We start from the raw sequence: 72089 nt of genomic DNA, 5'->3' as shown, positions 1-72089 counted from the left end.
GAGCACTGTGTCCACTAATAGGAGGTATTTAGTGTGTCCTTATATATCAGTGACCTCTGTGAGTAACATAAGGGTTCTTTAAAACAAACTCGCACAACAACTGCACCATAATAATTGGATCTCGCCAGAATTTATTATGACTCAGTTTGTATTTGCATATCTCTGTTTGTATCTGCATAGATGCACTGGTTTGTATTTCCCCTGACAGATAGCAATTCCTGATATTTTAAAGGTCTGACCTGCCAAATCAATATCTTTGCACAAATCAATATGCCATGTTTTATTGATTTCTGTGTTTGCACAGGATATTGCTGCCAAGCGGAACAATCAGTGGCTTTATTCTGCTCCTCAGCAACGTGCCGGTACGTTTCTGGAGAGGTGAACGTCAGGTTCTGGTGAATCGGCATAGAATGGGATGAATCTAAGGTCGACTTTTATCTGAGCAGTGACCTGCTAACTGATTCTGCCTGATCGATCGGTGCATACCTACGCATTTAAAACTACTTTTTAATGATGGCAGTATGAGGTTAGATGAGGCCAGACATAATTAAAACACACTTTCAGGTTAGCCAAACTTTATTACTCTCAACTGCAGAAATAGTAATGATCGTTTGCTCACAAACACATAGGATTGAAATACTGCCCATCTAGTAGCCAGAACTACAATTCCTTTCCATATAAAAACACTGTCAAAAATACAGTTTTGCCGAAGTGATTAAACTACTAAACTTTTTTCTACATCCTGGATCCAATGTTGTTATATTTATGTGTATATAGGTTTTTGGAAGCATTAAACAAAATCACAGAAGAAAGCAGGTAGCTAACATTCGAGGCCCTACCTTCAAAATCTCTAAAAATATGGCTACAGTGCACGGCAGCTGTCTGGCTAACGTAGTTCACGACGCATAAAGGTGAAAATGGCTCTTTTCATTCCAGAACGGAGCTCTGAACTAAAGCCCACCACGCTGCATAGTGCTACTGAGCCAAAATCAAATCAAATCAAATCAAATCACTTTTATTGTCACATCACATGTGCAGGCACACTGGCACAGCACATGCGAGTGAAATTCTTGTGTGCGAGCCCCACAAGCAACAGAGATGTGCAAACACAACAACACAAACGAGCAAAATACAAGAATGGCCAACCTGAAACTAATAAATATATGTACAATATATAATAGTGTATGCATTTCTGGATGTGTATACTAAATATTTTCCTACGTGTGTGTGTGTGTGTGTGTGTGTGTGTGTGTGTGTGTGTGTGTGTGTGTGTGTGTGTGTGTGTGTATACACATTTTTACAAATTAAATAGTAAAAAAAAAATAAAAAATAAAAAAAATAATAATAATGATAATAATAATAATAATAATAATAATAAAATATATAAAATATACAGAGTTGAATATGTGCAAAACAAGTGGCATTTATATACAGTGTGGAGTGCATAATGTTGAAGTTCCAGTAGTGAAGCTGAGGTGTCTATGACGTGTTCAGCAGTCTGATGGCCTGATGGAAAAAGCTGTCTCTCAGTCTGCTGGTACGGGACCGGATGCTGCAGAACCTCCTTCCTGATGGAAGTAGTCTGAACAGTTTATGGCTGGGGTGACTGGAGTCCTTGATGATCCTCCCCGCTTTCCTCAGGCAGCGCTTCCTGTAGATGTCTTGGAGGGAGGGAAGCTCACCTCCAATTATCCGTTCAGAGCACCGCACTACTCGCTGGAGAGCTTTGCAGTTGTAGGCGGTGCTGTTGCCATACCAGGTGGTGATGCATCCAGTGAGGATGCTCTCAATGGCACAGTGATAGAAGGTCCTGAGGATGCGGGGGCTCATGCCGAATCTTTTCAGTCTCCTGAGAAAGAAGAGGCGCTGCTGCGCCTTCTTCACTGTTTTGTTTGTGTGTACTGACCACGTAAGATCCTCAGCCAGGTGTACACCAAGGAACCGGAAGCTGCTCACTCTCTCCACAGCAGCCCCGTTGATGGTGATGGGGGTGTGTACTTCTCTGCACCTCCGGAAGTCCACTATCAACTCCTTTGTCTTTGCGACGTTGAGGGTGAGATGGTTGTCTTGACACCAGTGGGTCAGGGCGCTGACCTCCTCCCTGTAAGCCGTCTCATCACTGTTGGTGATAAGACCCACCACTGTAGTGTCGTCCGCAAACTTCACAATGATGTTGGAGCTGTTAGTGGCTGTGCAGTCGTAGGTGTAGAGTGAGTACAGGAGAGGGCTCAGTACACACCCCTGTGGAGCACCAGTGTTCAGTGTGATGGCTCCTCAAAGAGCTGTGGCATCTGTCTAAAGAGCTGCACTTTTCGTGTTCCAAATTTAAAAATATATCTGCAAAGGTCTTAAGTATGTGAAATATAATGAATATTAACTGTGTGGCTTTTACTGGGCTAAGCCTCAGTTTATATATTTTTTAATCTGAATCATAAATTGTAGAGCGTGTTAGAAAAAACAGCACCTGACATGAAAGCCACGTTAGCGTGCTTAAAACAGAAGTTACAATGTGATTTCTCCTAATCACATCCAATGTGACAATGCTGGCTTCTTTAAAAAGAGCTTCACTAAAACACACTCTGCAGGGGGATGAAAAGGCTTGGTATGCCATTTTCTTGTGTGCTCTGCTGAAAAGAAAAGCAATTATGTCTCTTTTGAAAAGCCACTTGGACAGCTCTTGTGGCATCCTGTGAGTAGCCCCACTCATACATGACTCATTTCTACTCATTTTCATCCAGCGACTGAAAATGCACTACACTACTGCTCCTGCCAGCTTTTGGTGCAATTATACTCGCACTCCTCCACTCTCATATCTTCTCCATGTGAGGTCAACTAAGGCCCTAATATCTGTGTGATTTAGAATAGAGCATCTAGCACTGAAAAAGTCCTTTGCATTTTAACAGAGAAAACTGCACCTATGTACTTATAGTGGGACATTATCACAATCTCATATAAATCTATATATTGTATACATTTAGTTTTGCAACAAGCATAAAGTTTTTATAAGCACAATCTTGATTGTTGGTTCCTCTGCTCTTGGCTCGTCTATAGACGCACCCATCTGGCACAAAATTAGGTTCCCCAAAAAGAACAACATATCAGACAAAATTATGTGCCAAGATACAAGATATGGAAGACATGAAAACAACAATTTGAAGTACCACAATCCTTATTAATAATTTTTCCAAAAGAGTACAAACCCACAATACACACACAGTGGCACCCACACTTGTAGCCATATACCAACAGGTCACTTGTTCTTCGCTGTGACTGAAGACATAAAGTGAACCATGAGAAGGCCATGAAACACAACAAACCTAATCGAAAACTTAAGTCATCCTCACACAGCTAAACATGCACGTTTCAAAGAAGCCTGACCTCTGGGTAGCTAGCTTTAGCAAAGTTCAGCTATTCAGAGGTCAGAGCCAGACTCAAGCCAGCAGTCTTTGTATGAGCAAAGAATCAAAACAGTTATGAGGAAAATTACAGAAATGACTAAAAAAGAGACAAGTGTCAATATTCTGATATCCTGTGAAGTCATAAACATAACAGAAAATGTTGTAAATACCTGACATTTGTTTTGCTATAAATCTGTTTCACCTGGCTTTGTTTGTCAGGGTAAAATATATCAAACAAAGATGGCTGTACACCATCTGATTTTCAGTTAATTACTTGTACCTGCTTCGAGTAGAAGATCACTTTATATTCAAATATTTCAGCGACAAAAAAGCTTGATATGAAGTTTAATAATTTCTTTAATCATGAAAATAATAAATGGCAATAAAGTCAAGCTTTATATGGGCATTTATATTAATTAGAGTGATTTTTATTGATTAGAGGGATTGATTTATTATAACCTACCTGGAATATACTTTGTAAGGGTTTATTTTTAATATATGAACTATTGCTACACTTTATGGACTCGCTGTCAAACCCATATATCCTTTTAGTAGTTATGAGCTGCTATCAGGTCATGCATCCCTTGTAAAAATAGTTACTCAAAACAAGCAATATAACTTTCCAGAAAATGCAATTTGCACTTCCTTGAAATCAGGGTGACTATGGTATGTATTTGAGTCTCTTTCAATAGGCCAAGTTAAACATTAATTTCAGCCATCCACACCAAACTGTCATTCACTGGATGTTTACAACGATGGTGCTGCCACATGACTTATGATCCGGCATTACACAAAGGGTGGAAAAAACTGTGTATAGATTGAGGTGGTAGAGGGAACAAAGTTATTTAATAGTTATGTTAAAAAATAGAAAAACCTGCATAAATCAACCTGATATGGTAACATAATCTCGCACATAAAAGTTCAGATTTTAAAAGTTAACATTCATTAGGTGAAATTATGATATATAAGTAACTAGAATTCAAATAAGTGGGAAGAAAGTAGGGTGTGGTTAATGGCTTTGAGTGCAGCACGGTGCTCACTGCAGCAGTGTCCTGACCGTGAGTCCACCATCTGCCCGCGCCCTTTATGTGTGATGTTTCCTCCGTGGGTTCCAGCTTCCTCCCAAAGTCCAAAGATGTGCAGTTAGTGGGGTTAGGTTAATTGTTAAATTGCTCATGGGTGTGAATGTGAGTGTGAATGATTGTCTGTCTGCCTGTCTATCTGTGTTAGCCCTGTTTCAGACTGCCTCTAATCCTGTGACCACTCAGATAGGCTCCAGCTCCAGGCCAAGGGGCTGGAGCACTTTCTGTGCAATAGTAAAAAAAAAAGATCTTAATCCTCACTAATATTTATCTTGAATTCAAATAAATACAATAAAAAAAATGAAAACAAAACCCCCCTCAACACAAGAGCCATTTGCATTTGCTAATTAAAATGATTCATCGTTTTCTGTGTCATGATTACTGAAACTAGATTATGTCAGTACAAACAGCAGCGTTGTTCCACAACACAGGTGTAACAAACTCGGAGCCTAACAATATAATGTGAGTTGATGAACTCTAATATGGACAACTTTCCATTTCCAGAAAGGCTGATCACTGTTAGTTCAGTCAGCTTGTTCACCCTGAGTTAAGAACATGTGTTAGAGAAAGCCGTCATATGTGGAGCTCCAATACTGCAATTTACTATGGCAACAAACAAGTAAATAAATAGCACCAGGGACTAAATGTAGGTAATAGTAACTTAAAATAAAAATACTACTCTAACAAAAAGAACTGTTTATTCTTGGATCTGTGATATTATTTAGTGAGACTGATTAACATGGATTTTACTGGAAAAGAGATCAAGGATTTTAAATTTTCAGACAATGTAACTTGTAAGTTTTGCTTGGCATCATTTAATGACTGGATTTCACATTTCAATTTCAACATGAAATCAGGCTGTCTGCAGTCTGCATTCAAAAATGTACTTCAAACTAAATTTTATCCAAATTTAGGTCACACACACTCATTCATATATATATGCACACACAGTGTACTGTATACTGTATATGAATATGACAGTTGAGTATTGGGAATCAGACAACTTCATGGGTTAGTTTGTTCAGCTCTAACGACCAGATTTGGTTAAACTGAGCAATTTTCTGTTTCAGGGCCTTATTTTTTTCAAGGATGTATAATTTGTTTGAAGATTATTTTATTGCCAGCGTTCAAAATGGTTTTCAATTTCAGTTCAAAGAGATGGCGAGGACCAAGAAGGCCATGTGGAGAGCGTTAGGGCTGTAAGGAAATTACTAGCAGAGGGAATTTGCAAATATAAAGGCAAGTAATCTAAGAGGCAGAGTTACAGAAACAATGTTTGGATGTATGTTTTTTCTAAACTGATTAACACACTTCTTGTTGCCATTGCCCTTGCCACTGTGTGCGTGTCTGCATGTGTTGGACATATTAAACCATTCTTAGTGTAATCAGATATGTGGTACAATTACACAGCCCCATTATCACTGCAATTAAAAATGATTGGAATACCATTCTGTCAGCTTTGGCAACCAAACCCTGGTGGCTGGCCGCCAGCCTGGCACTCATTTCTGAAAGCTACTTTCAGGAACTGGAACATTTAGCACAAAGCCATTTTCTCAATATTAAGAAAACCAGGAACACTGTAAATAATCTCACCATATTGCTTGTTTCCACTGACCACCGTTTCCTGCGTATGGGTCCCAGTCCTGCTGTATAATAAAATGGCACGATTTCCCCAAATCCCAGAGAGCTGAGGGTACCATAAGGCTTGTGCTAAGATGAAAGATGGATAATTTGCATTGATAATGTCATTAAATGTAAAACATCATGAAAAAGCTTCTAAACTTTTTGTAGTGTTGTATGAAGTCAACAAAAGCAGCATTAAAAACTCAACGCTTGAAAGTAAAAGGAGACTGGGAGTTTAAAACCAGAGCGGGAGTGCGATAGAAAACCATGCATACTAGCCTTTAATGAGTGTGGGCGGATGGGCATCAGTCTCAAAACTGTCATCATAAAGACAACCACAGCCAGTGAAAAGTCAGCCTGGGATTCACAGCGCCTTAGCAAAACCACACCACTGACAGCTGCAGAAACTAAAGGCTGTGCCAGGAACACAAGGAAAACATCCAACCCACTTTGGCTGAGAGTGTTTATCCCTCAACAATGCCTTCCAATATTTTCTGTGGATGCAAAAACCCAGAGCTTTCATTGTTCTTGGCAGGGCCCTTCGTGTCCTGGTTGGTGTTGATGAGGAACCAGCTTAACAGCAATCACTTACAAATGTATTTATCTTTTATTGCTCACGATTGCTAAATGTTTTCTACAGAAAGCTGAAGCCAGTGTTTGTCAGTTGAGGCATTTATTTGAGATTCCTTCAGGAAAGTTACATTTAGGGCCCTTTTCACGCTCGAATGTCCAAACCAAAGTATATTTTTGTTACATTTAATCTCGTTAGTTTTGGTTTCACAAGTATGCAAACATGATAAAAACTTCACATATTAATGCACTGAAAAAAGTGGCTCGGCATTCAGCTTATAGCACTGCTGAGGGTTTATTGAAGCCCAGGTTGCTTTAATTCATCTCATCACTATTTTTGGGTCAGGTGTTTCTCCATATCCCATAAGTTCTCCAAAAGGTTCAGGTCAGGCTGACTGGCCAATCAATGATGGACAAAAAACCTTTTGGTAGTAGATATGGGACTGTGGACAGAACAGTGAAACAACCACCACTAAAACCAGTAGATGAAATGGCACCCCACAGAAACTTCATGCTGGACTTTGGACCGCATGTGCTTCTCTGCTCTTCCTCCAGACTCATCTAAAAAGATAACTTTGGACCACTGAGCAAGCGTGCAGGTCTTTTCCTACTTAGCCCAAGTAAGGTGTTTCTAATGTTTTCTGTGGGTTAGGACTGGCTTGATATGAGACAATTGCAATTGTATTTATATAGTGCATTTAAGTGCAGTGAGAACAGAAAAATGAAACTAAAACCATACATGCAAAGCGATTGAGTGTAGGCCTGTGTGAACAAAAAGGTTTTGAGGCAAAGATGTAAATGGTCTCAGGTCAGCAGGCAGCTTGTTCCAAAGAACAGGACCACAGTAACTGCGAGCATCTTCAGTACACTTCAGTCTGATTCTAGGAAGATCTGTACCCAATGACCTGAGAGGTCTGACCGGGTTGTAAACAGGGAGCAAGTCACAGTACTTGAAAGGACTCTGGTTGGAATGAAAGCACGGAACAATTTCTCAGAGCAAGTTCGGGATAATATTTTCTCTCTTTTTATATATTTTTTAAATGATAGAAGGCAGTTCTGGTGATGGGATTGACATGATCATCAAAACTGAGATCACTGTGCAAAATAATCTCAAGGTTCCTGACTTGCTTACTGTGTTTCATAGACAGAGATGATCTAAATCAACACATTTTTCTTACTCTGACTTTTTGGACCAACAACCAGTATTTCCATTTTGTCTCTGTTCAGTTCAAAAAGTTTTGAGACGTCCAGCAATCAATGTCACCAGTGCAACTCAATAGTTTGTAAACAGGGGTTAGATCACCAGAGGTAAATGATATATAGAACTGTCTCTCAAATGCATAAGAATGGTAGGATATGTAATGATCTTTATGATAGTACAAAGCAGGTACATGTAAAAGAATTGGTTAAAGAGTAATGGATCAAGGACAGACCCTTGAGGAACCCCAGATTGAATTTTTAGTTCTGCAGATCTGAAACATAAAAAACTAAAAATTCTACCCTTTAGATAAGAGCCAATCAAGAACCTGACCTGTTAAACCAACTGCAGGTTTGCTTTTGATGTGCTGATACCACCCTCAGTCCAATCCTTGCCAAGTTATTTCTAGCTCCCGAACTGACTATTCTTGACAATCCTCTGATTGTTGTGTCCATCGCTGTTGCTTCTTCCCCCTTTTTCTTACCACACTTTTCCTTTCCAGTCAGTACCATTAACAAGCTTCAGTACAGCACTAGATTACAGCAATAATCTTCTGTTGCTTATCCTCCTTGTGGAGAGGGTCAGTGATCATCATGTGTACAACTGTCAAGTCCGCAGCATCGCTGTGACTGTTTCCATCTGCTGAACTAGACCAAGAGATACAAAGTGTTGCAACTGTTTAAATAGTATCGGAATATTTGAATCATCGGAATAAAAAGAGGTTTGATATATTTTCACGTATTTGCTCTGAAAACACACGTGTAAAGTGTTGGGACTTAGATTTCTCTTCTGTTAATTGTCAAAACATATATCCTAAATCAGGCATCCCCAACCTTTTTTGCGCCACAGACCGCCGTCCTGAATAATAGTTTCCTCATCTACCATGTGCTACTGCAGCTTTTCTTTCCAGTTCTGATAATAATCTGCTATACTTCCTATTTACATTGGCACATTTATAGGTCCAAAAACCCATCCAAAAGGAAATACATAAGAAATGAACCAAACCACGATTCCAGTTTGATCAGAACGGACCCTCAGTCATCTGTTCGATCAGGACCTTGACCTGGGGAAGGCTTCACACTTAACTGAAAGAATTAGGTGTGAAGCCACAGTTGCAGATGCTTTTACATGATTGGAAAACAGCTTAGGTGACCCATTGCATTGCAATGAGCCATTTTACCAGTTGGTGTGCATTTGAGCCAAGGAGTCATTACCCAGAGGCAGAGCGAACGGATGACAAATGAGGCCTCCAAGTGAAACAAAGCCAGATTAGAATATGTTTTTCTTCTCTGAATAAATACAGAGAGCATCTTTTTGTGTGGATAAAGGATAAGTCCTTCTGTAATCTATTTATAGTATTTGTATTATGGTTGTGCTGTGGCAGATGGTGTAGCACTGCTCAGCAGTGGTAGTCCTGAATGGGATTTATTTCAGTCAAATTCAAAGTTATGGATATGGTATTATGAGGGTGCCACAAGCGGATGCATTTTAGAGCAGCTTTCATTTCATAATGTTACCAATATGGTGGTGTATAAACCACAGCACATTCAGTAATGTGGGGATTATGGCTACAGCAGGGTTATGGGGAAATCCAAGGAAAATATTGTCTCTGCTCACTGTATCGTCCCCATCTTTTAGCTTCAGCCGACACCGTTAAAGTGTCAGCTGAATCTAAGAGAAAAACACTGGGCACAAAACATTTATTTAAAATGAGATTTTAAGCAAAAATGAAAAGGTTGCATTGAATGAAAATATGCTGCTATAACAGACAAGGCTTTTCTCATGTTTTATCTGCATTCATCCACTACCATTGACCTAAGAGTTGCTTCGTTGTGATAGTTTGCAAGTAATTGTTGTAAACCAAAGTACTGAACACATTTGTATATGGTTTGGTTGAAACTAAGTAAAAATTAAACAACCATCTGTTAGAAATTATCTAGAAAATGTAATGTTTAAAAATAACTCCTAGAAAATGTGAGCTTCGTGGTAATGATGGAAAATTTCTAAGGTAATAGAAAAGGTCTTTCAACTAAAACAAATCCATCATATACCCTCATGCAGTTAGGTCCACAAGTTCTTTTGTATACATACATTTAACATTTACACAATATGCGTTAATCTTGGTCTCATCTGTCCAGAGATGTTTTCTTTTTTTAGACCTTTGCAGGGTCGTTTAGATTGCTGGCAGAGGCTGACCTATCCTTCTTGTTCTTGAATGTAGATGGTTGGCACCTTGTTGTAAACCTTCTGTATTTACATTCATGAGTGCGTCTTGATTGTAGACCTTGACGATGTTATGCCCAACTCCAAAAGAGTGTTCTTGGCAAGATGTTATGAAAGGGTTTTTCTCTTCATGAAACTGCAATCATCTGCTTTAGTTGATTTCTGTGGTCTTTCAGTCATTTTTAGCATTGCTGAGCTAGCCAGTCCACTCCTTCTGTCTAAGAATGTACCAGATTGTTGATTTAACCACTCATACATTTTTGTATGATTTTTGGTTGGTTTATTTTGGATTTTCAGTTACTTGCTTCGCTTGAATCGACATCTCTTTGGACCTCATATGGAGACTTTCATTGAAAAGCTACAAATCTTTTATCTGTTCAAAGTGTCATTTAAAACGAGGCAACAGGCCTCACCTGGTCATGACGCTGTTTATCAGTCAATTGTCCAGTTACACATCTTGATGGTTTGATTTAAAATCAATCATGATCATGAACTTTGCGCAGAGATACTTTACAGGCGAAGGGAAAACCTTCATTTACCTTAATGGAAAGTACACAATATACAAGGTAACTAGGATTTTTCATCTATGTATCATCACTCCTATCACCATACTAAAACTTCCTGGCAGTCCTCTAGAGACTTGCTTTCATAGTTCACCAGATCGCTGGGTGAACAAAACAGTAGCTGAGAGGTAGAAACCATGAGAATACAGCCATATAACTACATTGTTGCATCCCAGTGTCCCCCATTTCAAAACATTAGCCCTGATATATACAAAAACTGGGCAACTGTTGATGCCCTTTGCTAATGTCTTGTTTAGAAGGTGGCCCTGCTAATTTAATGTCAGTGGCCACTCTCAGGCATATGTTTGACCAAGCGCTGGGGAAAGTTTAGAGTTTGATGAATTACAGCTGGCCACTAGTGGCAGCTTCAAAGGTCATGGGCAAAGCTGGGAAAACCACCACAGCCTAAGCTGATTTTAAAGGAAACTTGCCTGTAACCACTGTAATTACATTTTACAGTGTTCACAAGGCAAAGTGTGGTGTACGAGACAACTTTTACTATGCATGTTAATAGCTTTTAACTAAAAAGCACCCCATTTTTTGCACAGATAATGCATGCTCAGTCTTAGGCAAAGTCTCTCTCTCTCTATGTATATCATAAGGAAATGTTGATCTGATGTCACAAACAGAAAGCAAAGTACATGGCATAAGCATCTATAATTCCCGAGCATAGTTAGAAGGAAACTAGAGAACTGAACTGCATCCAAGTCGAGAAACAGTACAAGGTTTGTAAGCTGGAATCTGAATATGCTCTCTGAATAAACAAAGAGAAATTTGCATTTTAAACAGCAACACATTATGTGCTGCAGCTTTGTGGAAATCATTAGTTACACACTTCCTTGCAATTAGTTTGCAACTTCACCCCACACATTGCATATGATAGGAAGACAGAGAAAAGCTCTAGTCTTTATGAGAATCACTCACCCAGAGCACAAGATAAAGCAGAGCAATAACTTATTTCAAAAAATCCCAACCGGCTAATTAACATTGTGAATTCAACCAGAAAGTCAGTATTCCTCTGACGAGTTTAATTGCATTGATGTGTGAGCCACAATTAAACAGCTCAAATAGAGAGCTGCTTTGGCTCCCATAAATGACAGTATTTTCTCACCTCAAAGACGGTAACAGGATTTTTTTCCTTCCGAGCATAATCAAGTTTAGCTTTACCTGAGCTCATTTGATGATTTAAGAGACTTAAATGAGTTTTCCTACCAAGGTTAATTATGAAGCTCTGAATTTAATTTGCCACTGCGCTGATTGCTTATTTATAAAAACGTCTTCAGCTTCGCTCAGAGGTAATGTGATTACTGGATTGGACTGAGCACCAGCCAAATAATGTTGTGCGCATAAGTTTGCTGATGAGTTCGAAGGGTCACTGAAAATCAAGATCTTCTTTGGCAAGCAGTGAATGTAGAGCAGGTGAAACTCTTGGTCTGCACCGTAGTATAAACCTGCTTCAGAGAAATATGTAAATTAAAACAATTTTCACTCAAATAAGGTACGGCCACACTTTAAATTGTGTATCATATGTCAGTGTAATTAGTAGAAATGCTATTTTAATTGGCAGCCTGTTAAACGCTGCATTTCTTCACACATTGTGAGAGCTTTGCTTTGTATTTAAAGAGCTGCTGTCCAGGTTTGCTCAGGATTTCCAAAATCCAAATCACAAGAGCAAAAGTGTGAGCAATCCCTTACACGGTGCATTTCTCTGCTTCAACATGAGCCACAATCATTAATATCTCCAGTTACTGTCTTACTAGTGTCTAAGTCTAGTTTCTCTCGTTCTCACTTTTATTTATATAGTGCCAGATCACAACAGTTTCCTCAAGGTGCTCAAGTGACCTGGATGGAGTCAGAGTTTAGGTAAGAATTAGCAGTTCCCTCCTGCTCGTCATCTCCATACTGCTTTATTTATTAAACACAGTCTTTCTGTGTAATATCACAGATGTGGCCTTGGAGTTTATTTAAAGAGCCTTTTACAGAGTTCTCTTTAAGCATAACTGCAGCCAAAGTTAACGTTATATAACCTGCTGATGTGATCGTCTTCCTCCGTCTGATTTTAAACACATTTATAACACTATAAAAGGTGTAAAGCTAAAGTGGTAAATCTGCCATTGTGACTGTGCCATGCAGGAATGTTAAGATCGGCAGGCACACCAACAGTAACCAAGAAGGGTGTGGCTTGCTGCACAATTTGATGCATTAAAAGTCAATTATATCCCCACAGAAAAAAAGCTAAATTAGCAAGATGCATTCCAACAAAACCATCAGATGATGCAAGAGCACTATGGTCTCGTTCTTTTCTAACACGTTTTCAGCATCCGCACTCATCCTCGCTATCCCCCTAACAACCTACAAGCTTTAAAAAAAACTATTATTATTTAAATTTTGCAAATTTATAACACCTCTAACATTGTGAAGCGCTGCTCAGAAAGGCCACCGTGGCAGAGGGAACAAGTGATTATACAGTGGTACAACTCATCAAACAGGGCACTTGATATCTCAGACAAGTGAATTTAATAGCTGCCAGTGCTTGACCTTCTTCACAGGGCCTCCATTTTAGTCATTCTCCAGCAATTCCAAATTGAACGAGTCACATCAGCCAGTGAATGTGTGCAGAGAGAGGCGAACGAGAAAGTACACATAAGAGAGCGAGAGGAAGCACTTTGGAGATTTCACCCCCTCCCTTAGGGTCTCTCTCTTCAGTCCACCCTGGTATAGCCGACCGATTTGGGAGTGGGTTTCCCAGTTGGGCGATAGTGTGACAGCGTCTCTGAGTATTTCACCGCGTAAAGTTTGTGGGCAGAAAGGAGAGCTGCAGACCACCCTGCTTACTGGATGAGTCTGAAAGCTGCATTAGCCGCTGCCAGCAATAACATTTTGGCACAAAGGGCACGAGTGTTGCTGCAAACTGGGCTAAATATCCACGATAACAGGACTTCCACTCTCATTTATATATGTAATATTCTTCTTGTTCAACCAGGATCTGGCGAATCAAAATGTTATGAATATGTCTTTTTCGAAAGCTTAGCACGAAAATTTAAATAACAAAAAATAACACGCTATTTGTGACCTAATTAAACCGACACACAGTACCAAACGGTGGAATTTCACCATACGTCCAGAACGGCTCACAATAAGCCTCCATCGGCTTCACATCAGTGACCCACGGCTCCACCCCTGAATGGCCCTGCCATTACTCTCATCCTCCTTATGGACGTCCTGACATTCATAAGTGAATCTATTGACGATTACAATTAAGGAGAGTGATGGAGCTCATCCCTCAAGTTCCAGCGTCGCTGGTGAAACATGCAGCAGGTTCTGTGAATGGAACAATTAAGATAATTGACTGTACAAGCCCCATTAACAAAGCCTGCTCGCAGCTAGAAGCTGCGATTAGATTAATTCTCATAATGGAGAAGCCCTTGTTCCTCTATTGTTCACCATTTGCCCTCTTCATTCCAGGTGCCAGTCATATCCTGTGAGGGAGGTTTCATATTCAACTGGAATCACAGCGTTTGGTTAGACACACAGGATAAAGGACAATGCCCGGTCAATGTAAAGTGACCGGTATTTAATCAATACTTTAGCAACAGATACGCAACTCTGAATTCGATTTCTGTCCCTGCGATTCAAATACTGTGTGCTTTAGAGCCCTGGTAAATAGAAATGCATCCATATAACAACATTAGTAACATTTCTTATGATAAGCCTCCATCCCAAATAGACATGATCTAGGCCAGAGAGGAGCCCATTTCAAGCCAGCGAGTTTTGCACGCTTCATACAATTGAACTCTTTTGGATAACTGAGGCAACAGTTCAGTCCTGTGGGATGCACATGCAACGGTTGTATGTGCAAGTCGAGCATGCAGGAAAAAAGGAAAAAGAAAAGACTAATTACTTTAGTAAGTTGTTATCCACTAATTCAACTCTAAATTGCTGGTCTTGAATCTAAAAGCCGGATTTACTAAACGGGGCAAAACAGCATCTGATCACAATCCTGAAATAGTAACCATATGTGAGGTTAGCTTGATGGATGTTTACACAAGTTAAGCACAGCTGGTTTATTGTCAGTTCAATTCCGTTTTATTTGTTGCTAAATCACAACAAGTTGCCAGACCTACAATAACACAACATAATATTATATTTCAATATCAAGCCAAAGAATAAGACATGCTTTTACTTGGAATTGAATATAATAAAAATATAATTAATCTAATAATATAATATAACAGGGTTAGCCCTGCATCAGGTTGGCGACTTGTCCAGGGTGTACCCCACCTCTCGCCCTATGGTAACTGGGATAGGCTCCTGTGTTTCTGGTGAAGCAACTCCATTACCAGTCTTTCCAGTCTTATGCCTGTCTGTGCTCTTGCCTCTTGCATGCTTGGAACATGGAGGTCAGGACTGAGGCGTCTGCTACTGAATTTTCTTTTTCTTTGGTTGTTATTCTAAAGAACATGATGTTCTCTTTTATGTCTGTCCAGCTCAATCAGCTCATTCAGGAATGATATGGATTCTTCAGCCACTTCAACCCACCTGCACCCCAAGCCACGCAGAACAGGTTGCACTGCCTAAGTCAAGAATGCTGCAAATACAGATGCAGTTATTGGACAGGGGTTTGTGGAAAATAAGAATAAAAAGCTATAGACACAACACCACAGCAGCAAATGTTTGAACATACTATATGGCAGAGAGATGAGAAGATTTTGTTCTTTCTAATAAAACGAGAGCACACAGCTGCTTCAGATTCGTCCCATCTCTGTCCATTTGCAGTAAGAGCCCCTTCACGACGTCTGTAACAGAAGGCAAACCAAATACCTTCTGAGTCAACACAACCTTGATCCAGCCTGCAGTTGGAAAACAAATAAACACGGGCTCACGCTAGTTAGCCCCAGCGAATCCACTCAGGAATTTCAAATACTCTTGAATTTATTTTCCATGAAGTCTGTGGGGCAATCAAAGAGGTCAATTTTACTTGGAAAGAGAAAACTATGAGGTAAATATTTTCAGGGAAGCTGGTCCTATTTGAAATGAAATGGCTTCTCTCTTCACCCCTGCCCTCTGTTTTTTCAAGCACACGCAGTGTACACACAGGGAGACGCACAAAGCTGCGCTGGAGACACATGCATACACAAACAGCTTTTCTTTTAGACACGGTCCAGTTTTTTCCGAACGATCAGCTCCCCTGCTGCTGCACCGACTGACACGCTTGTTTATTTTTCCCATGCCCACTTTAAATTCCAACATCCCCCTCCACCCCACACCACAGCCGAGAAGATCCATGCGCCTGGCCAGGAGGACAAAAAAGGTAGGAAAATATCAACAAGTCATCATTTACATCAGAATAAAAACAAACAGAGCCAGGAGAAAGGAGCTGCTAAGGAGGTCCAAGGCTTTCCCCCCCCCCTTTTTTTGCTCCAGGAATCCTTCTCATGTGGCTTCAGGCAGCCTGCCAGCCAAATCTAATATGGATTTATATACAAAGAAAGTGCTTAGTTTAACATAATGAATATTTAATCATGCATGGACCCTGTAAAGCAATTTTGCAGAAATAATTGAAAGCAGACTTTGTCTTGAGGCTTGGAAAAAAAAGAAGAAAGAAGATGAAGAACAAGAAGGAAAAAAACAACAGCTAAACTGTTGACCCAAAGGAGCCCAAAAATCTCACGCTGGATTAAATGTCTACACTGCTGGCATACACTCTGATAAATGAGGTTAGGAATCTGGGGTGGAATCAGCGGGTGTTAAATCTGCTGATTGTGTAGGGGTGAGAGAACACACAGATGCCCTGCTATGCATATAACACATGCACAGGGCTGAGCAGCTTCAACCTGCATCCCTCAGCGGTCTATGCATCAAGTATGTAAACTCTTTCATTCAGAGAGTGATGACTTAGTGAAGGAATACAGATGTCGATGCACCTGCATGAGTCCGAAAATTCACGTTAACCGTCTCTTTAAATGAATCGAGCAAACACATTTTGCATTTTTTGCATGGAGTTTGTGTTTTGCTCTTCCTACTCTAAACATCACATTGTACTCCTAATGTGACGGTCAGGATGACACTGTCTCTGCATATTTTAGAGTTTTTAATTGAGCCAGCATGTCTATTAGCAAAGAAAGAAAGAAAAAAGTCCACCAGGAGAAAAGCTTGATTTTCAGCAAGAGAGTGCAGCCAAAGCAGGGACAAGATAAAGTACAATCAATCACAGGAGAAAAATTACATCATATAAAAAGCTTTTCACAGGCATGTCTCATGCAATTCACTCTTTTGTGATTATTACTCTCTCCTAATAGCATTAACAAAGAGACTGTGACGATAGCATTGCACAGCCTCAGGTCACAGAAAAATACAAGAACAGCTAAACTTGTATTTTTTTTTTTTTTTTTAAAAGGCAGGACGGGACCACATAAGAGGATTTGAGGGAAAGTGTTCACTTATGCAAAATAAAGCAGGTTATCAGGTCTATTTGGTGATTCCCTGGCACCCTTAATAAATCAGCTTAGGGTGCGGCCCAACGGCTTCATTCACCTCACAAATCTCTGCACTGCAATAACATGCGCCAGCGAGCACAGATTAATTTAATAACTCTTTAATATTCTCCATGAAAAAAAGAACAGGAGACCAACGAGTCAGGAGCATATGGGGAGGGTGGTGAAGGTGGCTATCTGTGGAATAGGATATTGCTGCAGCAACAGATTGAATATTACGTAATGATGTCATTTATATTCCATTCAAAGTGCTCGCTTTCTAGACTGGGGACTCAAACAGAGCTGGGGATTTGTCTGTGATCAAGTGTAATACTGAGAGAAAAAGTTTGCAGGTACAGTCAGCGTGAATGAGGACGGAGGTGAACAGGTAGTGAAAAAATGGTCTTATTACATGTGAGAGTGTGCGCGACTTGATGTAAAGAGTCAAGTGTAATGTACGTATATGCATTTGAATACATTAAATAAGAAACATTTCTCAGTCAAAAAGCTTAATATGAAGCACCGTCTCCAGTCATCTTTTGCATGTAAGCAGCTCGATCAAACCTATATAATCAAACGTATATATTGCATAAGGCTAATTGTTTTTTTCTTTACAATAAAGCAGTTGTGATTAGATTTTTTTTTAAATACGACATGGCAAGATTAAACTTTTTTCGGGAAAATTGCTGCACAAACACACATAAGACTCCTGATTTTTAGCTTAAGTTCCCAATGGATAAACTTCTGATAATTTCATCACCATGGCCTCTAAACTAACTCCCATACTACTGAGGTCATGGTGTTGTAACATATGCAGAAATGAGGTTTGGCAGTGTCTTGCTGAAATCAGTAAAGGCCTGAAATACATATCAGTTAGCATTAATGAAGCCTTCAAACATATGCACGTTACTCGTGCTATTTAGACTTTTGCACTCTAATACCATCACAAACTGTGGCATCATTGCTTAAAAACAAGAAATCCTCCCTCTCCATGATTCAAAGAAAACTGTAGCCTTTCTTGTTTAGTTATGATTCATTTATATTTATATTTTGGCTGCAGTGACGATATGTGTTCACTGATAACACATTTTCAGAAATACACCTATGACTATGCAGTTATATGTAGAAAATGATGTTATTAATACAGCATCACCTGACAGTTCAAGGGTCACAGCCATTCCACACTGGTTTCCAGTCCTGTCCTGCACACACAGATTTTTCTGAACTCTCTGATTCTTTTAATCATATTAATTTTAGTTTAGTTTTCATATTAATCAATGAAAACCACACACCATCTTCTGGGTTGCTCTTTTCATAACCAGTCCTTTGTTGGTCTTTTAAGTTTCCAGTCCTTTTCTCAACCAATCCCACATTTTTCAGATGTGTTGCTGACATCCAAACAAAGACATCTATTTAATATGTTGCCTGTACATTATTTTCAATTAAATGCATGATTCAAATTATTTGCAAATCACTTTGTTGTTTTTTTTTTCTTTTTCTTTTGCACTGTGATCAAGCTTTTAAAACTGGGATGTAAATAGAAATGTATAAATTTCAAGAAACGTGGCTGCAGGTCTAATGCTACAGCGCTGTCATCCTAAACTATTTCCAAATCAGTAATGGTGTCTGACCACATTTCGATCTCTCCATCTTGTGCCAACGTCTGACTCTCCTCTAACTGTTCGTTCACGTTCATTACAAATTACTCCATTTATTAGCGATACTGTGGGAACTTGTTCATGATAATTATCGAGATCATTTTATTACCCAGCCCCAGCAGCGATGCAACAGATCACTCTAAACAGCCCCACAAAACAAATGATGTCTGTTTTTGCCATTCTGTGCTGAGGGTGATAAATATCCTGTAATCAGCAAAACGAGGCATAGCAAAATGACACGTCTGCATCGGAAACAAGTGTTGAACACATCAGATGGAAAAGTGGTGCAAGGGGTGGAGGTGAGGCTTGGAGAGAATAAACAGAGCTTGCAGACGTTGTAATGAGAATTTGCTCCATTTGGCAGTAGCCCACAGCAAAGGTCTCCCATCTGTTTCCCATTGGAAAGGGAGTCAACAGTTTGAAGGGGGGGGAGGTGGAAAAAAGGAAATGAAAGAACGAACAGGCCACAGTGACATCGTGTGGCAGCAGCTGATAACGCAGGGTAGGGTGGGGATGTATGAATCCAAGCTTCATTTTTAAATGAATTGAAGCAGTGCTGGAAAGCATTTACAGCTGTTCTTCTTTGCTTGTGTTCAGGTCGTAAACACACAAGTAAAGTGTCCAACATGGCGCTTAGGCTGTTCCAACGTAAACAGTGGATTCTGTAGGAAATGAGCTGAACGTGTTCTAATATTTGAAAGGTTTGATGGAGAACACAAGTGGTAAAAAATAAACTGAATCTCAGGTCTCGTCTGTCCTTCAGTGGACAAACATTGCACAAGAGCGCTGACTTTAACTAATGTTAGCTTGAGAGTCTACTATTTTAATTGTCTCGGGGGACAGAAGGGTCTTGGCTTTGTCCTCATGCTCACATTCTCAAAGAACATGGGAGTTGGCTGACAGTGACTAAAGATTTGTTTGCATGTTAAGTGACGGTCGTTTGTGCAGGAAGATTAAACACTAGGGTCAATGTTGAACCTGTAAAAGCACTCGACAAAGAATGGCATTACAGTTGTTATTAATGTGTGTGCTTAAACTGGGTACACACACTTGTGTTTAGTGTCTGTATCCATGGGGTGTGAAAGGCTTTTAGCAAGATCAACAGGCAAAGCGGGTAAACAGGCTCGACGGTGGCTATCACCTGTGGAGGATGTTATAGCTTTACCTAGCACACAGGCCCTGCCTTTAACTTTCAAACTGTGAAAACATGATATAAGAGGACTTTCCCAGGCCTCACCAAGCCGTCACTCAGCTACTGTCCCAAACGCATACGTAAAGATGTCCTCGACCACAAACTCGTGGCTCGCGAGCACATCTTTTGGTTTCGCTTTTGTTTACAGGTATCAAATCTGTGGTCACGGGGAGACATTTTTGTCAACGTCCCCATCAGTTTTTCTCTGATAATACTACAATTCACATTCTTCCAAATGATAAACGCTGCCAGTCACACAATAATGGAACTTAACAAACCTCAAACTTCGTGACACCAAGCTGGATTTAATGCTGCCTTTCCTAAACACTGACAAAAAAGTGTTGAGCCACTGCTCGTTTCTTCGATTTTGCTTGAAAAATTGAAAATAGGTTCAGCCATTTGTTAAAACTTGTGCAAACATAAATCACAATACAGTATATGAGGCAAACAGTTTTTTTCTTTTGTCCATCATTTTTCCCATTTACACAATTTTTAAAGGACGCACTGCACACCTGCTGAGATATGCTAAGGTTTCAGTTCATAGCTCATTGAGAAGCAGCTTGAGGTGATTTCCAGTGGTCAGAAACAAGGACTGCACTGAAAATTAGTGAAAAAGCAGCCAAAGAAAACCTTTGAAAGACCTTCAGAAAGACTAGAGAACTATTACTCAAGCGCACTTTAAAAAGTCTGGCTGCTTACAAACAATATAAGAAATTGGCTCAAGACTTTTGCACAGTACTTTAGGTCAGCGATGAAACAAAAAAAAAACTACCTTGATAAGTTTGTGAAGTCACGCGTCCTAAAAACTACATGAAATGTATTTATTACTTTTATTGCTGTAACATTATTTATATCATATAATTAGGTTCTGCTATAATTTTATTTAATGCCAATTAAAGTATAACTAACATTTTCAGGTTTTTTGGGGGCACATTACAAAGAGCATCATTACACAACCTGTGATGGGTTCACGCTACAGCAGGCCACATCCATGTTTTTCTGAGACAAATTCTAAAACAACAAATTTTCAATTCATATTTTCATAATCGATGCATCGTATTAGCTCCAACCAATCAATACAATGTTATTTACAGTTGCTACACATTTGCCTCACAATCGATGTGAGATAAATGTGTAATAATTGTAATAAAATGTAATAAAACTGTGTTAACATTTACTCAGTGTCACGCAGTGGACATGGACACCAACTTGGACATTAACTGAGAGACGAGGTGGCCCTTGCTTGAATGGCCATTGTTTACTCTGATCTCACACTCACACACACACACACACACACACACACACACACGGCTGTATAAACACTCTTTGCTGACTCGGGAAGAGACAAAGGAAGTAAGTGGAAAGAGGAGGGAGCTGATGTGGAAGAGTGCAGTCATATATTTTTAAACACTGGTGGCAAAGAGTGCAAGAAGGATGTTGGAGCTAAATAAACACATTTAACTATTACAATTTTTTTACTCTCACCCCTCTGTTACACATACACACATATCAGCAATTGATATCAATAACTAAATACACTGATCATGGCTAGAGACAGTCCTATTAACGCACACCACAACATAAGTACAAAAACAAGGGGAAATACCGTGCCCCGACCCTTTTTTTTTAAAAATCAAAACAGCATCAGCCAAAAACTACCTCATCACCCTTACCATTGTGTTCATTCAAGACAAAGCTAAAACACAACACAGAGGGACTGAAAAGCCGGTAGGCAAAACATGTTCTTTGACTTCCTAAATGCACCTTCAGATCAAAAATACCACCACTAAAAGTTGAGGTTATCACATGAATCTACATACAGTTTTATCGGAGACCAAAACACTGAAAAGCAGTTTATAATGCTACCAGGCAGGATTTCACAAAGAATATATTTTATCTTTCGTTGCTATGATTGCAAGGCAAACAGCCGAATAATACGCCGCACTTTACAAAGCAATTACCCAGGAATGTTTTCATGCACATACTTGACTGACAATGATTGCTAGATATTGCCACATTGTGTCAGGGTAAAAGTGGAGCCATGTTCTACCGCTTTGGCTCCCCCACTGTGCAGTTTTTGAACTGAAAGGAATCCATGAGCCATACAGTAGTAGCGTGCAGAGAGCATAACAAACAGCTACAACATATGGACATCTAGATATGACCCACAGCTTCATCAGGAAATCAAAGACCTGGCTACACCAATGGGCTACACGTAAAAAACTTAAATAAAATGCAAGGCGCTTTTCTACTTCTAATAACTGTTGGAACTGCAGGAAATCTTAGATCCTAAAACGCTGTGTGAGGGGTATTTCTTAGCTAGTTTTTCAATCTAGGTATTCTCCCAGCATTGATGCAGCTGCACAGTTAGCTACATTCTTTTATTAGCAGGCAGAAAAAAATTCCCTGGAATTGATGTTGTTCTCCCAGTGGGTATTTACACTGGGGAAGTCCCCTGAACTGTTTGGTCCTAGAGCAACATAACAAAGTCAGAAACTTCCTAAAATGGCCTTAACTTCCTTTTCTTTCTTTCTTTTTTTAAAAAAAGAACTTGTATATGGTGGGACTCTGTACCCTGGCCAACAGGTTGTTTGTAGTATTTGGTTAGTAATCAAGAGTTGTTTTTATTTTAAAGATTTAATGTAATCTTAAACCCTTCTCTGTAAAATGCAAACGCATTTGAATTTACATGTTCATACCTGGTTCTTTAACCGTCAAACCACCTTTAACCGATGGCAGTTGTAAATGACTTCAAATTTGCCAAGGTGTTCAGCTGCAGCTGTGTACGCTCGAGACTATAAAATTCAAAACTAACCACAGCTTAGCTAATTATCCTCATGTTCATAAAGCTCCTGTAGAATTTGACAGTTGTAAGCTGTCAGGTGGGGTATGTGCTGTGTCTGTGGTCGTTTGATGATAAAGTGCTGTGAATTTGGCTTGAAATTTGCATCTAATAACTACTCAAATTAATCTATAGAGCAATCAACCCCTGCCTTTGCTCCATCCATCTATTGCTACTCTGAACTCCGACTCCGAACTATGTCTTCTGGGTTAGCTGCAGTTCAGCAGGTAGAGGAGGTAACCTACTAATTACCAACTAAGGTTGGAGGTTCAATCACTTGCATCTCCAGTCTGAATGACCAAATATACTTGGCCCTGATTCATTTTTGAATTTTTAAATCAGATATTGGATCTGTGTTGCAGATTATTGTCTTGCAAAACAAGCTGTAGTTTGCTAATTTCATAATATTATGTTATTCAAAGGTTGTGTGAAAATATCAGGCAGTTTATTGCAGGTGACACTAGTCAGTGTGTAATACTGTGAGAACAGTTCTACCCTTGGTGTGTTACTATGTTACAGAAGACATCAATCTTTAATTAAGGCGATGATGCTGATCGTTTAATTCTACATTTATACCAGTTTTTAAGAGTCTCAGGGCTGTAAATAAGCCTGTCAATCAGTTTGTGAAACATCTGTGAATATCTTGTTGAATTTACTTGTAAATCCACAAAGGTGCAGTAAGGAGTGTATGTAATGTGTGTGTGAGCATGCGTGTGAAGGAAACGCGGGGAGCTAAAGAGGAAAAAGAGAGTGAGAGAGTGTGTCATGGGTAGAGGGCGACCGGGAGCAGCGTTCTAACGGGCTACAGGCTATGCAGTGTGTTTCCAAAGTGTGCAGTACTGTTATTAAAGCCTCATCTCTTCAGTACTCTCCGGTGCCTCGGCTGATTTCTGTCTGCCTCACTACTCCACAAAAGTGAAGGGAGTTAACCCCGAAGGAGGACAAACTTCGGCCCTGGAGGAAGCATCTCCCCTCGTGTCTCCCGACCACGGTCAGGGGACTGACGGCGAGGAATGGTTAACACAGTGAATACTCGCGTAGCACCACAGGTCAACTGAAGACAGTCTGCAGACAAAGAAAAATCTTTTGGAGGTTAAAAAAAAAAAAAAAAAAAAAAACTATCATGGCACTTGTTTCGAAGTAATTCTTTTTTTCCTCACTTCACTGCTACATCTGGTCTTAGGGTTCCCACAACTACGCCCTTCAGTTTCTGGCTGCAGCTAGCAGAAACAAGTTTTGCCAAAGTCAGAAACTCATCAGAACTAACTAACACACCTAGCTCTAACCTCCTGATCTGATAAACATATAGAAGAAGCCACTGTAACCAACTCATTTTAGACTCGCCGTCATGTTGGTTTTCTGAAGCCAGAAATGTTATGATGGTTAAATCAATAAACTTTATGGGTGCTTTGCACAGACACACATATTAGCAATCTAATAAAATGTTCGACTTTCTCCCACCACAACTGAGGTAAAAACTTGTTGGGTACTAGACACCAAACCAGATGGAATTGACCAAGGTAGACATCAGGTAGATGATTTTAGTTGAACATTTAGACACTGCAGCCTTCTTCTTATTTTCAGGGCTTTAAATACATCTGTACGTGTTGCATAACTGCCTCCTGTCACATTATCCAGTCATAGTTTAATCTGCAGTCCAAATGAACTGTATTCTTTACAACAGTCCCACTGTTTTCACTACCATTCCTCCCACTGCTGAGTTCTCACAGACACATATCGCTAATGTATGCATGTATTCCCTACCCTTAATATTTGTATGCTGGCACTTCTCTTTCCCCTTGTTTCTTTGTACCCCCTCTTTATGATATCAATGCATGCTCCTCTGACTCTCTTTCATGACACCAATTATAACAACCACAACCAGTCAGATGTTTCCTCATAATAAAAAAATGTGTGCTATTTAAATTAGCGAGTCCTATTCTCAAACTACTAATGATGACTTGTTCTTTCTTACCGGAGCCAGTGCTTCTTTCCTGGTAATCTGGTAATACTTTGTTTTTACATTCATCAGGTCATTCATCAAAGAGAAATTAAAAACACACACCATGGAAGAGTTCGGGTCTTAGGAGGTTAATCATTTCGTGCCATAATATGGACTTTTTTCAGTATCTCTGTCTCATTCATGAACAGATTCCTCTGCTAAGTTATCTGCTTTCTCACCTTCTCATTGCCAGGAATTCTCTTCAAGTCCTGGAGGTTCCCACCTGGGGAGGACAAAAACAAAACAAAACAAAACAAAACAAACAACAGTTCCTCCAATAGCTAGTTGAGGTTGGCTCCAAAAATGAGTCAATCGAGACAGAAATAAGAACACTCAGAGAACATAACTCCCCCCAAAGGGCAAAGGCTATGCAAAAACATCGATGTTATTTAAAAATCAATTTTAACCCCGCTAACAATGAAAGTAAAGGTCAAAAGGTCAATTGCTTAACCAACCTAGGTAATCATTTGCCTCAATTATTGTTGTGAAGTATGAAGACAACCCATAGAAAATTGTGGGTAATATAAAGGTTTTACTGATTGATCCTTGACACGATTTTCATCAAAATTAAATCCACTCAAGTTGTCACTGGTATCGATCATCACACAAAATTTGAAAATGATGTCTTGAAAACTGTGGATGCTAGACTGCGAACAAACAGACAGATGGAACCAAATACATACTTCCTCCCTTTGGGGGAAGAAAAAAAGATTATTTGAACAACTAATAGGGTTGCAAATATTAAAAGGCAAGGAAGTTCAGAGAGGCAAGAAAAAATAAAACAAACACATTTTACAGTCTTGAATAAAAAAATTAAAATCAAGATTCATAAGACAATGCAAACAGCACAAAGTGTCATTTTTAAGTAAATGTTAAATTTAAACAAAGTAGTGACCATAAAATAACAGCAGTCTTAAATGATCCCAGGTATTCTATGAAGAAAACTATTACACATCACCTAAAGAACACATTGAAAAATGGCTGTTGGGCTTGAATCACCACTGATTTCAGATCAGGTCACAGGTCTTGTTGTCTTGCACTATAAACAAAAACATATCTAAAAAGATTTCCTACAGTGACCTGACCTACAGTTAGACGCACGAGCACATTAAAGTCATTAAAGTGAGCAAGCTGCAGTTATTACCACAGGTCTAACAGAAAGTCTACACGTATCAATTACCAAATATCACTCACATAAGCCAAGTCAGCGTTTGAACTTTATGGCTTACTGTATATTTAGTCTGTCACGCTACAGTCTTTACTGAACAGCCTTCTGTTTACTTGAACATCACGTCTTTGTGTGTGTACACAGGCCAACAAAACCCACCAGCCGCTGTGTATCTACATCATATTTGTGCTACACTGGAAAGAAAATTACCCAGAAAATAAAAGCCTCCAACATCAAATACATGGTTTGTAATCTCTCGCTTTCACACGGCAGTGCACAAAAAGGTGACCAGTCTAATACAATGAACCAAAGCAAACACAAAGTCCACAACGGATAAGAGGAGCTGTATTTAAGCAGCCATTAGCAGGTGTTTGACTTAAGGAAGCCATAAAGCAGTCCTGTCATATGGTATTTGCTCCCACACTGCTCAAAGGCTGACTAGTTAAACAACCAGGAAAGGAAATGTCAATGTTTTTAGATGCAAGCGTGGAAAGAGGTTGAGACTGGCGGAAAACCACGTACCATGTTCTTACCACAAAACCAGTCCACAAGGCAGGATGGACATCCTGTGGGCAACAGAAATCACCACAGGATCAAATAACTAAGGACCAATTAGAAAAAAAACAATAGTTTAGTCCTGTCATAAGTTTTCCTTACACAGGTAAAGCTGTATGTAAGTAGCCATAATACTGTCAGGCCACATAGTATTATCAAGTCAGTACAGTGCAAAGTCACCTGGGGATTCACATATTAAAACAAAGCATTTATTTTTGATGTATTAATCATAATTATTTGATATAAGTTACAAGTGCTGGAGCCTATACTATGATGTGCAAATTATGTATAATGCTAAAAGCTCTGTTAAAAGATATCATCTCTTTATATTTCCAAGCTGGAGAGCAACTGTTCTCCAGACTTTCTGGAGGTCTTTCGAAGGTTTTCTTGGGACACTGGCTGCTTTTTCACTCCAGTAACTGCACCAGACCATTTTCAGGTTCGTTTTTATTTTATGTCTGTTTGTTAAGCCACTTAACACAAATCAATTATTCAATCTTAAAAAATGTGCCTAACTCAAGAGTTAAATCTGTGTTGTCACTGCAGACAACATAAGAGAAAAAAAAAAATTAGCCTGTGTCCCTATGACAAATGCCAAATATAACAAAGTTTGACATAAAAATGAATTCTTTCACCAACAAGGTGTTTCCCAAAGAGCTATTAGCTGAAAAAATTTTAGAGAACTGAAAAAGTGGAGGACAAAAAAAAAGACATGACAGGCCTTAAAAAACTATCTACAGCAGCAGAATAGGGTCTGGAAGTCCTGTCCTGAAGAAACAGGAGGGGGGAAAGCAGTAAAGACCTCACACAGGATCTAAGAGATGCATGTGCCCCTTCAGTTCATCCATTTGCTGTTCACTGAAGGTCATCAGAAACTGTCTCAGTGGAAGGGTGGCTTTCAAGAAGCCATTCTTTAGAAAGGGAAACAGGAAAAAAGGCAGAGATTTCCCAAATTACTCAACAACTAAACTGAAAATCAGTGGAATCAAATTTAAAGTTTTGGTTGAAATCTTTGTTCATATGTATGAAGAAGGTCAAGAGAGACACTGAACAGACAACAAAACTAAAGTCAGTCAAGAGAAGAGCTTTGAATGTCCTTAAAGAAGCCTGGAGAACTATTCCTGAATACTCCTTGAAGAAATGACAAGATCGCTTGCCTAAGAGAGCTTTGATAACATTATACAATCTCTGTTTTTGCCTTATTTACTGTATTTGAATGCATGTTTAATTCAATAAATCGCTGCACCTATTCCCCATTTTCCTGGCAAAATATAAAGAACTGAAGGGTGGCTAAAGCCTTTTGCACACTTCTATACACTCACTTGAGTTTCCTGTTCACCAATTTATTTTTACACATCAAATGTTGTTAGAAACACTAACTATCAGTAGCCAGAAAATTTAAAATCCTATATCAAGAGCCTCCTGATGAAAGGGAACAAAATCATGTTTAGTTGAGCAGCCACTGTTTGTAACGTCATGTTTTGTGTTAAACAAAAAACAACAAAGAAACCCCCCAAAAAGGCTCATATTCCATCAGCAAGTTTTAGTAACCAAATTGCCCTCCATAGTCAATTTGCCAAGTGCACATTAGCCGTCACCACACATACTTTTCAGCTTCATTTCCTGTGAAGTGAAAATAAGGCAATTTCAATCTAATGACAGCTCATCATCCAGGCAGAAAAGTAGTTCATCAAATCAGTGACCTCATCATCCTGGTTGTCCAGGCATTCACTGTGAAATGATACCGCTGAGGCAGCAGGGCATCATGGGAGGCACAAGCTGTCTAATGTCAGCGGCGGTGAACGAGCAGGCAGCATTAAACCTCCATAAATGGATGACTGTCACACTCGTTTCACTCCCGGGTCATTTCAGGTCAAGCGAGTAACGTGCAGAAAGGAAAATGGATCATAAAGGCCAGATGAACATTTTAAGGTAATAATAGCAGATCAGATTTAGCCTAAAGGAGAATGAAACCCACAACTCAAGCATATCAGAAGCACACACTCCTCACTGATCTGCAATTAGAAATACTGGCTGTGCCTTCTAAAGCGGTTTAGTTCCATCTGCTGTTCAGACTGTAAACTACAGTTAAGCAAGCATTCAGTGCAGTGAAATGAAAGAAGCCTTTTAAACAGCAGTATAAGAAAATAAAATGATTAATAAGGAGGAAAAGAATCAACTGTGCTCCATAAAGATGTCAAGCTTTAACATTTTGCAATCAATGACACGCTGCTCTCATAACCTAATCTGTCATCTGAAAATTCAGTTATACTCCGGTTGCACCGACTTTGCCAACGCAGTTAATAAATATTGATGGAATTTTATACATCCCAAAATGCAAGCAGAGCCTCAGTCCACGGGATTTTTTCCTCTCAGAGGTGAGGACAGGGCTGCTAGTGTGTACGTCTAGCTGGTAGTTTGGTTTGACATTTTTCACCTGCTGACAGGCCAAAAATGTTGCACAAACAAGCATAAAGTGTCTACTTGTCAGCAAGGCAATCTGTGTGCCGAGTCTAAAAGGAAGTCTTGAACTCAAGCTGAGAAGCTGTCAGGGAAATATATGTTTGAGTTTTAGCTTATGCAATCTCTCTTTACACAAGTTAATAACAGTCCCCCACCTTTAAGAATAATCAAAAGGATCATTCTCAGTAACTTCTTCATTCACACTAACCTGTAGCCATTACTATTATTTTTCTTGTTAATTTAATCACATTAAACAAAAATACTAAATACAACAATGAACTATGCTCACTGGCCACTTCATTAGGTTTAGCTGCTCATTAATGCAATCAGCCAATGGCAGTAACTCAAAGCATTTAAACACACAGGCTAACTCAAGTTTAAACGGAGCACTGTACGGGGGAATAAAGGGGATTTAAGTGACTTTGACATGATTGTTGGTGCCAGATGGGCTTGTCTGTGTTTTTCAAAAGCTGTTGACAATCCTCTCTAGGCTTTACAGAGAATGGGCAGACTGCTTCAAGCTGATTAGAAGGCAAATACTCAAGCATTCGTTACAAGCAAGTCATGCAGAGGAGCATCTCTGGATGGATAACACATCAAACTTTAGCAGATGGGCTACCAGAAGACTCTAACCCCAAGAAAAGGAAACTGAGGCAACAACGTGCACAAGCTTTTAAACACCACAGCCTGAGTAACATGAGTATTGTTGTTGACCGTGTCCATCAGTATGACCACAGTGTACCCACATTCACATCAACTGACAAATCTGCAACAACTGTGCGATGATGTCATGTCAAGATGGACCAAAACCTCTGAGGAATGTTTCCAGCACCTTGTTTTATCTTTGCCATGATGAACTAAGAGAGTTTGGGAGGCAAGTGAAGTCAATCCCAGGACTAGAAAGGTTAAGACCAAAGTCAGTTTAATCCATTCGCTCTTTGGTGATTGAGGACCAAAAAAATAAATAAATAAATAAATAAATAAATAAAAAAAAAATAAAAAAATCATAATGAGGCTTGATGTTGGTGTTTGAATAAATTTAATGCCACCAGAAAGAGCAGTGTGCTACATGTCTTAGGAGATGTTTCAATAAGCCAAAGTAAAAAGTTGCATGACACCTATTTACATGGAGGCCAGGGATCGAGTTCAAAACCTACATAATAGTGTAATATTTACAGTTTCAATTCTACACAGTATATTCTAAAATTTGTTTTTTTAATAATCAGCATTATGCTTAGTCTGGCATTCGATCAATCAATGACCTTTGAAAAGAAAAACAATGACATAGGAGAAAAAAAAAAAAAAAAAAAAGAAGCACAACGGTCTATAGAGGCATGTGGTCGTCTTTGGATAGTACAAAGCATTCAAAAGCATAAAAAGTTCCATTTATAGAGTGTTTATAAGTTTGTTCATGTTTTTAAGGAGAAATATTTCCAGAATTCAAAAAGTAACACAAATACAGCAATTACAACTTAAATATTGCTCTTGTTCTGAAAAAATGATAATTCCACCAGAATAATTCCTAATATGATTTGATAGAATTAAAAAACAAAAAAAAACAAAACAAACAAAAGACCCAACTTGGTATCCAAAAGATGCATAGTTTCCCTTCAATTTCCTCACAATTACCCATTCTTGTATGTTAAAAGCAAGATGAAAATATTGAGGGCAATTTAAGGCTTTCTGCGTCTGGAAGAAAGAAAACAAAGACAACCAAGAACAGAGTTTAGTTTGAACTGAAAACCAAAATCTAAAGTACATAAAACAAACACATGCTTTGTGCTTACTTTTGATACCCATGGGATGAATTTGTGCTAGCCGCTGGAGCCTAGGGAGGGAAAGTTTGAACAGGGATTAGAAAGCATAGGTAAAGTTTTGCTCGTGGTTGTATTTACGCTTTTTAAGAGCTTACCCTGTTTTCTATGTCCTCCCCTTCAGCTGGTCCTTCTGCAGATCCTGATCGCCTTTTGCGACTGAAACAAAGAGCGTTGTTTTTAAGTCAGTTCTCTTATAAAGTAAGGATTCAAACCTTTCCCAGTCTCTATTTGGGAACATTTAATAACTTGTATTTGATTAGCATTAATAAGTGCTATGTTTTGGTATTATAGTCATATTTCTCTGTGCACACAGAAATATATCACATTTCTGTACATAATACTGTACCTTGGTGCTAACGGGCACACTTGTTTGAGCGTCTCAATGTCTGTAAATTGCACAGCTTGTCCGCCACTTCTGGTCTTAAACACATCACCCTGGTGAGGTTTAAACAACAAGAACAAAAAAAAAAAAAGAAGGAAAAAAAAAAAGGAAAGAGAAGGAAGAAAGTGTTATCAGAATTAAATCTGTAAGTAAATAGGAAGGAGCGTCCCACTAAAACACTGTAATCAAGTGAAATTCATGCAACATCTAAAATGATCAAAATCAAACACCAAAAATTAGTCACATTTTTTGATTTTACCTTAATCAGTTTGGTTTCGATCTCCCCGTCAGAGGCAAGCTCTTGATGTCTAAGCACATACTTGTGGCATTTAGACAGAGCCTTCTCGCTTGGGGTGGACACCTTGATTGCATTGGGTATGATTGGCTGCATGACAGTGTCTAACTCCAAATTAGAAGGTGGTTTGTGGTCTACCCATTTCTCCCCACCGGCAGAGTGTGAACGCCTGTGTTTTGGATGAACTGGAAGAGCCTTCTGGTGATCCCAATGTGAGAAAGACAAACCAGGAAGTTATTCACATGTGACTCCAATCAAACTATGTCGAGGTTAGTAGGGAAGGTGAAACGCTAGAAGGTGTTAGCTTGTTAGGAAAATAAATGTATTACTGGAAGTCACAGGAAGTTGATGCATTATAAACTTTATTTCTGGAAATTTCTAATCAAAGTTTAATAGTTTATTTAAAAGTTTAACTGTCTTCCAGCAATACACATTGTCAAAGGGTGTTTTCACACCTGCAGTGTTTTGTCAGTTTATATTGAACTCTGGTTCGTTTCCCCCTTGGTGCGGTTCACTTGTGCAGGTGTGGTTCACTTGTGCAGGTGTGAACACAGTAATCACACTCAGGTGCAGACCAATGCAGATGAACTAAGGGGTTTCTTCATGGTTTGAATGTGACCCGACCTCAATCCAAACAAACTAGCAGGTGCATCTTACATGTTTGAGCTACTTACAAGGAAAAAAAAGCCATGTGTGTTTTGTATTCTGGAATGTGGCAGGGTACTAAATGGCCTGGTAAATGGCCTGTATTTATATAGCGCTTTACTAGTCCCTAAGGACCCCAAAGCGCTTTACATATCCAGTCATCCACCCATTCACACACTGGTGATGGCAGCTACATTGTAGCCACAGCCACCCTGGGGCGCACTGACAGAGGTGAGGCTGCCGGACACTGGCGCCACCGGGCCCTCTGACCACCACCAGTAGGCAACAGGTGAAGTGTCTTGCCCAAGGACACAACGACCGAGACTGTCCAAGCTGGGGCTCAAACCGGCAACCTTCCGATTACAAGGCGAACTCCCAACTCTTGAGCCACGATCGCCCATAGAGATGTGTAAAGATCTGTACGGGTCAGCAACTAGCTGTGAAATGAATGCAAATTCTGTGTTCTCCAAGAGTTCAAAACCCAGCAACTTCCTGCATCTACTTTTGTTGCTCCCGCCCCAGACACATCTGGCCAATTAGCAGACTGAACGTTCTCGCGTGGTCTGTAGTGATGCATTTTGGTTTGCTTGAAGTCCACTTGCGAACCAAATCAAAAGGGGAAAGCTTAAAGTTACAAAGTCATTAACTGATTCAGACCAGAGTATACAAACTATAGGTGTGAAAATTCCCTTCGATTAAGTGATAGCACTCTAAAGAATTAAGAAATTAATGACAATGCATGCAAAGAAGCACAAAGGTAGCATATCTTGTAATGCAGACACCCATTACAAAAGCCAATCTTTTCCCCACCCACGTTGGCCGACTTATTATCATCCAGTTTTATTGAGCAAATTTCAGCATTAATTTGAAAATTAGCAACACTGGTGCTGCTATAAGGCTCAGGACCGAGAACTCCGGAGGACCGTTGTCAACGGCCTAGACCCTAGACTATTAATACTCAGTGTTTTTTTGGGGTTTTTTTGAACAAAGATGTTTCTGTTCATTTCAATACCATGTTTATGCCATTTTGCTACTGGAGTACAAGAAAAAAAAAAAAAAAAAAAAAAAAAAAAAAAAACGCATTTCTAGAGAGCAGTTTGCATCCAGAAAAAGAAAGATCTACAAACATGATGTAAATACTCATGAGCCTTAAGATGCAAGCCAAGAAGATTTCCAAGCATGACAGATCAGTCTGCCTAAGAGCGAGGACAGGAGACACACCAGTCTACACTGATGCTGCTACTCAATGTATTTCTAAACAAGGCGACAGCTGTTGGAATCACAGATGCAGTTCTACACCAAGGCGAAGCTTAAACTACAGGCTCACAGAGATGAACATCTAGGTTCTAGCACACACTGACCCTTGTGCCTGCCTCTAGGTCTAGTCCATAGACAAGAGTGGTGGCAGGGACCTCAGTGCCTGGGGCCCTGCGCTGGCCTCTCCTGTGACCAACACTGCTGGTGCTGTGGCATGTGGCCGGAGTCCGGCTCCTGCATTGGGGAGTCCCGGTGAACCTATTCTGGCTGCCTGAATCTACAGGGAACCTCTGCTCCCACCTAGAGATGCTGGAGGCTACTGAAGAATAGTCAGAGGAGGATGGTGTGGAGGTGCGGTCCTGAAACACCCTAACTCTGGCTTTATTTTGGTGGGAAGGAGTTTGGCTGAAATCCTGAAAGGGATGAGGTATTGTGGATGTTAGGTGCTCCAGATTAACACAAATTCACAACAGAGCAACAGACAAAGTAGAAAACAAAGTGATGTAACCAGTAAGCGTATACATGTCAGGATTCCTGCTCATGATTTTCACAATGATTAGAAACATGCTGATTCAATCGGGTTGACAGAATGATTAGGTGCACATTGGCGAAACATGCAGCATCAGCAAATAACTCACAGGAAGTGGTGATGGAGAGGGAGACCTCTTCTGTTGGATGTTTCGATCTCTCTCCCTTGAGGGCCTCTCGGGCTTCTCTGGACGCTCAGTGGGAGCGCTGCCACCGCTGCTGCTCTCCGTCACTATGGCCTTCAGCTGCTTCAGCTTCTCATCCTTTACCCACAGCTTGTTCTGCATCTCCAGCTGCTTTGCGTTCACCCGTCTCTCCTAATCAGAAACCATGGACAAGAAAATATTTAAAGTCTTATTTGATCGTGTCATATCTAACAATTGGAATTACAAACTTACATGAACGATCTGAGGGACATTACAAAGTGGAGTTTAGTATAATTACATTGCACTGTTCATGTTTTGGTAGATTATGTGGGTTAATCTCCGTGTGTACCCATACAAATGTTTCCAAACAGTAGGGCTCTCAATGCATATTTGAAATGCAATTGTAAAATATAACTTATAATTGTGCAAATTAACGTTTGATTGCAGAAAAATAATTTACAATACCTGATATCCTAATGGCTCAAAACAGTGAACAACTCCACTTACACACTCCTTCTCCCACTTGAGTCTGGTGTCCGTCACCGCGCCCTGCATGCGCTGCTCCATGCGCTTCCTCTCTGACAGCTCGCTCTGTAGCCTGTGCTCCCGGGTCTCCAGCTCCTGCTGAAGTGCACGTTTGTCCTGCTCGTACATGTCCGTCGTCTTCTGCAGGATATCGATCTGAAGACGAGCAGCGTACACAAACAGTTAAATGCAGGCCATTATTTAAAAGAAAATTAACTGAATGCACATTTCCAAGAACATGTGTTTTGTGTCAGTTGTAGAAAGAAGACAGCACCTTATACTCCAACGTTTTGGACTTTTTCTCCAGTCGTTCTATCTCTGTCTTCTGACTGAGAATGACTTTGTCTTTTTCATTCAGTTTGCTCTGTTGATCGTGAAGGAAGTAATCCTTTGCACTGAGCTGGCTGTCAAACTGCTGCAGCATGGATTTCACTGTATTAGCTGTAGGAAGAAGCACACGGATATTAACAGATGTAGATTTATATTTATTTTTAAATAGAAATGTTACTTGTTTGTGAAAACAAAAACAATCCATATTACAGAAAAAAGATTTAGATACTGAAAACACTCAGACTGATGCATCACTGCTGTACCGAATAAATCTGCTCTAACAGCCTAATCCTGGAATTCCAAACTTTGCGTGATGGAGACAAATGGCCTGTACCAGTTTTATTGAATTGTTCTGTCATCATCTGTCGGATTTGATGCCTCCTTTCCAGGACCTCAATCATGCGGGGCAGCGTCTGCTCATCAGCTGGGTCGACCAGCTCGCAAGTAGGTAAATCTGGAAGGCTTTCTATAAGCTGAGTCATCAGAACTCTGTCATCTACTATGAGAATCAGATATGGTAAAGATTGTTTAAACTGAGTAACATACAAAAAATAAAACATCTCCGATTGCTTTAAGTTTAAATGTATGAATGCAGCATAATAACAGCACAATGAGCAAGCAGCAGAGACTTGAAGGTGATCTACCAGCATTGCTGGGCCCTCCTCGTTCTTCCAGACGACGTGAGAGCTCGTCTCTGAAAGCCTGGTTTCTGTGCCTGCGTCCAGGAGCAAGGCCACATATTGGACGGTCAACCGGCCGTGCCACTTCTACCTCTTGGGTCATTTCTGCAAAGCGCATCACCAACTGCAACACACAATATGGAGGACTCTTTAGAAATAGTCTACTTGGCAGGGACAGCTCAGTAGGTGGAGTGGTGGCCCCATGATCGGAAGGTCGGGGGTTCGAATCCACTGAACGGCTACCCTGAGGTACCCCTGAGCAAGGTACCGTCCCTACACACTGCTCCCCGGGTGCCCAATGGCTGCCCACTGCTTTACTGAGTGAATGGTTTAAATGCAGAGAGGAATTTCCCCACGGGGATCAATAAAGTACACACATTATTTCATAAAGCATCCAGCAAGGCTGCAAAAGAAAAGTTTGCTCATGCAGGCCATTCTACCACACGAAAAGAAAATGTCTTACCACAGTTTCTTCATAGTCATCAGCATTTGGGTTGACACAAACAATCATCCTGACTTTTCCCTCCCCATCAAAGTAGTTTTTAAATAGATGGGTAACTTTGGAGTCTCTGTATGGCACCATCTGAAAGAAAACAACAGCTCTGAAACTGCAATGAATGAAAAACAAAAAACAAAAAAAACAAACAACAACAAATGTTAAAAACAGAGATCAAGGAGGTGGGAAAATGATAAAACACGAACCTTATTAGTTCCACACATCTGATTTTCACGCAGGACTTCAATACATGTGCGCAGCGTCATCAGGGACTGGTTAATATTTCCTGCAAATGAGACATCACTAAAAATGCTTGGTCTCCTAAGAAAAGTGATTTCTACATAAAGAAACTTTCAGAATGTGGTTAACATTAGAAAAGCTGAAAACAACAACAACAACAAAAAAAACAAAAACACAAACAACAGACAAACCCGCTTCACGGAGACGGCTTCCCTCTGCTCTGGTCCTGTTAGTGCGCTCACTGCCGGCCAGGTCAACCAGACACAGCTGGCTCACATTCACCTGGTTTTTGTCCTGTTGTTCAGTGACATTGTGTCAGCATCACCAAGCATTATAAAAAACAAAAACATCGGTCTTTCTTTGAATAAAAAGGTATAATTGAAGATACCGATATCACTGACATATGTAAACATGTTTAAATAAGGGCTGCGCGTCACCTGTAGTATGTGGTCCCCATCAGCATCTAGCGGTGCCTGGGCCAGTTTTATTGTGAAGACACTGTGGGAGCGGCTGGATTCACGGTTGAGCTGAGTGTTGGCTATCCTCCTTTTCTTTTGACCTGGACAGAGAGGAGATCATTAACACAATCTGTGAGCTCAAAAACCAGCAGTAACAACTTTAATTTACTACAATTTCCATTTATTTGCGTTAATTTGATTTATCACTTATTATAAATGCTGCCATATCCTCCTGACTACCAGGGGGAAAAAAAAAGTTGTCCAATCAATTTTTTTTTTTTTTTTTTTTTTTTTTAAATCCCCCAATGTTTGTAAGGTAATCAGAAAGACAGAAATAATTTTTTTGGGGAAAAAAAGGTTTTTCTTTTTTAGATATCACATGTCCACTGCAGAGGACATAGGAAGGCCAAGCATGTAAAACTGAACTTTTATGGCAAACATTTGCTTCAACTCTTCACCAAGGAGCAGTTTGAAGTCAGGGAATTTTAGTGGTTTCTTCACCCAAACCTGCAAGTCACTGCTATACTGAAGCCATGAGTTGGTGATTGCCAGATCAAGAAAGTACAGAACTGCAAGTTCAGGAGGACTTCGTCTGAGTACCGTCTCTGATGCTCCCCTTTCTTTCTGCTTGAAGGGCTTATTCCCTATGATCTTCTTCGTCAGACAACTCAAGATCTGAGTTTCCCTCAACAAACTGCAATAAATTTATTTCTGCTTCTAAAAAGGACTCATTTTCTGGTCATTTAAAAAAAAAAAAAAAAAAAAAAAAAAAAAAACAGAACAAAATGGAAGAAATGACTACAAATGTCCACTACGGAGGACATTTTTTAAACACTTCAATACTATACTAAAAAGGTTAGAATTAAGCATACTATGTTTTAATGTGTTATTAAGAGCCTCATCTAAAATATGCTAACATTTATAGCCAAAAATTGCTCAATGAAAAGTTTTATGCACTTACTTTTGTTCTCCCCATAAAATGTGCTTGCAGCGATGGCCGCCATGTTCCTTGATTAAAAAACTAAAGTTCCCAAAGGCCCACCCCTTTACATTTGGTATCATTGGAAAACCCTAAATGCCCTCTGTAGATTCCAAAAGGAGGTAATTCTGTAGTATGCAGTGGATGGGAGATATTCAGGTTTAGAAAGGTCCTCTACAGAGGACAAATTTGCATTGCTGGTAGTCAGGAGGATGTCTGCAGGAAGCTCAAAATTGTTCTGCTGTACATCAGCAATCCCAGCATGGCACAAACATTGTAAAATCTAAGTCACTGCTCTCCATTTACATGCAATATAGAAACTCTTTTAAAGCTTATATTTTACAAAAAAAAATAATTCAGATTTCAATTTATCTGATGAGTTTTCCACTTTGCCTCATTCCATTCTTTTAATTAGCTTTGGCCCGCCCAAAAAAAGATGACAGCATTTCTGGATTATGTTCAAATATGGCTGCTTCTTTGCATGATAGGGCTTTAAACTGGATCTGTAGATGGCAGTGAAAAGTTGTTCTGAGCCTCTGCAGGGATTTTAACCACATAATAATGCCCATTTTAAATCCAGTGCCTTGTAGCGGCCCAGAAGTCATGGTCATCCAATACTGATTTTCGGCCCTATACCCTGCGCACAGATTCTGAATCTTTTGATGATATCAGGTACTGATGATAATGATATTCAGCCCATCTTTACTTTTGCAGCCAAATATCATAATTAGTTGCAAAATCTTCCTCCAGCTGGTTGTTTCTAGTACCACTTACTTTATTGTTTTTTACATTTTACTCAGCATCTGTACTCTTTTCAAACTCATAAGAACTGTTTGATTTAAATATTTTACTGATTTCCATCATAAGAAAAAACAAACAGACACAATACCGTTTAAAATGTTTCAACACATTCAAGTTCTGACTTCTACTCACCCTTCCAGAAGACTTCAAAAGCTTCCTCTGTTGATTTTACCTCCACCTCTGTGCAGCCAGCCACATACATGTTATGATTCTGATCTTCTCGTAGAATCTTAGATTGAGGTGGTCTACAACAAATTCAAAATATTTCTAAGCAAACACCAGTGAGGTAACGCAATTACATGTTGGTATAGTAAGCAAAGCAGCAAAAGCCAGATGCCAAATAATTGTTAGCGCCATTATTTAAATTTAAATTTAAAAAAAAAAAAAAAAAAAAAAAAAGCAATCTAGGAAGACATACACATTCATTTAGGGGTACAGACACATGCACACAGCATTTGCACAAAAGCAGCTTGAAATGTTTAAAGACACTGTTTCCTCTACGTTGACAGAGAGCCAATTAACTACAACGGCGGGAGAAAAAAACAAAGACAAACAAAAAAACAAAACAGTAAGCTACACCTATGCTACAAACAGACGACTGGATTAATGGGAAGGGAATGCACTGATTACTTAAACAACTTATCAGCTACAGCCAAGTTATGCCTATGAAAAACAGTACTGTGTAATGCAATTTTACTGGCCACATACACATACTCATTGCTCCGCACAGGCGTGCTTCCACCGAACCACCTAACAAAAAACAGGGTTTTTACAAGTACAATTTGTCAGTAAAGACCTACGAAGCACAAAAAAAATAAAAAATAAAATAAAAAAACATGGTATCATTTTATACTTTCTCAGTTTCAACACTGCTATCTTCATGTGCACCACAAGTATGGGTGCTGTCGGGTAGCTTTGTACACAGAGCTTTTTAACAAGACGTTATGTTTCAAAAGCATATGTTGATTTCTAATCTCTTACTTTGGTCTGATCGGGTCATACGGAGCATCTTCAAGGAGATCGTAGATGTAGTTGTTGTAGATCTCAATGTAGGAAACAAACACACCGTAACAACCGTCTTCATCCACATTCTCCGATTTACAGGCCTCATCTGGGCTGATCATATCTGCAAATTCAGGGTCAGGCTTCTGCCTAAAAAAAAAAGAAAGAAGAGAAAGTAAAAAGTAACCTAACAATGAAATGCAAACTTTAAACTCAAATGTCAACAGTGCTCGTGACCACCATGAAAGTATAAAGTGAAGAGTGGACTAAAATGACTCCTTAGCTACCTAGAAGATGGCATTTTGGGCACTGCCTGACTGTCTCGCTTCTGCCTCTCGAGGAGAGCATCAACTTGACTCTGGATCTCCATGCCATTTTTATCATCTGGTTTGAACACCTGAAGAGGTTTAAAACAAATATTCGGTAATTTCAGTAAATGCCTCACTCTGCAAAAAAACAAAACAAAAACAAAACTGTTCAGTCTTACAAATCTTTTAGCCTGAAAGGGTCCAATGCTGTTGAAGATCATGTCTAGAGAACGGGGGAGAAGACCACCTTCTCCAGGTGAGCCAGTCATAGTGAAGGTCTTACCACTTCCAGTAACACCATACGTAAACAACAGACCTGTGGTGAAGGTAGGTAGGATATTGCAACATCACAGTAAAGCAACTCTCACAGAGACTCACACAGAGAACCAGCACGGCAAACTAGCAGTAATCTTTTGGCAAGTCTTCAAAGTACACATTACACATGTCAAGTGACTTACCATTTTTACAGTGAATTAGATCCTCTACCAGTGGCTTGGCAACATCCTCAAACAACTCCAACTGAGTGGTGTTAATACCGAATACTTTCTTAAAGGAGTACTGTGTCTGAAGGGTAAACAAACAAGAACATACATCAATGGTATTAAGAAGAATAGAGACAATAATAGCAGTTACTATAATTTATGAAATCGCTGTCGAAAAAATTCTTTGGTAGCCGCTTTCAGGTATTTGCTGGGTTCAGTATTGTTTTGTGATTTTCAGCACAGTTTAACAGCGATAAACTGAGCTCATGAAAGGGGGGGGGGGATACTAATCAAGTATGAGTGGCCAGCTTGTTTTACATTTTTATAAAACACACTTACCTCTAGAGCAGGGCGATATGGCCAAAAATATTTATCACGATATATATTTGAAAATTTGCGATAACGATATAACCGACGATATAATTGATGCGAGACAAAATACAACTCCACAACATTACTAGCGCAAAAAGACAACCTTCCATTTATTTTCACTTAAACAAGAAGCTGGTTTTTATGTACATTAAAGCTTTATAAAAATGTAACAGTGCAAATGCAAATTCCTTGCTGAAAGTTTAACCAAAAGGCATTTCCAGTAGAAATGGGCTGACATATCCTGAGCATAACCATGTATAATATCCACTGAAGTTAAAAAGAGGTGCTTTGCAACATTAAACTGCAGTGTGCAGTACGCATTTTTCGGACCATAAGGTGCACGGGATTATAAGGCACATTAAGCGAAACAAAGCAGTCAGATAAATCAAACTTTATTAAACTCATTCTTCTTGCTTCCTCCACTTCTGTACCATTGATTCATTAATGTTGAATTCTCTGGCAGCTGCTCTATTCCCATGTTGTTGCAGTATATTAATGACTAACCTGGTATTGTGGATAGATTATCTCAGTTGTTCTCCTGACTGAAGTTTGGTCCGTTTACAGCATCCTGCCATGCGATTGCATTTGTCTCTAACCATGAAGAACCTTCACGTTAACTTTTATAAGTGGAAAAGTGTTAGTGTTCGTCCTCCAGCTTCACTGTTTATGTTATGCTAACATAGCTGTGTCGCTAGCGATCACGTAGCACATCATTATATACCAGCTAGCCCAACTTCAGTAACCCTACAAACGTCACTGCTGTTTAGTTTCCTGTCTTCATTTATGTTGGAAGTGATAGCAGAGCTGTACGTTTGATTTTTTTCAGAAATCTCTCAGTCAGAACATGCAATATCATGCTTAGGTAACTAGCGAAACTAGCGAGCTAACTTCCGCTAGCTTCCTGCTAACTTCTAACTCCATTAAATGTAATAACTTTTGTTTTCATGGATGCCTGGAAGTTAAACTTTATAGTTACACCTGGTAAAGCAGCAATGCTGATCGTTTTATTAAAGATGAAAGAATTTAGACAGTTTTTAACTCTCAGTGATGCTGCAGTGTTGTTTGACCTGAAGCATACGGAGTTTAGGACCCAGATTACTCCCAGATTTAAGAGCATCTTAGTCCGACAAATACGACAATAACGACGACCGCTTGCATGTTCTGCAAAAAAATGTGCTTTGTCGTGTATCTGACAGACAAACACCAAACCAGTTCCACATCACTGAAGTTGCACCATTTTTACAAACCAATTCTGGTTCATCTGTTTCACTCAACAATCGGCCATGTGCATATGAAAACAAAGGCACTGCGCATGCGCGTTTTACTCCCATTCTATCGCGATATTTCATTTTCCTATCGTTGCCTAACATTATACCGGTATTACCGTGAACGGTATAATATGGCCCAGCCCTACTTACCTCCTTGTATTCCCCATTTCGGTTAGCTTTAAGACCATCAGGAGCATGCAGCTGAATGGTGGTGCTGCTGATCATCTCAACACAGCATTCCTCATCCTCTGATCCAAGGGGCCGTATACGGCAGTACACCTACAATAAATGTTGTTTTTATAAAAGCTCTTTGTTTGGCACCCACGCATGACCAATTTGTCTGGAGACCCTACTAGAAACAAAACATAACCCCTGTGATCACTGGAACACACAAAGCCCTCCACCATGATGGAGGGTAATTCACGGACATATATGGATTTGAAGTCTGTCTGTGAGCTTAAAACGGACAAAATTATTCAACAGGACTGTAACTAACAATTCTTTAGACTAGAAGATTTTAAGTCAATCAGTCACATGATTAACTGTTTAGTTTCTGAAACCCCAGAACACTGGGAAAATGTGTCAAACTTTTCTAACTCAAGTCCAAGTAACAATCCAGTTTGCCATTTTGCTCAGTTAACAGTACAAATCCAAATATTCAGTTTACTAACAAATACGATAAGCAAGACAACAAATCTCAACAGTTAACTGGCATGGTCATAACAAAGGGCTCAAAAAGGTTGAAATAAGTCACCTTTTTCTCATTTTTGTTTGAAAAACAGCAATTATCTGTCACAAGCACTGGCAGCTGTAAAGAACTACATCGATCACCTTGTCTTGTCTTTGTTTACACGAAGCACTAAACTACAAAAAAAGAGGATTTGACAGTAATGGCTTCTCCATTAATTATACTTTAGTTTCATGAATAATGAGTAAATAAGTTCACTTACTCCCACAGGATCTCTCTCTGTGTTGGACGCCTTCTTTGGCCCAGGCCTCCGAGGAGTCTTCCCTTTGCTGGAAGTGTCAGTACAACACCATCAACACCAAACACATTATTTAGTTACGGAATAACCGACCTATCTTAACGTGTGTGTGTCTTGTGCGGTATTATGTAGAAACAGACGTGTGCTTAAAGTGCCAAACTACACAGTTAGACAGGGGTAGGTAGGCGGAAGGTTAAAAAAAAAAAAAAAAACTGTCAGTGAGGGTCTGACGTGTATGATGAATGGAGTCTTCTTATGAATTACGCTAACTAGCTAGCCAAGTTAGCTTCTAACTCGCTAACCACGGTAACGTAATTTTATTTCTTACTCGATATTATATTTTGAACGTTAAGCAAACCGAAGTCACGCTACCCTTTAGGTTTAAAAAAAGTGTAGCAAACACTGTCAGAAACAGCCGAGGAGTTGAATCTGAGCTTGGAAGCCAGTTGAGCAGTTACCAGACGGTTTTAATTACGCGGCGATAATCTCAAAGCTCCCTTTTCAGAGAACAACCGTAAACTAACGTCCTTTTAATACGTCTCTCATTTATAATGTGCTACCTGTTCACTGTTAGACGTGTAAACGATGATAATACTGACCCCGGTCTTTGCATTGTTTGTTTTGTGAACACCCTCTCCGCTGTTCTCACGAGCGCCTCTTCTCGATTTGAAAATTTCCCTCTTGTAAACGTTCTTCCGAAAATCTGAACTTCCAGCCAATCTCAATACTCTGCAGCGGAAGTCCCGCCTCCATCCTCTCCCCCTCCTAACTCCGTTACTAGCTCTGGATCAAACAGACAGGTCCGAAAATCTGGTAAGCTGTATTTTCACAAGTTTAGCATGACTTTCCTCTTCATTCCTATTTTTTAGAGCAATGTCGTAACATTTAACTTCTGTTTTATTTCTGAACTTTGAAACTAGTAATTAACCTTAATTAAATTACACCTGAGACGTTAAAGAAGGGGGACTTGGGTGACAATATATTAGAGTGACTATTTGGGGAAATAACTCGTTTTTCTAATTAATCTGCAATTAATTAGTTCGACAGTTTATTTTTTCCAACACTTCAGTGAGTCGTCTAAGCGTCAGACACCTGCCTGATCTCCTGTATTCTGTTACATTTTATACCCAATGCCCCCCCTATTTTAGTGCAATCTGTTTATTTGGTTGAAGAATTACACAAACGGTAGATAAAGGTTGCATTTATATTGTAGTAGGCCTCACTGGGTCTCTTTATTATGGAAAAATGTTGACACGATGCAAACTCCTTTCGGGTACTGGCATTATAAGGGTGACCAGATGTTACAATTTTGTGGGACAGCACAGCATTTTGGTCCCCTCATTCCACCCTCTGAGTCAAAGTCTCTTATTTTGATTGGCTGTAGTATACAAAAATTAGCAGTACATGGCAGACACTTTTCTAAAATTTGGCCTTTAACGGCTGTGAAGAAAGCAGAAAGGCTTTCTTCATGGGTCATTTGCAGGATAACATGTCATTTTCTGACCAAAATAAATATGAATATCATGGAAGTTACCACATGTGAAATGCAACAAGACTGGAAAAGTGCTTATAAGTGTGTGAAGTCAGTGAAAGTCAGTTTCCAGTGCTTTTCCCAAGTTATCATTGTTTTCAGTTTCACACAGGAGAGGATCATGATATGGAGTGACCAAATAGTACAGGTGGGAATTACCACGATACACTCCATGATACAGTGTGTGGTGGGGCGTGGCCTGTGGTGCCGTGCAGAGGAGGCGGACGCACCTGCACGGCATCCGCAATTACGCCCCGCCGAATTAAACATTGTACTGGGTCCTGTGGTTGGCGTTGTTGTTGTGGTGGTGTTGAGCGGGCAGCGGGAGAGCTGCAGCTCTACGTGTATTGTGAACAGCAACCATCCAGTATTAATAAAGAATGGTTAAAATGCCACTGGGTCTGCCATGGTTGTTTACACAGTGTTATTGCAAACATTCCCAGTTAAACATTGGCAGTATACATTTATTCAATAAGAAAGTTAATGGATAAATAATTTTTACATTGTATAAAGTTATAAAATGAGCTTGTCACTGAAACCTGCCAAATGTTGCCATAAGAGGGAGTCAGTCTACTATAAGTCTGTTTGAATGGGTCCTTGGAAATCACCTATCTGTTATTGGGCACAAAGACAGAAATCCACGTTTAGCTCTCACATATGGAAAAGAAATAGAAAAAACTTATAAAAGACTTGCATCAGATGTGGCCTACTTCATATAGTGAATCATATAAGGCTTATATGATTTACTCAGGAAAGTGGCCACTTTCATATATTATTTTACTAAGTATCCAAAACATACAAGTTTCATTTATATAATTTTTCTAGGGATCTTATATCTGTTTTCACTCTCGTATGCTTTTCATAAAAGTTTCACACAAGACAGATACAAACTTTATAAGATTTATATATCTCTTTTCCATATGGGTTATGCTCAGTAACAGTCCTGTTCTATCGGTATATAACCAGAAAACAACCAACTGACAGGCAGTTGAGTCGAGTCCCCTCGAGTTGTGCAGACTGATCAGAATCAGAGAAACTTTGTTAATCCCAGAAAAGAATGCTACTGTGAATTGTCACAGCAGCATGCATACAACAAATCACATAAAATGAATTTTCTCTTTATAGAGATATAAATATAACTATATACATGAATATAAAAGGACACTATTAACTAATATTTCTGTGATATTAAAGATATTAGTGTACAGGTGTGCAAGTATACATTGTGGAGTACAAAGTGACAGAGTGCAGTGAGCAATGTTTAGTCTGGTTCAGTATGTGTGGGTCTGACCCAAGTGGATGAACTAAAGAGAGTGATAGCAGCAGGAAGGAACAAACTCCTGCGTTGTTCCCTCAGACAGCAAGGTTGAAGGAATCTGTTGCTGAAACTGCTCTTCATATTGTCCAGTGTGTTATGAAGAAGGTGGGAGTCATTTTCCATGATTGCCAGCAGTCTTGGCGACATGTTGGCATGTCTGCATTTCGAAATTAGACAGCAGTGGTTGGCAACCCTTTGAAAATCTCTCTGAGAGTGATTCCAGCCAGTCCAACTCAGGCTACAAGTGTTTGCAGAAAAGTTGCCTCTTATCAGACGACCTGTGCAATTACCTTGGGATCAAAAGTGGTTGTGACTTTAAAACATCCACAATCTGGGTAACCATTTAGTCACCACAAGTTGCAATCAGTGTTAGCAGGCCATTTTTTGTAGATGCAAGCAGGTTGCTGTCCTGCTTTTGCTCACATGACTCTGCCCATATGAATACTATGTATTCGAATACTATATTTGGCCCTCACATTTGACCTGCATAGCTTACATCTGTTTATTCTTTTAGGTTGGACACTCCAGGCCTCACATGTCTCACACTCATACTCATATATTTCTCTCAGACAAACAAACTGTTTGTCCCACATTTAGTTTATTGGGATCTGGTCACCCTGTTATAGGATGTAAATACTTGTAGGATAAACACTAATGTGCCAGCATTATGCAACAGGATGCTCCTAATTAAAATAAAAGGGACACAGACAATCGTAGTTTACAGTTTATATGAAAAACTCATAATAAATAACTTTGTTCTTAAATACTCTGTTTTGTAATTCAGGAAAATGTAACACCAGAAACATCAGACATTCTGAGGGAAATAAATGACTCAGAGGACATCAGCTCTGTGCTCAGTGACCACACTGTCAGTCTATTAAGCTGAAGTTTAAACTAAAAAAAAAACAACATCTGATCTCCCTGAACAAAACTGCTTCATTTGTTTGATGTGCATTATTTGACTGATGTCACATTTAACTTAACGGCAGTCATGAGAAACATGAAAAGGCACATTGTCAGTTCAGCATCAAAACCTGCAATTGAAAGGGAAAAAACAGTATTTTACATAGTTTTTGTTCCCTGCAGTCTCTTCATACACCACAAGTGTGGAAATCGGAGAAGCAAAAAGATAAACACACATGCGCTGCCTCGTAATGTAGCTAACCTGCTACATTTGTAGCTTCATGTAGAAACAGGTTTCCTCAGAAACATTTAAAAGTCGTTACATATTATGAAACTTAACAAACACGTTGTTAATTTTCATGCTATGTTTGTGTACCTTGCACCTATATTTTCAGCCTATCAGCACAGCAGCAGGCATCTCATTGATAATTAAAGGCCAAATGCAACCGTGATTCATTTAAACATCATGTCAGTTCCTCATCTGGTGCACCCTTCACTATGTTATACCATTTATATTACCCATAATGCAATTTCTTTAGTCTTGGGACCATATAAAGTGTATGATTTGGATGAGTTAAAGCCCTTTAAACCATGACCAATGAAGCTGGAGGTTCAGCTGTGGGGGCAGAGTTTGTCTTTCTTTGGTCCTCTACTGTACTTCTTGTCTTTGCAGACTGGGCCCAAGAGGAGAGGTAGGCTGTAGAGGAAGATGACAACCAAATTCAACACCACACAAAGCAGCGCCGGACCCACTGAGTTGGCAAATGTGATGGGGATTGAGTTTTCCACGAGCCAGGAACGGCGTATCGTCATGTCCTGCTCCATGGCCTGCATCTGGAAGTGGGTGCCGAGGATGGCGCACACATGGAAAAGCTGATGGCTGTGACCTGCAGAGGGAGCAGTTGATATGTGTTTGTTAGAGGAAAGAGGTAGACTGCAAACGTTCAGCACTGAGCAAATGATTCACATTGGAAGCACAACATTAACACAGGATATGTGAAAAAACAGAGGTGATTATGCATTATTGTTGTAGCACAGCAGAGACAATACTTTTTAATATCCACTTAATAAAGTGCAGTGCTGGAAAATGATTAAGTCAAACTAGTCAAACATTTGTTCAATGCTGGTTTGGTTTATAATTGATGGATGTTTTTCCGTTGGAACTCTTTATGATCTTTTTGTCACTGATTAATTACCCCTTAGTGTTGGTGAATGCTTATTAACCTCACCTTAGGATCAGAAATTAGCATTAAAATTCACTTTATTTGAAGTACAAAAACCATAAAGACGTGAAAATCACAGACTTATTGCAAAAAAATAGCCAAAACAAATGACTTATAATAAATAGTACATTGACCATTCAAAAAAGCTAAAAAAAATTTCATGCTGAAGGAAAAGACAAGAAATGCAGCACAATACAGCGATGCAGAGAGCATTTTTAACGTAATCTTTGCCAACAAAGAGACAGTAGTTAAAGTTCTTTCATGGATCTCTGCTTTCAGTAGCTTGTAAATGTCTCCTTTGTCTGTCTTCCTTTCAGTGCTGAGCAGGTTGTGTACAGTGGTTTACTTTGGGGGTTTTTGTGAAACTCTATGTACAGCTAAGAGGAACCAGCGATAACGCTCTATCAGTAAACAGGCCGAAAAAGCTAAACATGCTAATAATTATAAAGAGTGCTCGTCAGATCTGGTTTACCTATGAAGTCGAAGCTTCCGGGTGCCAGGCGCTCGGGTAAATGGGTGGCAAACAGAAAAGCAGTGAGAAAAGCCAGGGTGATGTGGTAGTAGTGGAGGATGTTGGTAGCGTTATCTGTACAGCCCTCCCCTTTACACAGGAGCACCTGCGAACACGACAGCACAATCGCTTTTAACTTCAATGGTTAAATAGCCGATGACTGTTTTTTACTTTAACACCCCAAAATTTCTTAATGAGGGTCAAACTCTCTGCATCTGCCAGTGGAGCTGCTTTCATGTCATAAACGCAGATTGAGAAAAAAACAAGAGTATTGTTCACATTTATGATATTTATGATATTGTTTTCATCATAAATGTTAAACGCATGTATCTAAACAGGGAGCTAATTGGTTGTAAAGTATTCAGGTGGGTTCCAAACATGAGCAATTGGCTTCTGCTTTGTAAGTCTTTCAAAGAAAATACTCGGCTCCTCTTGATATACACTGAAGGGGTTACGTCATTTTATAGAAGGTTACCGCCTTCAATAAAAGGAGTTTATTGTTTTATGATATAATAAAATATTTTCTTCAGGGGTTAGTGATTTTTATCTGTTTATTATGCCCTTTTCTGTAGTAGCTGTGAATTTTACCCTGTAACATACATAATTTTAGATTATTATACCAAGGATGCAGCAATATATTGAATATGTATTGGAATATTAGCCCCGTACTATATAGCTTCTGTGTAGCCATCTACTGATGCTATTTGCCAACGTTTTTCTGTTGTTTCGCGTCAGTGTTTGCTGGCTAAACTTTCAAAGGCAGTGTGATGATAAAATTAACTTCTGCATAACTTGTGTAAGGGAAATAATTGTTATTTTTGTTTATTTAAAGCAGCAACAGCTTTAAAGTTAAATCTGAGGTAGCGTTGATGGCTAAGTTATACAAATGGAAGTGGAACATTGAGCACCAGGGTCAAAAACCCTTAAAAAATGCTGTGTTTTTTGGTGTAGCAAAGAAGTTTGAAGATGATACTCACACAGAAAATTACAAACACACACATGCTTTCAGTCTGTTACCTATTGTATGGTTACCTCTCTAGAACTAACCGCATATTTTGCTTTATAGTGTTTCAGGTGTGTCTTGTGAGGCAAGTGGATGTTTAAAGTGCCTTACCCGGTAGAACAGAGGAATGTTGTCAAACAGGTAAGGGTAGGCAAAGGCTACGACTCTAAGACATTTGCTAAACTTTGGACTCTGGTACTCAGGGAATCTGGAGGGGAAAAAAAGAAAAGGCATTTTCAGTGGAGGAAGCTCTACAGAAACAGAAACAGAATCATCATCGATAATGAAAACATTATGTAAGAACTGATTATTAACCTGCTACATTTTTTAAACAGAACATAAATTAAAATGGAATTACAGCTGAAAACAGCTTGAATGAGCCAGAAATGATAATAAAACAAATCTTTCTTTAAACAACTCAAAATATAAATACACGCAAATATATTTAAATTTACGAAGCATGTGGACCATGAAATGTTTTCTGAGCAGCACGTTAATGCAGTGCACGCTCCTTTCCTATTGTTGCGTGAAGCCAGGATTGACTTTGAGTCAGTGAGTCAGGCTGTTACAGAACACGTTTAGCTGCCCTGTGTGTCAGCTCCTCCAACCTGCTCCAATTGAAACTGTGCTTGGAGTCAGTCACCGTTCAGGGCTGGTCCGTATAGTTACAGTCTCGCCTCTGTCAGTGCGCCCCAGGGTGTCTGTGGCTATAATGTAGCTTGCCATCACCAGTGTGTGAATGTGTGGATGACAGGTTGTGTAAAGCGCTTTGGGGCCCTTAGGGACTAGAAAAGCGCTATACAAATACAGGCCATTTACCACGCCATTTACAGATACATAACAACAGTTGTGTTAAGAAGCAAGTTGCTCAATTGCACCTTCGAAATTCCATTCACCTACTGTGGTGTGTCCGAAGACTTGTCAATACTTTAAATAGATGACTCGCATGTTTTACGTAGGCACCTTGCATTTAAATAATGACAATGTAATGAAAAATACAGTTCAGAGGACGATAAACGAGACGGAGGAGCAGATTGTTAGCAAATACGTTTTGTTTACCTCTTAATGATGTCGTGATTATACTGTAGAAATGGTAAGCCAAGCCTTAGCGGTGGGAGAGATAAGTGAAAGAACAATCATTAGCTAGACCAAGCCAACATTTTCCAGTACATAAAGGTAATAAATATGATTATTGCTGTAAATGGAAAACGTGGAAAAGTGAATACTGTGTTTTGCCTCTTATGATCAAAGCAAGCTTTACATTTTCCAAGAGTTCTGATTTGCAGTCGCTGAGAATGATCTAGATTTTGATGTAAGCCACGCCCACCATTGTGCTCTACCAGACACGGTGCTCAGGCTGTTTGACAAGATTTACGTGACTCATGTACTCAAGTACAACCTCGAGATACAAAGACGACAAATATTTGTTAGTTGTCACATTACAATGTTGTCCTGGACCAGGTTCTCCCAACTGCTATAAACATATTTTCCTTCTTATTAGTTCAGCTGGAGTTGAAACACTGACTGCGTAACTGTATGCTTCCTAGAAAGTGTTACTGTGCTAATGACGACACGATAACATGCATGTTCGCCTATACAGCGTTACGTATAGCATGGGAAAAGGAAAAAGCATTTAGTGTGTTATTATGAGAAGATGCAAATGTTAGATCTTAACTGAATTTCTCAGAGGACTCCTCTAAAGCTTTCCATTTCAAAGTTTCACCCACAGCTGGAGCTTTAAATGGGCAAAAACGTTTAGATCAAACACACAGTCACACAGGCTAAAAAGGACCTGCAGCATGTTTGTGCTCAGTTCTGCACCATGCACCCGCAAAAAAAAGCTGTACTGTTGTTAGTTTTATTGTATCTGCACTCTTATGCGATGGAGAGGTTCTATCCTGTTTTTCCCCCCTTCATTTTCATACACAGTGAGGCACTTATATTTTATTCATCTTGCATAAGATGAGCTTTTAGATTTTAGATTGGCTTGAATCAGTTAAAAATTGATTTTGAGCTGGGGACGTAATGTTTTTTTCAGTTGGAAAATTTTGTTAAAAGCACAAAGTGAAGCCATCTGCTGTTAAGAAGGCTCGCATGTTAAATTGCATAGTACAGACACCTCGTCTTGCATAATAAAAGCATAAATCTAGGATAGAAACAGCATCAGCAGTAGGGATGTAAAAGTCATTTTTTCAGCTTACCTGGAGTAGCATGCTAGGATGGTGCAGATGACGGTGTTGAACACAGTGATGGTGATGTAGGACTGGTGGAAGGAGCTGTTCACCCACTTGTCGGGGAAAATGTAAGCTGAATAGACGATCGCTGAGCCTGCAGCCGAGCACACCATAAGCATGAAAATCTAGTCTTCCAGCACTCCATAATTCCATTAAAATCTGACCTAGAAAACTACCATAAGTTTAGACTGCGCCTGAACTTTAGAAAAGGGAATCCACATTGGTTTCACTGAACATGTAGTGGACCCACTACTGTGCAGTGGACGTCCCTGCCCCTTTCGAGTAGAAGTACAAATTCACCCATCGTGTATCTTCCTCGAACAGCTTTTGTTTTTCACTTACCCAGGCTGTAGAAACTGATAGAGCCATAGTCAAAAAAGAAGCAGATGTGGCGTGCCCGCACTGACATGGTGCTGAAGGTGTGAGCGCAGCTCGACGCCAGTGGATAAATGCAGCAGGTGAACAGGAAGATCACCATGGGCCAGGTGAAGGAGTCCTGCCACGCTTTCTGCATCAGCACCACCGTTACTAGTTTCCATAGGAAGTACCTGCCGGGAGAAAAACTGGGTTGACGAAATCAGAATGGATGTAACACATGCTTATGACAGATGCGTCTAGTTATAAGGAGTATTTAGTAGTTTTAATTCGTTTAGTTTTGGAGTGTGATTATTTGATGGTGTACTCAGAACAAAAAGGGCTGTGTGCACAGACAGACTGCAGGAAGAAGAAACGGAGAAACACGATGCACGTGCTTTCATACGGGAAGGTCTAATGAATAGTTTGATGGTATGATATAAATCGAATGCTATGGCTTTTATAGTCACCAAATCAATGCTGCTGAACAAACATGGCAGATTTTCCAGCCGTGGCAAACAGAGCTCTGAGTCTGTTTAGGGTGACACTTTAGGTGGGGTTTTCCTTTCATTCGTCAGACATGGAAAAGGTTAATTATTAACTAAAGAGCACTGTAGCTAACTGATAATTATAAGGTTAAAAAAGAATCTGGCAGTCAAAGCTGAAAGACGCACATCGATGACTAAACCCAACTTCTATCATTGCTCTGTTTTGTTAGTAAGCTGCTCAGCGCTGAATTCACTGTGGTCATACCATTTGCGGTCACGTATAAATATGAAATAATATACTCTATATGTCAGCTGTGAGCACAGTAAACACACGTTGGCTCCCATGTTTCACACGGCTTTCTGTACAACCACTGAATGTCATTTTTCACATTTCTGTTTGCTGAAGGATTAAAGAACCACAAAGCAAAGTCTCAAGGACTACGAGGTGACATCCCAGCTGTTTCCCCTTCAAGTCTGTACACTGCGCTATGCTGTCTAGCTCCATATTTTATACACAGACCTGAGAGTCAAACTTTTCCTCAAGGCAAGAAAGCTAATAAGTGTTTAAGTGTCCAGAAGTATTAACTGGAGCCGGAACGTCCAGCTGGCTCCGTGCTTTGAAGCGACACAGCAACATTAAGGAGGCCAGAAAACCTACATATAATAGCAGAAAGTTGTATGTAGCACCTATCAGTGTAGAAAAAGTACTTTATTACTCAGAAAATGATGTATTTGGCAGTTACCTCTGCAGCTGACTTGACTTTCCAAACACTTTTATCCTATCATGAGGATATTGTATTGCCTTGTGTATTGCAGTCACTGCCTCGACTTCTCAGAGCGCCTCACTAACAAATCAACATTACTCGTGCTTTTCCCATCACCGAGCAGTTAACTAATTGTGGCAGTTTATGCAAAAGTCTTCAGCACAGATCTGCTCATTACTACCTAGGTCTACATAGAGCCCCTGGACACCAACACCCATGTGTCCTTTGCTTATCTGAACACAAAGACACTCACAACCACCCATGCAATCAAAGGAAGGAAGGAAGTGCAGAGCGACTACTGGGAAAAGAAGCCTCTGAAGTACCTTTAAATCCTTACACAACAAGAACAGCATCGAGACGTTAGCTACAGAGCTGCCACAAGTCATGGACAGAGTCACGTTTGTCAAACAGACAGAGAGGAATCGCAAGTTTAGGAGGCCGAGGAGCCAAAACTACTTTAGAAAAGAGTCCTCGGTATTTTTCTTTGTCCACCTTTACTTCTGTTTGTTAGTCATGCAAACTCTTACGTTCGGTTTATCGTTGTGCTAACTGACAGGCTTTAAACTGGACAGGCTTAAATTACTGCACACAGTCGTCAGACTGGATTCCTTATCGCAGTTTTCAGATTTTAGTAATTCCCTCACGTAACGCACTGCCTAATCAGTGTAGCTCATGCTGAAACCACATCTACACTTGAGTCTTGAGTATAAAAAAGGACATTAAGTCTCCATCATAACTATGCTCAAATAGAAAAATGAAAGGTTTTCTGTAAATGCCAGGATGAATGATGATGAGCTAACTAGATTTAATGAGTTACTGATCAACTTTACAAATTTGAAAACTTCTTTGTCTGTTGTCTGGAAAGCTTTGTAATCCTCCTTCGTCCCAAATAGTCACAAATTTTGGTCAACAGGACAGTGCTGATAATGAATTGTGTAAACACAAACAGGCTCATATTAAGATTGAGCATCGTCATACGCAAAATGACAGTGACAGGGAGGCACGGTGATGGGGGACCCGCATCGTTGCTGAAATCACAACAAACATCTGTGTATATTCAGTCCTCGTGTTACGTAAGTCAGTGCAAACAGATGCTGCTGAAGCTGCAGGTCCCGTGAGCCTTTTGATCTCCATTCTGTGAAAACTGGCCACGCTACTTTTAAACTTTTTTTTTTTAGTATTAGTACTGTAACGTGCCACTGATCCTCTGCCATCTGTTGAACTCCATCAAGACGTGCACATAACATGAATTCCAAGCGCACTGTACTGATAGAGGTGATAAGACTTAGGTCCGACTGCAGAAAATGCCACGAAGGTATAAGGTAAGCAAATATTCAAAGAAAATTCTAGAAAACTCAGAGTCCTACGAGCTTTACAAGATGTGCAAGATTCCTTCTTTCATGAATCCGACCAGGCTGGTCAGGAGGGAGTGTAAAATCACGTACACTCTTCTCTGCTTTAAAAAGCTGCTTCTCTGCTGCCCCTTTATTCACAGCCGGGTCAGCACAGCCGGGAGCGCTGCTTTTCTGCTCAGCTTTGCTTCTGTATTAATATTTTTATTTAGTAAACGGAGAAAATAGTAGAAAGACTTCAGTAACTATGATGTAAGACTGTACTTGATCGCTCAGCTGTCACCTCATGTACAAACCAGGCCACCTGCCAGCTGAATCTAAATTCTGTCAGGTGTGTCGCATGTTGTCAATCTTTCCAAGCGCACAGCAGGGGGGTGAAAACAACTTTGCAGTGAAAGAAAAACAAGAGAAAAAAAATTGTCAGCTGTACCAGGTGGGCAGAAAATGGGTCCAGATATTGAGCGTCTCATTGGTCATCTGGAAGAGGCTCAGGATGCAGTCGGTGGCTGAGCTCCGGGGGTGCCGGTACCCAGTAATAATGCCGTCCTCATGGAAAACCTCAATGAAGAAACACTTGCAGTTAGTGCTCTGCCCAAATGTGAGAAGACCAATTTTGTTTTCACCTCTTCTGAGAGTTTAACAAAGAATGCATGACTAGGACTTCTCAAATATAAAAGCGGTTTGTTTCTTTTTCAACATTTTGCATGTTTGAGATTTGTCTTTGAAATTTTTTCTTTTTTCAAATTTCTAGCACTTATAAAAAGCGAAAAATTGTAAAGATTGAGTGAAGGTAAACTTACTTTGGGCACTTGATTGATGGTGAAGACTCGTGGCAATTTGATGAGGCTGAGCATGACTATGGCAAGGTGCTGCTGTCTGAGAGGCGAGCTTAACTGAAGCTATAAGCCGGGTGTGTCTCCGTCTTTTATAAGGTTTGCGTTGTCATGCTGTTCTCAAGGTTCCTCCCCTATCGTGTCCTCCCTCTTCAAACCCAACGAGAATTTCCAGTGTACCTGTGCCACTCCTACTCCTGCTGTCTCTCTGGAGGCAGAGGGTATGCACACACAGGTGTATGCTCACATAAACAGACACATACACACACCTGCTGCTTGGCCACAAAAAAAAAGTTTGACAAGACTGGACCAAAATTACTCATGTCACAGCGACATTAGCGTTATGAAACAAAGCTATTGTTATTTTGTAATTGCGTAACACTCCTGTGGCAAAGACAGTCTGCCCAGTAAGGCAGGTTTTGCAACGGAGGACAATATTTTTAGACAGAAGTTCAGAGTTTCAGGCCAGATAAGGCTGACATCATGAATGTAGGGTGTAAATCGGCCTGGCAGAAAAGTCAACAGAGTTCCTTTCACGCACTTTCCTGCTCGCCTCCCTGTTAAACTGACATGTCACCATCTACCCTCCACCTCCCCACCCCCAAACCGACATCAGCCGTCACGCCCGGTAGAGACGGCCGAGCCCAGTCGGACCTCCCCGGGCCTGTTATCTTGTTCAAACTCTGAAGCAATGAAAGCAAACATGTCTCACTGCTCCTGCAGAATTAGGAAGGGGAAAGTAGGATAAGCCTTTTTATGTGGCTTGTTAGATCCTTTGTGTTGCACATGAGAGAGAAAATCAATTTGGTTCTTTTTTCTTTTTCTATTTTCAATTTGGCGAAATAATTTTAAATCACGAAAGAGTTTTTGATCTGAGTAAAACTACGAGCTGTTATAAAAAATGTCATGCTGGCTTAAGAATAGACACCAAGTTAATCATCCATCTGGTTTTATTCCTCTAATCCTTGATATCAAGCTTCTGTTTTCACATTCCTTCAAACTATTCTGGACCTGTTTTGTTTTAAATATACACAAAGTCCCTTAAACCACTCGATCTTGTACTGGTCTCCAAACCATCACTATTGCACCCTCAGTGATCCACCTTTTCCGTGTTGGGTTGTGAGCTGCAGCTCAGTGCCATGAACTAACGCGTGCACTGCAATGGAGCACCTTGGGATTTCATTCCGCGTTCCCTCAGAGGAGCAGAGCTGCCAGAGCAACATCTCGAGTTGAAAATCCACCAACAGGAGCTGCTCGTCTCACCGGGAGTTTGGCTTGGCTCGAGGTCAGTTACAGTTAAAGTGTGAGTTAATATGTAAGTATTTAAGAGTTTTAGGGCCAACAGTATAAACAAAGTCAAGTGCAGAGGGTTATGACTTTGGTAGAGGAGAGAAAAACAAGGTTATTTGTAGGACACCCCAAAGCACACCCCAGTGAGAGCGAATTCATGGTCTCCCTGCGGAGTGAAGAGAGAAATGGACGAAACATGGTGTCTGAATTTTATAATTACACCTCATTTTTTTGTTTTAATATAATTATACTCATAAACTTGAGTTATTCAATACAAGGGAGGAAAAAACACAATGAGAAAACAAATTTCCAGAAGTTTCTGCTCACACTCATCCAGCTTTACTGATGGGTGTGGTTGGCACACAGGACAACACATTTCACGCGCTAGCTTAATCCTGAACGGTACAGGCTAATGGAAAATTTCTTGTGGCAATGTTGTGGTTGAATCTGCACAGACGAACAAAATCTTCTACAGTGTTGTTTTGGTTTTTGTACTTACAGTAACTACAAAGTAGGGCTGCCACAAACGATTATTTTGATAGTCGACTAGTCACCGATTATTTATGCGATTAGTCGACTAATCAGATCATCATCCACTGGACGCAAAACTACAGCTTATTGCACCAGCAGCATCTGCTCTTATATAACTATCATTAGCTTACAGCTTTAAGCTTTTAAGGTGCTAACTAAAAATAAAGACAAGATGATAGTTTATTCAATTTTAATGAAATTTGCAGATTGTTTCGGTAAAGTTTAATAAACTCCTTGCTATCTAAAATATAACAGGACACCGGAGTATATTCTCCAGCATCTCACACTTCTGATAATCAGCTGTCTGCTTGACGTTTATTCAGCTGTGTAAAAACTATAACTTTAATCTCAGCCAAACCGATTTACTCAGGAACAAATAAAATACTAAAAAAAAGCCAAACAATAACATTTTTAATTTATCTAAGTGACTCATATATATTTAACCTGAGTCGCGAAAGACGGCGGTGGGTTTGAAAACAATTTGCCGGGAGTCCGGTGTTCTCACGGCGCTAGTGACCTAGCCCCCGGCTAGCTATCGAGCTAGTGGGTAACAGACGTCTCCGAAAACGTCGGAGCGCTTTTGAAAATATGTGGTGTCCTGATAAACTGAGCAGATATTTGAGGTTTACACAGCTACATTCTCGCCTGAAAATATGTTAAACGTTTATTTTGTGACCCAGAAAGAATAATAAGAGTAATATTAAAACTAACTAGCTACCGCCATTGTTGGAAACTAAGCTTGGCCGCGCTATGAATTCTGGGACATAGCTGCTTCTTCTTCTTCGGGGTTTAACGGCAGCTGGCATCCTTGTACATGCTGTGCTGCCATCTTCTGTTTCAGTCCGTTATTACACTCTTAAATCCTGCTATTATTCCTGCGTCTTTTGCGATCTTACAAAGCTTCAAACGACACGTCGACTATTAAATCAGTCGTCGACGATTTTGATAGTCGACGTAATCGTGACTAGTCGACTAATCGTGGCAGCCCTACTACAAAGTACTGGTACTGTCCAGTTTTACAGTATTTTTTCCTCTTCAGTGAGTCACAAATCGAATTAAATGAAGTGTATTTAATTTGATTACCTCCATCTATAAGTCATCTGCGCAAAATCATGTTGCAGCATGTCTCATTTAGCACACGGTTACTGTGAAGAAGTGAACAAGGAGGCGCAGGAAATTGTAGCTGTGTACGCTCTGCCCTGGAGAGCACAAAGACTTCATTTAGAAGTGTTGCTATGATTATACTTTAACTGATGTGAAGATGTGATGTGGGTTTTTTTCAGTGTTTGTGTGAACAAGAATAAGGTTGACATTTAACTAGCAACAAGCCAGTGAGGCGAATCACAACAAAAGCTGAAACCCCCACCATCATGCTGTAATTTAAACTGAATTCATGCTAAATGAACATGATTAAGGCCCTGTTTAGTGTTGGGACAGGTGTTTTTAAACATTTAAAGTACTGAAACATCATGAAATAACTTCTTCATGAGATCACAGAAGAAAACTGCGTTGCCACGTTGTTAGCTATACCCGTTCCACTGCTTGTTAACTCAAATGTTTAAGTAGCCAATCAACTTGGTGTATCAACTGATTTTTTGAACATGACAATGAGTTTAACAGCTCAGCAGATAATACTTTTATTAATATTAACATCATATCTCCTTATCTCAGCAGATTTAAGTCTAATAGAGCGCCGTGGGATGTAGTTGAAAGGGAGTTTGTACTGTAATTTTTACAGTGGGAGCCTGTTATAGTACAAAAACTTTAAAATAACAAATAGAGCTGGGAGTACTTTACTGTAATTTAACAGGGTGATTTCTTATGGTGTGTCTGAAAACATTTGCACGCTGTAAAAAGATTTTATCGCAGTGTCTCTACCACTTCCTGCTGTTTATCAGCTGACAGAGTCTGCACCGAACCTGTCGCCTCATATACCGTCTGCCCACTGTTTCATTAGTTTTTCTTACCACTGCAAGGCCTTCACCCTATGACATCCAGCAAATCTCAAACCACCTTCTCATATTACAGGAATAATTAACAACAGGCAACAGCAACAAGCCAGTAAGCAAGCCTCAAAGACCTGCTGCTCTTATACACATTAAATACACTCCTTGCATTTTAAAATTTGTTTCTTAATCTTGAATGTTTAACAAATAAGACGTATTATTAATGACAGCATTAGTAGTAATAAACTGGATTTTTAGCTTCCAGCTGATACCTGGTTTAGTTATTTTGGTATCGCAGAGCTGACTGAAATATTATATTGGTGAATATTGCTCCTGTACAGACAGGTGAGTTGGTGGAATCTCTGTTGTTATTACTACTTACTATGTACAATGCCATGAAAAAGCCCCCTCCTCTCGTTTCTTCTTCTTCTTCTTTTTTAAAATGATTATATTAGACAAAGATAACCTGAGTGAACATAAAATGGAAATGATTACTGCAAGACAAATCACTTAAATAGAATCTGTTTGAAATGGGACTAAGATCTCAAAAAGCAACACATCATGCCACGATCTACAGAAACAACTAAGAAACAAAGTCAGTGACATCTACAGTCAAGGGTCAAAAGTCATTTCTAGGGCTTTGGGACTACAGTGAATCAAAGGGAGAGCAATCAATTACAAATGGAGAAACTATGAAACAGTGGTGAACCTGCCCAGGAGAGGCTGGCCTACCAAAATCAGTGCAGCGATGACTCATGCAGGAGGCTGGCAAAGAACCCAGAACAATATCTGAAGAACTGCAGGCCTCACATGCCTCGGGTAAGTTCCACAGTCATGAATCAACAATAAAACAAAATGGACAAAAATGTCAGGAATGGCATTCAAGTAGAAAATCACTTCTGACCAAAATGAACACAAAGACTTTGTCTGTGAAGGTTCTCAGTCATCCAGGTCATCGTAGTCAAAGGAGACCCAGCAACACGCTCAGACAAAAACTGGTTCACCCGAAAGACAAAACGCCAAAACACAGACTTAACAATGTGGTGTATGCTGTACAGTGCAGCGAGGAATGCCCAGACCTCTACATTGGAGAGACCAAACAGCCACTTCACAAGCGCATGGCACAACACAGAAGAGCCACCTCCACAGGACAAGACTCAGCAGTCCATCTGCATCTTAAGGATAAAGGACCCTCTTTCGAGGATGCCAACGTTCACATTTTGGACAGAGAGGACAGATGGTTTGAAAGAGGAGTGAAAGAAGCCATCTATGTCCACTGTGAGCGACCATCTTTGAACAGAGGCGGTGGTTTACGACACCAACTCTCTGCCATCTATAATCCAGTTTTGAGATCCCTTCCCAGACGCCTTAACGCCCACTCACATCCTGGGACAGCTGATCTCAGGAATTTGCATGATAAGGTGGGGCCAGGTTTCACAATGAACGCACCCGAAACTCTGGCTGATTGGGACCCACACCCAGTTTCACACCTTGGCTCAGGCGATTAGAGGATCATCAGGGGGTCCTTTTGTCCCTCTGTGGGGGGATACTCCCACTAGGTTTATATCTGGGACTCTCCACCATTTGACCTCAGAACTGAAGAAGCTTCTCGGATGAGAGGTGAAACGTCTTCAAGTAACTTAAAGAAGTCCAGACACTTTTCTTTGCAAGCTCCTTTGACAACACAAAGACTTGTCTCACATTTACCAGAAAACATCCTGATGATCGCTGAGACTTTTGGGAAAATATTCTGTGGGCTGATGAGGCAGAAGCTGAACTCTCTGGAAGGTTTGAGTCCCACCTCTGCGTAAAACTAACAGCATTTCAAAAAAAGAAAGAAAATCATAGAAACAGTCAAACATGGTGGTGGTAGTGTGATGGTCTGGGCTGTTTTGCTGCCTCGGGACTCGGAAGACTCGCTTTGGTAAATGGAACCATGAATTCTTCTACCAAAACATCTTGAAGGATAACATCCAGCCATCGGTTCATGCCCTGAAGCTCAAGCTCACTTGGTTTATGCAGCATGACTGAAAACACACCAACATGTACACCTCTGAATGGCTCAAAAAACAAACTGGCGTTTTTGTAGTAGCCTATTCAAAGTCATAACTGTAAATAGATGTCGTCCATCTAAAGCGCCAGGAAGAAGCTGTGATGGCAAAAAAAAGAAACAGCTGGAGAAATGAGAGAAAATATAAAAATATAAACTGCAAATTTATTTTTAAATTTATAAAAATGGACTTTACTGCTACAAAAATGAAATAAAAATAGCCAAACAATCCTACATCTCCCAACAATGATCTGTCTAATTCTAATATACATCAAACACCATCATTCATAAGTTCCCCTCACACTGACCAGCTGACGTGCAGTAAAAGAGCTGCGATATCGACTGAGGCGAAACATTAAGGTGATGACATATTAAAAGGATAAACTTGAGCTAATGAGCACAGAGACATAACAAAGGCATGATGATGATCCCATACAGGGTCACTGGAAGGTTTACTGAAAACGTGACTCGAATGCTGTGACCTTTACGTGCGTCAGTATTTGATGCCGGCTGAAGACTGTTATAGATGACTCTGATGTGTGAAACAGCTGTCTCCACCATCATCAGTCAAGCACTGTTTTAAGGATCATCTATAGAGAAATAATGCAAATGTGAAGAATCACTGATATGAGTGGATGGTAGCAGACAAGTGCATTTTACTTCACGGACACCCAAAATCAAAATAAGACTCTGTTAAATTGGCACTTGTAATTTCCCATCTTGCCACAAGGTGTCAGTGTTTTATTTTGGATTCTTACCTTTGTTTTCCTCTTGGATTAATTAATTTGTCACTCAGTGCACAGCTACTTTTTTGTTTTGTTTTAACCTTATGTCACAGGGAATTAAAGCAGATCACTGTAGGGAGAGAAAGGTCTTCGTGTGCCGCTAGCTCCTTTTATTGACTGTTAATGAGAAAAAGTAACAAGTTCACTTCAGGCTAGAGCCCCCCTCCCTCTTCCCTCTCCCCTCTCCCATGCAAGAGATGAACCTCCTGTGGCAAGCCCTGAATGTTCGTGTAACATCAGCACAACCACCGTGGAGCTCTCCTCGCATTAAGCATTCATTGAGTCATTGTTGCTGAGGCAAACATTGCCGTACTTAAGAGAAGTCGGTTTCTGCTTACTGCGGATGACTGCACAAATATTAAAACCAGTCTTCTCATTTTGATGGAAGAAAAAAAATGATTAAAAAAAAATAAGTGAATTTAATTTTCAGCATCTTAAAGCCACCCTTCCACTGAGGTCATTTCTGATGAGGCTTCAGTGAACAGCAGATGGGTTAACTGAAGAGTCAGATGCATTTCTCAGGTCTTTGCCAGGTTTATTCTGATGACTTTCAGATACTATTCTTTGGGCGCATGCGCACGCAGCGACCGGCAGTGAGTGAGAGCTTGGCATCCTAAGTTTTTAAGTTTTTATTATTTCTTTTCGGTTTTATTTGTTGCCGTGTGTTTTGGTTGAAAGAAGTGACAGTTTCTTACAAAGTGACACACGCTCCACAACAGTGAGAACGTCATGGATTCTTTCTTCTTCATTTTGGTTGGATTTCTATTGTGCTGGCTTGTTTCCAATGAGGTGGGCGAGGCCGTGAGTCAGCTGAGGATTGTTTACTCCCGCGACGAACTGTTACAACTTAACTTACCGTATGATGGTAAGGACCTCACCTCATGTATACCGGATTTTATACATAAAGACTCTAACAGAACGAGTGAGAAGAGGAAGAGGAAAAGAGGGAGACGTGGAGGTGTTAAATTGCGTATGAGGAGACAACAGGTCAGTCGGTTTCCCCTGCCGTCTGTTATCCTTGGAAATGTTCAGTCTCTTAGGAACAAACTGGATGAACTCCAGGGAAACGTCAGGTTCCAGAAAGACTTCAGGGACAGCTGTGTAATGGCTTTTTCCGAGACATGGCTGACGGAGCTGGATCAGGACGCCGATTTTTCAATCGACGGTTTTGGAGCTCCCTTCCGCCGGGATCGAGATGTACGGGTAACAGGGAAATCTCAAGGAGGGGGAGTATGCTTGTATGTGAACAAACGTTACTGTAGCGCTGTGACTGTTAGAGAATGTATTTGTACACCAGATGTTGAACTTTTATCTGTGTCACTGCGCCCTTTTTATCTCCCTCGTGAGTTTCCACAACTTTTTATAACCGTAGTTTACATTCACCCGAAGGCTCACCCCGCCTCCACTTGCAGCATCATTTCAGACGTAGTGCAGAAGCTGCAGGCGCTTTCTCCTGATGCACCAAACTTTATAATGGGGGACTTTAACCATGTCTCCCTTAAATCAACTTTGGGCAATCTGTATCAATATGTATCCTGTCCTACCAGACGGGATAAAATGTTGGACCTCTGTTACGGATCGGTGAAGAATGCTTATAAATCCCTCCCGCTTCCTCCTCTGGGATCTTCTGACCATAACTGTGTGCATCTTCTGCCCATCTATAAAACTGTCTTAAAACGAGAGAAGACAAAGACTAAGGATGTTGACATATGGTCAGAAGAATCTGTGCTTACCTTGCAGGAATGTTTTAAGTGTACAGATTGGGAAGTTTTTATTCAGTCTTGTGGAGATGATCTCGACGCTTTGGTGGATGTTACTAGCTCTTATGCAGTATTTTGTAAAGACATGATTATACCCCGTAAGCGCGTTAAAATTTACACTAACAATAAGCCATGGGTCACTAAAAGTGTCAAATCCTGTTTAAGGAAAAAGAGACAGGCCTTTAAAGAGGGGGCTGTTACCGATTTTCAGACAGCCACCAAGGAAATGAAAATCGAGATCTTGAAAGCAAAACAGAGCTACAAAAACCTTCTTGAAAGCAAATTTGCTGCAAAAAATTTGGGGTCTGCCTGGACTTGTATGAAAACCATAGCAGGGTTTCAAAATCCCCAGAGCAGCAGTCAGGTCATTTTAGATGGTTTTAATTCAGACAGAGATTTTGCAAATGCTTTAAACATGTTTTATGCTCGTTTTAGTTCTTCTGATTTTAGCGAGGATATTTTGGAACTGAAACAGAAACTGAGAGATACTCAGCACTTTATCATTGAACTCAGCGATGTTAAAAAGGCCTTTCATACAGTCAATGTGAACAAGAGCCAGGGTCCTGATAATATTAGTGGCCGCCTAATTAAATCTTGTGCTGATGAACTCAGTCCTATATTTCAGGTTATTTTTAACAAATCCTTGCAAACACAACATGTGCCCTCTCTTTGGAAAGAAGCAGTCGTGGTTCCTGTCCCCAAATCTAGTCGTCCAAAAATTCTAAACGACTTCAGGTCTGTTGCCCTCACTTCAGTTGTCATGAAAGTCTTTGAAAAAATCATCAGAAATGTGATTATGAAAGAGACTGAAGGTCAGCTGGATCCAATGCAGTTTGCATACAGGCCTAACAGAGGAGTGGAGGACGCACTTTTGACTTTACTAAATCTAATTCTTAAACATGTAGAGAGTAAAGGGACCTTTGCAAGACTTCTTTTCATTGATTTTTCTTCGGCTTTTAATACAATACAGCCCCATATTTTAATTAAAAGACTTTTAGAACAGTTTGAAATCAGGAAAAACCTGGTGGGCTGGATTTTAGATTTTCTAACTGACAGGTCACAAAGAGTGAGAATAAATGGGGTTCTGTCTGACCCAGTGTTCTCCTCCACAGGTTCTCCTCAAGGGTGCGTCCTATCGCCCTTATTATTCACTCTCTATACAAATATGTGTCAGGGCAGACATGAAAACAGGGTCATTATTAAATATGCAGATGACTCTGTTATTGTCAGCTTACTGAAAGAGGGTGAAATTAACCACGGTCCAGTCATTGATGACTTTGTTCAGTGGTGTGAGGAGTCTTATCTCCAGCTGAACATATCTAAAACAAAAGATATGGTTGTTGATTTTAGGAAACAACAAAATGGGCACGGAGTCACTTTAATTAAAGGTCAGAAAATAGAGCAAGTACAATCATATAAATATCTTGGGACCATAATAAATGAAAAACTGAACTTTGATCAAAATTGCAAATCAGTTTGTAAAAAGGGTCACCAGCACCTTTATTGCCTTAGGAAACTTGTTCATTTCCACATTGACCAAAAAATTTTAACTTTGTTTTATCGTTCTTTTATTGAGTCTGTTTTATCCTTTTGTTTGGTGGCATGGTTTGGTCAGACCTCTGTCACAGAGAAAAACTCTCTAAATCAGATAGTGAGATGGTCCAGTCGTCTGATAGGTGAGCCACAGTCTTGTTTAGCCTCCCTGTACTCTAAGCAGGTACAGAGGATGGCTTTATCAATCCTTAAAAATGGTTCCCATCCTCTAAGGGGTGAATTTCAGCTTCTTCCCTCAGGACGGAGGTTTCTATTTCCGAGATGCAGGACAAAGCGTTATAAAAATAGCTTTGTCCCCGTTGCTGTCACTGAATTAAATAAGAACTGTTTTTGATTCGAAATATTAAAGTATGTGTCACAGTGAGTTTTATATATTTACTAGGTATGTGTGTTTTTAAAGGGATGTCAAATGCTGTCATTTTTCTGTAAAGCAAATTTACCTTGCCTTTAGGTATAAATAAAGTTACCTTACCTTACCTTACCTTACCTTACCTTACCTTACTGCTACAGACAGTTTTTTAGGCCTATCTCTTCTTCGTTTATTCTCAACTTGTCCCATTTTCTCATTTTTTTTAAGGACACACTGCAACCATGTTGATAATTAAAATTGTTTCTGTTATGTACAGTGTTGGGAAGGTTACTTTTCAAATGTATTCCACTACAGATTACAGAATACATGCCCCAAAACGTATTTTGTAACATATTCCGTTATGTTACTCAATGAGAGTAACGTATTCTGAATACTTTGGATTACTTAATATATTTTCATGCTTTTACAACTACATGAATGTACTATTGCTGTGTGATTTATTACTATTATTGAAGGTTACTCGCCATAATACCAACTAGATTTTTAAATCTTAATATAAATGAGTAACAGTAGGTGGACATTAGGTAAGGCTGCACTTTTTGCAGTGATCTCGTGTTGAAAACTATTCCACGCGTATATAAAACAGGTCAGCGGCCCCGAACCGTATCAAAGGGACCTCTGGCTCATACGTCGGGTTCCGTGTCGGGCTCGTAGCTGAAAACTAGCTTTACTTTGTTGTCTGGGTCAACTTTGCTAGCGAGAGACAGAAAAAGGCTACTCCAACATACTGTTTCGGAGGAAAACACGAACACAGTGTACAGTCGAGTATTAATAGCTTGTTTACAACTGGGCTCGTCAGGCACTCATTTTGGCTGCAGTGGTTATTATTATATTTACATGCTTCCAGCTCCCGTTTCTGGTCGGTGACAACTGGTACTTTTTGATTCTCCTTGTTCTAATAATAACCAAAAATAGGAGGGCATAGCCTAACATATGAAACAGGAAAAGACTGCTGTGTAATCCATTTATTTCAACAAAGTAACTGTATTCTGAATATCACCTTTTTAAATGGTAACTGTATACAGTTACTCATATTTTGTATTTTAAATGCGTAACACCAGTACATGTATTCCGCTACTCCCCAGCCCCAGCAGGTTACAGTGGGGCAAAAAAGTATTTAGTCAGCCACCGATTGTGCACGTTCCCCCACTTAAAATGATGACAGAGGTCAGTAATTTGCACCAGAGGTACACTTCAACTGTGAGAGACAGAATGTGAAAAAAAATCCATGAATCCACATGGTAGGATTTGTAAAGAATTTATTTGTAAATCAGGGTGGAAAATAAGTATTTGGTCAATAACAAAAATACAACTCAATACTTTGTAACATAACCTTTGTTGGCAATAACAGAGGTCAAACGTTTACTATAGGTCTTTACCAGGTTTGCACACACAGTAGCTGGTATTTTTGGCCCATTCCTCCATGCAGATCTTCTCGAGAGCAGTGATGTTTTGGGGCTGTCGCCGAGCAACACGGACTTTCAACTCCCGCCACAGATTTTCTATGGGGTTGAGGTCTGGAGACTGGCTAGGCCACTCCAGGACTTTCAATTGCTTCTTACGGAGCCACTCCTTTGTTGCCCGGGCGGTGTGTTTTGGATCATTGTCATGTTGGAAGACCCAGCCTCGTTTCATCTTCAAAGTTCTCACTGATGGAAGGAGGTTTTGGCTCAAAATCTCACGATACATGGCCCCATTCATTCTGTCCTTAACACGGATCAGTCGTCCTGTCCCCTTGGCAGAAAAACAGCCCCATAGCATGATGTTTCCACCCCCATGCTTCACAGTAGGTATGGTGTTCTTGGGATGCAACTCAGTATTCTTCTTCCTCCAAACACGACGAGTTGAGTTTATACCAAAAAGTTCTACTTTGGTTTCATCTGACCACATGACATTCTCCCAATCCTCTGCTGTATCATCCATGTGCTCTCTGGCAAACTTCAGACGGGCCTGGACATGCACTGGCTTCAGCAGCGGAACACGTCTGGCACTGCGGGATTAGATTCCCTGCCGTTGTAGTGTGTTACTGATGGTGACCTTTGTCACTTTGGTCCCAGCTCTCTGCAGGTCATTCACCAGGTCCCCCCGTGTGGTTCTGGGATCTTTGCTCACCGTTCTCATGATCATTTTGACCCCACGGGATGAGATCTTGCGTGGAGCCCCAGATCGAGGGAGATTATCAGTGGTCTTGTATGTCTTCCATTTTCTGATGATTGCTCCCACAGTTGATTTTTTCACACCAAGCTGCTTGCCTATTGTAGATTCACTCTTCCCAGTCTGGTGCAGGTCTACAATACTTTTCCTGGTGTCCTTCGAAAGCTCTTTGGTCTTGGCCATGGCAGAGTTTGGAGTCTGACTGTTTGAGGCTGTGGACAGGTGTCTTTTATACAGATGATGAGTTCAAACAGGTGCCATTCATACAGGTAACGAGTGGGGGACAGAAAAGCTTCTTACAGAAGACGTTACAGGTCTGTGAGAGCCAGAGATTTTCCTTGTTTGAGGTGACCAAATACTTATTTTCCACCCTAATTTACGAATAAATTCTTTACAAATCCTACCATGTGGATTCATGGATTTTTTTTTTCACATTCTGTCTCTCACAGTTGAAGTGTACCTCTGGTGCAAATTACTGACCTCTGTCATCATTTTAAGTGGGGGAACTTGCACAATCGGTGGCTGACTAAATACTTTTTTGCCCCACTGTATGTACACAACACTGGCTCAACCCTTTAGCTGGGTTCCTTTGATAGTCATAGATCAGTGTCACAAACAAAATCAAAAACCACTGAAAATGGAGTGAAAAAGCAGCAAATGTCTAAAACCTTCAGTTCGGATGTAGAACGAATGCTCCACATCCGAAGCCAGATATAAAAGTGAGGGTGCACAACACTATAAAGTACCTATAATACACACATTGACCAACTACAACATCAGAATGTTTGGTGCCTTTAAACAAGATGGTCCTTCGCTCAAGTAAAAGTAGCAATGCTACGAGATAGTTTCAAAACTTTAATCTTGCACTTGTAGTACAGATTAACTGCTGTTGTTACTACTACTCATAAATTATCATGAAAGCAGCTTTTATTGTTGTATTTGATGGAGGTGCCACTATTTTTATTAAGTGACAGGGAGTTAAACCTGTAACAATACATCATGTTTTTACAAGCACGGTTATAAAATTCACAGCTACACATAAGCAAACTGGCATTAAAAAATACACACAAGTACAAATAACATAGCAAGATACACATGTTACAATCAAACAATCATCTTCCTGCTTCACAGTTACCATTTTTAATAATAGTAGCGATTGTGTTCTGCTGATTCTGTGTTTTTTTTGTGCGAGTGTCGGGGAATACAAAGAGACCAATCGGGCTGCTGTGCTGCAGCTGCTCAAAGACTCTGCTGCCTCCCTGGTGTTTTGGTTGATGAGGTGTAGTTTGTGTCTCCAAATGAGGAGCATGTGTGGCAGACAGCCCCCTGATACATTATTAATAGTTGCTAGACTCCAGGCGCTCTTTTCTTCCCTCTGTTGAATTTCAGACCTTCACAGCTTCTTCTTCTTCGCTCCGTCTAGAAACACTCCCACCACACACTTGCTTTCCCCCCCTCTGTACATCAGTGCATCATTTTCCTGTTTACCCTATCCCCTGCCGTCACCCCATCCCCTCATTGTTCTCCACCAGCTTCCATCTTCATACCTGACTCAGCTGCTGATTAGCAGCGAAGGCTTCTATTCTCTCGGCTGCGTAAACCAAAGTCTGTCAGCTTCTTATAAATGAGCAAAAAATAAAGCAATTACCTGGCTTAGAAACTGAAACAGTAGATTCATTTCATTCTACAGTAATGACTTCTTCTTTGTCTCTGGTGTTCTTTTAGTAGCGAGGATGAGGCCGAGCTGAATTTGACACACCGTCAGCTCAATAGCACAAATGAAACCAGATAAGAAGTGAAGTTGGGAAATGATTTGGCAGAGCGCAGGGAGAAACAGATTGCCTGACAACAGTAGGTAAAAGCTAATGAGGACTTCAAGGAACTTCAACAGTTTGGAACATGTGTTTCTTCTCTTTCAGAGAGCAGATCGATTGATTCTTTAGGAAAATCAACCTGGTAGTAGCTGGCTTACGGGGATGTGTTATATGTGTTATTTTGTGTTTAATTGTCTCAGTTTTTACAAAATAGTTTAAACTGAAACATGTTAATACATAGAAGGTTGAGATTTAGCATATTGGAAGGGCTAAGCTAGCTGTCCAGACCCATGAATTCTTCTTGCTAAGCTCGTTGGTTGTTGGTTGTAGCCTGATAGATCAATTAAATAACTATGAACGTAGCATGGTTGGAATATCCTGTAACCTAAATAACCACTAGTTATGTATGCAGAAGAGCGTCTCTGAATGCACATCGCACCTTGAAGCAGATGCCCAGCAGCAGAAGACCACACCGGGTGTCCTCCTGCCAGCTAAGAACAGCAAACTGAGGCTATAATTTGCAGAACCTCACAAAAATTGGACAACAGAAGAGTGGAAGAACACTGCCTGGTCTGATGAGTCCTGATATCCGCTCTATCATTCAGATAGTGGGATTGGAAGTGGACGTAAGCTTGGATCTGTCCTGCCTTTTATCAGTTGTCCAGTGGTGTAATGATGTGGGGGGTATTTTCTTGCAAGTATTTTCTTTCTTTCTCCATTTCAGGATCTATCCAAAAAGTTGCTTCTGATCATCAGGATGTAGCGAGAAACAAGTAACGAGACACGTTTCTCCTCCTGAAAATGTCCAGATGAACAGACTCAACTTTTTGGGATTTCCTTACCTGGATGTTTGAGCATAAAGACATTTCAGGATCGAGTTTAAAACTCGATTACTTGTATTTAAGAGTGCCAATGGTTTGGGCCCCCGTCATTGACAGAGTGTTTGTCACCCTACAGTCCTACCAGAGCACTGAGGTCTACTAAGCAGCTGTTTCGAGCTTAAACGCAGAGGTGATTGGAGCTTTTCAGTGGTGGCTCCTAATCTTTGGAACAACTTACCCTTTTTCCATGAGAGCTGCTGTCTCTCAAACATCATAAAGCATTTTTAAAAACCTGCTTATTCTTGCTTGTTTTTGAGCCTAGTGTTTGTATATTATTATGCAAACACGGCCTTTTTTACTGTATTTTTTGTTGATTTAGTGACTGTGTATTGTGTATATGTTGCAAACTTGTACAGCATTTGTTCTATAGAAATAAACTTTGACTTGTTGCAACTGAGCACCATTTAAATGCCAAAGCCTACCTGAGTATTGCTGACCACGTCCATCCCTTTATGACCACAGTGAACCCATCTTCCAGCAGGCTAATACACCATGACACAAAGCTCAAATCACCTCAGTGTGGTTTCTTGAACATGACAATTGAGCACCTTTAGGATATCAGTAGATGGACCAGAATCTCCGAGTGCTGTTTCCAGCATATACATAAGTATTTCGATCAACGTGTAAAAGACTACAAACTCCGTGGAAGTTTTGAAGTTGCACTGTTGCACTGTTTCTGTTTTCTTTCAGCTCGATATTTCCACCTCCATTTCTTTTCTTTTCCCACCTCCCCTGAGAACCCAGACAACACACAAACAAATCCAATAACGCAGGGTTCAACGGTGTGTTAATTTCATCAAGTGGGTAAATTTATGGACACTATAAAGCCTGTGGCTTCTGGGCGCCAGAGTACCAAGTATTCACTGTAATTTTATCATGGGCATCTCAAAGGCATCTGAATGGCAGCAGAGGAGGTAGAAGAGGCTGATACAAAGGCCGTGAAGAGGCCGAGCTTATCGGGTTTATGTAGGGCTAATTACAGGACTGGGAGACAGACTCTCTGTCAGGAGGCACAGTAACATCATTAGCGTCAAGAAAAGAGGAGGAATGTGACGTGTGGGGTAGTGAGGGAGAAATTATGGGTGGATTGTATTAATGCCAAAAGGTAATGAAAAATGCAAGCGGGTGGCAGGAGATACAGTCCTTCTCAGGTGTCTGCGCTTTTTCACTGGACCAGAATAGCCTAATTAGGATTAATAATTAATCAGGATTGTTTTCCTTCCCAGCAGTTTCACAGAGACCGTGTTCAGTATGGATAAACTGTTTCTATAATACAGTCAGAAATGCCTGTCACCCATAATAATGTGTGAAGTTGAGTTAGAAATGTTCGAAAGAGCTCTGATACAAATAGCAACTTTACCAGAGGCGTCAGGTAAAGTCGTTCAAAGGAAAAGATCTGATCGGGTGTGGAGTGTCACTCAAAGTACCGAGAG

General features: G+C 40.1%; 2 protein-coding genes and 1 long non-coding RNA gene across 14 annotated transcripts; 1 reads left to right on the top strand and 2 right to left on the bottom strand.

Annotated features, from left to right (window-relative positions):
* Window positions 1–30350: 30350 nt before the first annotated feature.
* Window positions 30351–43697, bottom strand: LOC308397839 (kinesin-like protein KIF23). Of its 11 annotated transcripts, none has more exons than XM_080884032.1 (24): window positions 43607–43697; window positions 42972–43038; window positions 42172–42300; window positions 40358–40463; window positions 40079–40215; window positions 39879–39988; window positions 39571–39741; window positions 39298–39339; window positions 38722–38834; window positions 36789–36910; window positions 36543–36645; window positions 36318–36397; window positions 36079–36198; window positions 35580–35739; window positions 35270–35434; window positions 34880–35046; window positions 34588–34761; window positions 34045–34251; window positions 33511–33819; window positions 31469–31702; window positions 31174–31262; window positions 30923–30983; window positions 30798–30838; window positions 30351–30699 (listed from the first exon to the last, which is right to left on the bottom strand). In XM_080884032.1, the coding sequence occupies exons 1-24, from the start codon at window positions 43618–43620 to the stop codon at window positions 30684–30686; spliced, it is 2937 nt and encodes a 978-aa protein (XP_080740158.1). In that variant the 5' UTR covers window positions 43621–43697; the 3' UTR covers window positions 30351–30683. The 11 variants fall into 11 exon arrangements, with proteins under 11 accessions (XP_080740158.1, XP_080740161.1, XP_080740162.1 ...); XM_080884035.1 differs by having other exon boundaries at window positions 31469–31699; XM_080884036.1 differs by having other exon boundaries at window positions 35270–35431.
* LOC308397841 lies at window positions 43069–47572 on the top strand. The gene is made up of 3 exons (XR_013971850.1): window positions 43069–43313; window positions 43723–43820; window positions 47433–47572. It is a non-coding gene; the product is annotated as an uncharacterized lncRNA (long non-coding RNA).
* Window positions 46568–55638, bottom strand: LOC308397840 (membrane progestin receptor gamma-B-like). Of its 2 annotated transcripts, XM_080884043.1 has the most exons (8): window positions 55489–55638; window positions 55119–55246; window positions 52073–52278; window positions 51698–51824; window positions 50556–50600; window positions 49608–49704; window positions 48455–48599; window positions 46568–47646 (listed from the first exon to the last, which is right to left on the bottom strand). In XM_080884043.1, the coding sequence occupies exons 1-8, from the start codon at window positions 55540–55542 to the stop codon at window positions 47372–47374; spliced, it is 1077 nt and encodes a 358-aa protein (XP_080740169.1). In that variant the 5' UTR covers window positions 55543–55638; the 3' UTR covers window positions 46568–47371. The 2 variants fall into 2 exon arrangements, with proteins under 2 accessions (XP_080740169.1, XP_080740170.1); XM_080884044.1 differs by lacking the exon at window positions 50556–50600.
* Between the last annotated feature and the right edge of the window lie 16451 nt (window positions 55639–72089).

Source organism: Rhamphochromis sp. 'chilingali' (genome assembly GCF_963969265.1).
Source record: "Rhamphochromis sp. 'chilingali' genome assembly, chromosome: 6".
NCBI lineage: Eukaryota > Metazoa > Chordata > Actinopteri > Cichliformes > Cichlidae > Rhamphochromis > Rhamphochromis sp. 'chilingali'.
This window is presented reverse-complemented; position numbering and strand designations above follow the sequence as displayed.

What these genes read in the sequence shown, in the direction of transcription:
- LOC308397839 (XM_080884032.1), bottom strand. An exon ending in CCCAAAATGCCATCTTCTAG is followed by an intron (nt 39,742 to 39,878) that starts GTAGCTAAGGAG and finishes TTTTTTTTTTAG; the next exon opens with GCAGAAGCCTGACCCTGAAT. An exon ending in CCAAAACGTTGGAGTATAAG is followed by an intron (nt 34,762 to 34,879) that starts GTGCTGTCTTCT and finishes GCTCGTCTTCAG; the next exon opens with ATCGATATCCTGCAGAAGAC.
- LOC308397840 (XM_080884043.1), bottom strand. Translation starts at nt 55,542, where the DNA reads ATGCTCAGCCTCATCAAATTGCCACGAGTCTTCACCATCAATCAAGTG. An exon ending in ACCCATTTTCTGCCCACCTG is followed by an intron (nt 52,279 to 55,118) that starts GTACAGCTGACA and finishes TTCTCCCGGCAG; the next exon opens with GTACTTCCTATGGAAACTAG. An exon ending in CGGAAGCTTCGACTTCATAG is followed by an intron (nt 47,647 to 48,454) that starts GTAAACCAGATC and finishes CTCCCTCTGCAG; the next exon opens with GTCACAGCCATCAGCTTTTC.